Source organism: Stenella coeruleoalba, assembly GCF_951394435.1.
Source record: "Stenella coeruleoalba genome assembly, chromosome: 15".
Taxonomy (NCBI): Eukaryota; Metazoa; Chordata; class Mammalia; order Artiodactyla; family Delphinidae; genus Stenella; species Stenella coeruleoalba.
In genome coordinates this window covers 49,986,497-50,044,801 of record NC_137161.1, presented here as the reverse complement: position 1 = coordinate 50,044,801, position 58,305 = coordinate 49,986,497, and the positions used below count along the sequence as shown (strand labels likewise).

Genomic DNA, 58,305 nt, shown 5'->3' with positions numbered 1-58,305 from the left:
AGCCCTGCCACCCCTTTCCAAGGCCCAGGGTGCCCCCGACATAGAGAACCCACAAAGCGGGGGCGCTGCTTGCCTCAGATCTTGCTCCAGTTAGGAGCTTCCTCCGGGAGGCCACCATCTGCCCATCCTCGGGGGGAGCAGCCTGACGCCGGGAGGGGGGCTGGGGCTGGGACTGTGCCATGACCCTCTCCTTCTCCCTCCCCCAGGCTGCATCCTGCTGTGACTCGGTCTCTACTGAGTGACCCTGGGATCCGCCAGGGCAACAGCAGCCTCTTCCAGCCACAGAATAGCTGCAAGGGCTCGCTCAGGATGGGGAACCCCGGGGCCCTCAGCACCCACCTTGCCCGATGGACCCTGGCCCTCCCTACTCTTTGTCCCAACGTTCCGGGAGCCCATCTGCAGGGACCTTTGTCTCCAGCCCTCAGCACCCCAGGCTCTTTCTCCTGCCACCACCCCCTGCAGTGACTGATCCCCCTCCATCTGGCTGGGCAGGGTCCTGGTGGTAAGATCCATCAAGGACCATCTGCACAGAGGCGGATCCTGAGAGAGCAGAGCCCTGGGGCCTGAGTTTGGTTGGGGTCTGTGAGGGCACAGGGCCAAGAAGGAGGGCAGGAGGGGTCTGGAGAGGGCCAGGTGCCCCTCCCCCTGCCCTGTGGTCACCCTCAAAGGCCTGCCAGCAGCGGGAGCATCAGCGTGCTCGCCTGGTCACTCCAAGGCCCTCACGTTCTCCCACCAAACTGTGCAGCCATGGCTGTCAGTGGGCGCGTTCCGATCCAGATGAGAGGATGCTGCAGGAGACGCAGCCAGTGTGGAGGGGGGGCAGGGGGTAGATTTAGAGCCTAGGCCTGGGATCCTGGTGTGGCAGGAGCTTGCCTTCAAGACTAGACAGGGGGGACTTCCCTGGTGGTGCAATGGTTAAGAATCTGCCTGCCAATGCAGGGGACACAGGTTCGAGCCCTGGTCCGGGAAGATCCCACATGCCGCAGAACAACTAAGCCCGTGTGCCACAACTACTGAGCCTGCGCTCTAGAGGCTGCGAGCCACAACTACTGAGCCCATGTGCCACAACTACTGAAACCCACACACCTAGAGCCCGTGCTCCGCAACAAGAGAAGCCACTGCAATGAGAAGCTTGCACACTGCAATGAAGAGTAGCCCCCGCTCGTCGCAACTAGAGAAAGCCCACACGCAGCAATGAAGACCCAACACAGCCAACAATAAATAAACTTATTAAAAAAAAAAGACTAGATGGGGGTTGAGCACGCAGAGAATGAATTCATGTGCTGGCTTCTGCCTGGGGACCTCAGACACTCAAAAGAGCATCACTCTCACCATTAAAAGAAAACAAAAAGTCAGATAAACTGCAAGCTCACAGCTTTTCTTGAAGTCTCAGGAACTGGGGCTGCAGGGCAAACAACCAACCTGAAATCCAAGGCAAGAGAGAGACAGCACGGGGCTCGCTCTCTGGGAAGTGACAAAGAAGAACCCACGAGCCCAAGAGCTGGCTCTTTGAAAAGAAGCAAAGTGGATTAAACGTCATCCAGACTATACTAGAAAAACAGAGAGAAGACACAAACCCCAACGCCCGGAAGGAAAGAGGGGCGTCATTGCAGACCTGCGACATGTCCAACCGATAATGAACATTGTCAATAATCCGTACCCAGAAATTTGAATTGAACTAAGTCATTGAGAGATACAAACTACCACAAAAACACTTAAGAAGAAATAGATACACTGAGTAGTCCTATGTCTATTTTTAAAATTGAATTTCTAGCCCCCCCCTCCCAACTGCCCAAACAAAACTTCAAACCCAGGTGGTTTCACTGGTAAATCTACCAAACATTTAAGGCAGAAATAACATCAAACCTACATGATTTATTCCAGAAAATAGAAGAGGAAGAAACGCTTCCCAAATGATTTGATAAGGTCAGGACTACTCTGTCTACCAAAATTAGACAAAGACGTTATAGAAAGGAAACTACAGACCAATATCCCTTATCAACATAGATACAAGAATTAAACAAAATATTAGCAAATTGAATGCAGAGAAATACAAGGGAGATAATACATCATGACCAAGAGGAGTTTTGATAAGAAAACCAAACAGAGACATTATAAGAAAAGAAAACCACAGACCAGCATCTGTCCTATAAAGAGACACCAAAATACTTAATACAATTTTAGCAAATTGAGTTCTTAAGAATATAAAAAGAATGACAGATCATGGCCAAGTACAATTCATTGCAGGAATATAAGGTTAGTTTAACATGTGAAAATCAATCAAGGTAACTCACCATATTAACAAACTAAAACAGCAAAAGTATTATCGCTTCCTTAGATGCAGAGAAAGAATTTTACAAAATTCAACACCCATTTGTGGCGAACAGAAATTCTCAGCAAACTAATCTCAACAGTGCGCTCTAGTTAAAATGCGCGGAACTGGAGAAAGCCTGAAATAGACGTACACAAGGCCAGGTGATTTGTGAGAAAGATGACAAGGTAATTCAGTGGGTAAAAGGATGGTTTTTTTCAAAAATGTGTTAAAACAGCTAGACACCTTGATGGGAAAATCAGAGCCTGGGTCTGACCTAATATCATACACAACTCAGAGACTCAGAGATGTCCACAGCCAGACAGAGCATTGCTCACACCCCAGACAAACTGCAAATCAACACACTTTCTTGATCCCATTAGAGACCCGAGGTTACAGGGCAAACAGCTGACACAAAATCTGGAGGGGGCAGGGCTGAGCACTTGGTCACCTGGGACGGATTCTGCTATAGCCAGGGACAGGCGGGCCCCAGAGCCAGGTTGGTGTCCTGGGTGGGGACAGGGCAAGGCTCCCTTAGGGCACAGGAGGAGCCACTTGGGTGGCGGTGTCGGGGGAAGCAGGGGCCCAGGATGCCGTAGGGTGAGGAGGTGGGCTGGAGGCCCTGGGTGACGAGCAGGCCCAGGGGAGAGTAAGGAAGTGGGGTCGATGGATGGACAGGGACAGTGGTGCTGGGTCTGGTGGGGAGTGTCCAGCGAAGGCTGGCACTGGCCTCTCCTGTCATCTCCCCTTTACTTCCCTCTGCCTGTCCCTCTGCTGATGGCACTCAGATCCCCAGATAATAAGTTTCCACTGATGGCAGAGTTAACTGCTCAGATAACACCCAGAGATGGACGTTATTTGACCTCACTGAGGAATCGGTTCTGCCATCGCAGGGTGGGGGGCAGGGATGTGTGGCAGGGCCCCTTCCTGGCCAGAGGGACTCAGGCACTGAGTCTGAGTCATCCACTTCCTCCCTCTGGATTGGATGACCAGCATCCCTCCCCTGACCCTGTCCTGCTCTGTGAGGATAAGAGGCAGGGAGAGAGGGCTGGGCAAAAGCAGCTGGGCCCACCGAGGTGAGAACCCCCAGCGGGACCCCAACATCTGGGTGTCACTGTGGAGCAGGGTGGCCGAGCCTCAGATCCGGAGCACTGAGGCCCCAGACCCCCTGGCCTGGACAGAGCCCCTGATCACCAGGGGCCCCGACTCCACCTCCACCCCACACCCTGCACCCCATACCCTGCAGACCCCACAGCCTGCAGACCCCGCACCCCACACACACCCCACCCCACAGAACCCAAACCCCACAGACCCCCAGCCAAGCTCCAGCTGCCCCTCCGCGCTCCTTCCAGATGCTCCATCTGCTGGTGCTGGCGCTGACCCTCCTGGTGAGCCTGGTCCATGCGGCCGCTGGTGAGTCCTGACCCTGGGCCCGTTCTGTCTCTGTCCCCTCACCCCACCCCCCACAAGCCCAGGGATGGGTGGGTGGGTTCAGAGAAGCCCAGGGTGGTGCTGGCACAGGGAAGGGCTGAGCCCGATGGCTGGGTCGTGTCGTGTCCTGAAGGCACTTCCTGCCCCAGCCCCAGACCAGGCCCTGCAGCGAGCAGGCATCGTAGGGGGACGGGAGGCCCCTGGGAGCAAGTGGCCCTGGCAGGTGAGCCTGAGATTCAGCACCCAGTACTGGAAACACTTCTGCGGGGGCTCCCTGATCCACCCCTGGTGGGTGCTGACCGCGGCCCACTGCGTCGGACCGTGAGTCTCCACAGGGCCGGGCGGGTAGGGGTGGGCCTGGGGCTCTACTCACGCTCCTGGGTGTCCCGGAGGTGGCTCAGCCCCTGAGTAGGTGGCCCTCTCTCTCCCCAGGCGAGTCCAAGACCCCACAGTCCTCAGGGTGCAGCTGCGGGAGCAGCACCTCTATTACCAGGACGAGCTGTTGCCCATCAGAAGGGTCATCCCCCACCCCAACTACTACATAGCTGAGAACGGGGCGGACATCGCCCTGCTGGAGCTTGGGGACCCCGTGAACATCTCCAGCCACGTCCATCCGGTCACCCTGCCCCCTGCCTCCGAGACCTTTCGCCCGGGGACTCAGTGCTGGGTGACAGGCTGGGGCAACTTGCACAGGGGACGTGAGTGTCAGGGACCGCTGGAGGGGGACTTGGGCACATCGCGGCTCCACCACCTGGGGTTTCCTCTGGGGAACAGGGTCCCAACCGGCCGGCTCAGGGCAGTGATCCCACACTCTCCTGATGCAGCATCCTTCCTCTCCTCTCACCCCCAGAACCCCTGCCACCGCCATTTCCCCTGAAGCAGGTGAAGGTCCCCGTCGTGGAAAACAGCATCTGTGACATGAAATACCACACTGGCCTGTACACAGGGAACAACATCCCGATCGTCCGGGACGACATGCTCTGTGCCGGGAATAGCAAGAGGGACTCCTGCCAGGTGGGTCTCGCGTCCCCCTGCAGCCCCCAGCCGCCCAGGCCTCACAGCCACCGCTGACCCCTCCCCTCCCCAGGGCGACTCCGGAGGGCCCCTGGTCTGCAAGGTGAATGGCACCTGGCTGCAGGCGGGTGTGGTCAGCTGGGACGACGGCTGTGCTCAGCCCAACCGGCCAGGCATCTACACCCGCATCACGCACTACTTGGACTGGATCCACCAGTACGTCCCCGAGGAGCCCTGAGCCCGGTCCCCAGGGTTGCCACCTGGATCAGCGGAGAAGCCAGTCCCCTCCTGTCCCCACACCGCTGCTTCCTGCTGAGGCGGCATCCTTCCCCACCTTCCCTGGCCCCCTGCCCTGAGCACCCCCTGTTGACGCCCCTGCCCCGAGCCCAGGGAGCGGGCAGTGGGCACTAACGCTCATTAAAGATCATGAAAAGCAGATGTGGTCGTCGCTGTGTTTCTGGCTGTGGGTGTCGCTGAGGGAGAGGGAAGGGTCCAGGGCCCAGCCAGGTGCAGCCACCCTCTCTGTGGGTCCCCGGTCCCTGAGCAAATGCCTTGCTGTGGGGATGGCCCTCACCCTGCCCCTTGTGCCCGGGGCTGACTTCTCTGCACACTGGCTTGTGTCTCTTTTTGGTGAGTGGCATCGTGGTTTCGGGACAGATAAAGAAACACGGGCCATTTAGATGATTCTCAGGGCACCAGGTACCCAGCAATGGGGTCAAGGGCCGGAGCATCACCACCCTCAGCCAGGTCCCTCCATTTTGCTTTTGCAGCCTGTCCCCTCCCCCAGCGCCACCCTACCCATCCCAAGACCAACAACCAGGACTACCCAGCCCAGGGGATGGCCCCCGGGGAGGGCTGGCAGGCAATCCCTGGCATGCGAGGCTGAGGATGGGGACTCCCCGACTCCCTCTGCCTCCAGGATGACCTGGAGGGCCTCTAGTTGGCCAGGGGCCAGGTCTTGACTGCAGGCGGTGTGGTGAACTGGATAGGGGCTGTGCTCCGCATCCTTGTTTCTACACAGAAACTAGTCAACTGTCCCATCCTCCTGCCCTCTAACCCTTGACCTATGACCCCTCTCCAGCAGGGAGATTGCAGGCCAGAGGCTGGGCCTGGGGGAAGAACCACTGCCGCAGCCCTGGGTCCGGCCCAGGTCAGCATATTCTCCCTGTGGGAACTGAGGCCAAGGTCACATGCAGGAGAGTCTGCAGACCCCATCACTCCAGGTCCAGCTGTGCCCCGCCCCGAAGCCCACACCAGGGCCGCCCACTCTGGGAAGCCCTGCAGTTCCAGGAGCCTCCACCAGAGGGAGCCCTGGCACCTCCTGTGAGGGGCTGGGCAGGTGGGGAGTGGGGGAGGGGCTGGGCAGGTGGGGAGTGGGGGAGGGGCTGGGTGCAGCCCTGGGCCCTATGCTGGGGACTCACTGCCCACCCGTGTCAGAGCAAATAGGCCCCGGCCTCAGCCAGGTAGAGCCCTGGATGGCACCTCCCACCACCTAGCCCAGCCCAGAGGCAGCTGAAGAGCGTCAGGGGCCTGCCGTCCCAGTGTCGCTGGGCTCCTGCTTTGCTGCATGGAGAGAAGGGCTTGGACCCTAACCTGAAGCCAGCTCTGCGTTGGGTACAGCCCCCCATCGTGTTCACAGCCACGGTCTGTGAACTTGTGGAGGATCACAAGTTCTATCCTGACCCAGCCCCCTTCTGTACCTGCTCTCACGGGGAAGGGGTGACTGGGGGTCTGTGCACTAGGGCTGCGGCCGAGAAGCCAGCAAGGCGTGGGGCGGGTCTAGGGTCAGAGCCTTCAGGTAGGGAGACAGCAGAGAGGGGGGTGGCCCCTGCAACCCCAGGTGACTGCCCAGCTGGGAAGCGCTCCCACGGGGGCCTGCCCCCTGCTCCCACAGCACCCATTCCTGCTGGAAGCCCTGGCAGAAACTTGTTCCTAATTGGATCAGTCCTTGTTTCTCCAGTGTGTGAATGATATCACATGGTTCTGGCTGCCAAGATGAGCTCTACTTTTCCAGGGAAGGAGGGCTTTCTATCTGCGATCTGCCCAAGTGGCGGGGGGGGGGGGGGAGCCTGCAGGAGGGCTTTGTGGAGCCCCGTGCCGCTGCTGGTGGTGGAGGCATCACCCAGGTTGGCCCTCACCAAGGCCATGGGCTTGCCACCTACCCACGTGAGGGACCGATTCTGACAGTGGAAATCCAACGCATTTCTTAAATAAGTTAATATTTATTCCACTCTGCTTTGCCCCCCTCCCCTCCCCTTGGCTTGAGAAGCCGAGTTTTCTGCATCGGATTATTGCAAATGTTTAACCTGAATTTATAACAGAAACAAAATGAAACAAGGGGGCATCAGCTGAAACTCTCGGCCCAAGCCCCACGGGCAGTGAGGGTCTTATTGCATGGTCCCCACTCCCTGGTGACCAGCTGTTTCCCAGAGACCGGAGTCAAGAGCATTCTCCGGAATCCTGAGGGGGACAGAACGGTGGGCAGTGGGTATTGGAGGGGGGATGAGACAGCAATGAGCAGTGGAGACAAATGGATGAGAACTCAAACTGTGAGCAACGTGAAGCGTGACCACGGTGGCCTTGGGGATGAAGCTGGAGGGCATAAATGGCCCTAAGCATGTATAAAAATAAGCGGATGTGAGAATGGGGCTCTGCTAGGTGGCCTCTGCCTTTCTACTTTTGGTGTTCTCTGGTCCTTGTCCCTTGGACATAGCTCTCGTTATGGGACTGCTGATCAGGCTACTGGCACGGCCTGGGACCATGGCAGCAGACTCGGAAATCCCCAACTTTAACTGAGGCTTCGGGCTGTGGGCTCCCCCTGCTCCACTTCGCCCACAATTGCATCTGCCTCCTTCTCCCTGTTATGACATCCTTCCGGCACCTTTGCCTTCAGTGGGGCCGGACCCAGGGTCCACGTGTAACCCTGCCTGGGCCACCACCCTGCTGGGTGCACCCCAACCCCAGTGCCAAAGCCTGTGGGCACTGCACCCCGAGCTACACGGGCTTGTCCACACTGTCACCCAGGACTGGGGTGGACCCCTTCTTCAGTGGGCTCTCAGGGACTGTGAGGTGCAGCCCCCACCCTTCCTCTGGGGGGTCTCCCGAGGCCACTGGAGGCTCCGTCTGCTGGGGTTCGGGAGGTGCCGTGATGCCTGAGGAGGAAGGTCTGGGTTCTGGGGCGACACCATGGCCACCATCCAAGAACAGGTCCCCCCTGGGGCCCCCCACATCCAGCGGCTCAAAGGCAAAGTTCGGGATGGTCAGGTGCTCCGTGCGGCAGGGGACCTGGACCCGCCGTTCCCCCTTGGCGGCAGTGTCCAACCCTGCACTGTCTGTGGGCTCCAGGGGGTCCCTGTGGGGCACAGCCTCGCAGGATGGGGTTCTCCGCCGCAGGGTGGTGCTACCGCCCTCCGCTGCAGGGGCCCGGGCCGCACCCTCGTCCTCCACGGGGGGCTCTATGGAGATGCAGGGGGGGCTCATCTTCTTCTTCCTGCGTGCCCCCAGGGCCAGCTCGGCCTCCAGGGCCCGGGTCTTCACCTCCCCGGCCTCTGGGCAGCTGTCCCCACAGCCCTGCTCCACGGAGGGCCGCCTCTGCTCGTCCGCCCAGCCTGGCTGGTCCAGGAAGCCCTGGGCATTGACACTGTAGAGCCTGTGCAGGTCTGGCTCACCGCCCACCACCCCACAGGCAGCAGGTGAGGCCGAGGGGCTGTGGGCAGAGCTGGTGATGTGGCTGACCTCCTCGTCAGCCGGGTCTGGGGCCTCAGCCTCCTCTGCGCCCAGGACCGGTGGCCGGCTGGAGATGTAGTTCTGTCCAAAAGTGTGCTTGCGGATGCGGATGCTGGTGGGCCGCGGGGAACAGGGTGGGGATCGCAAGGAGGGCCCCAGGGGCGCCTGCCTCACTGGGGTCTTCCCACCAGGCTCTCCCCAGCCCGGGCTGCTGTCCCTGGGACCATCGACCTGCCCTTCTAGGGACTCTGTGCAGACTACCTCCTGCAAAGACATGGAGTCATATGAGACCAGCCAGAGCCCAGGCAACAGGGACCCCACCCCCCACCACAGGCCAGGAAGACCTCGTGACCCCCAAGGCTATGGGCCAGGGTGAGATGGGGCTGCGAGACACTGGTGTGGAAGCACTGTCCCCCAACCCTAGTGTAGGGGCCCCCACCAACGCTGGCCATGCTGGGGAGGGGCCGTGATGAGCAGAGGGCTGGAGCCCAAGCTTCCATGGGCAGAATCTGCCATGGGCCTCTGGAGACCCGATGGGGCACAGAGCCAGGCTGCAACCACTGCCTGCCTGGCACCACCAGCTCAGCTTGACACCTCAAGGAGGGAGGAAGGGAGAGGGGCCGAAGTCTCAGGTGAGAGTGGTCTGTGGGTACATCCAGGCCCACAGGAAAGGTTGCTGGGGGGGCCTGAGGGAGGGCGAGGCTGCCGCCTGAGGGGACACGGGTCCCCATGGCCAGGTGGCATCATCACAGGCTCCAGGGACACAGCGCCTACTTCCCCAATGTCCCTGTCACTCATCCTTCAAAAGGGGAGGGAACCCCCACGGAGCCCCCAGGCCTCAGCTGCGGACCGGAAGTCTCCTCCTACCTGTGTGCAGAGCAGCCAGCTGAGACTAGGGGAGCGGGCTGCACCCAGAGGGGTCAGGGCACGGAGGGTGTCGCCGCCCCTGGCCGGGGAGGACATAGCCGACGGGACCTGGAGGGATGGGCAGGACTCCACAGGCGGCAAGTGGGCGGTGACTGGGCCTGGGGCAAGAAGGTGCCTGAAATGTGCATTCGCCGCTGGCCCCACCCCTGCCCCTGCCGGCCCTGGCCGGCCCCGCCCGCCCAGGTCCTGGCTGTCTCCACATGGGGCTGTACCCGAGGTGCCCGAGGCGCCCGCGTAGGTCTCCATCTCCACCTCCTGCAGCGGGTGGGGATGAGCGGCCGCAGCGGGTGCCACGGGCCGGAACATGTAGCTGTCGTTTGGCAGTGAGAGCATCCTGGACACAGACACCTTGCGCACGACCAGCAGGTTGCGGGCGTCCGGCGAGGCACCTGGGCTCGGCAGGGCCGTGGGCCTGGGGCGGGCAGAGGGCCCCTGCGCCATCTCCAGCTCGACCTCCGCGTCCAGCTCGGCATCCTCGCGGGCCTCCTTGTTGCTCTCCTCCAGGTGCTTCATGAGCACGGCCACCACCACGTTGACCAGCACGAACTGGGCCACCAGCACGAAGGTGACGAAGTAGATGGGCGAGATGGCCGGCAGGTAGCTGAGGCAGTGCCTGTCCTCACGGGCACACTCCCGCAGCGTGTCCTGCGGGTGGAGGGCGGCGGGCAGGCTCCCACCTCCGTCTGCGGGGCCTCTCGTGGACTCCCACCGCCCCGCCCACCGCGTGGGCCGGTACCTTCATGATCCCGTTCCAGTTGTCCCCCGTGGACACGCGGAACAGTGTGAGGAAAGCCATGCCAAAGTTGGAGAAGGTGGCGTGTCTACTCAGGCCCTCGCAGGGGTTGTCCTCACTGCACTCTGCCGGGAGGGACCTGGTCAGCCCGCCTGTCGGGGCCAGTCCGCACACAGGCCCTGCCCTCCCACAGGGAGAAAGGCACGCTCCTCTGGGATGCAGGGTGGTGGCACAGCTCAGGGGCCCTGGCAGGTGGATGCCTTCAGCACAGGCCCAGCTCTGCATCAGCATGCCCCCCTTCTATTCTGAGGAGTAACAGGGCTGCCCTGGGCATGAGGCGGCCCAGATCCAGGTTGTGGGGCACTAGCTGCTGGGTCTGAGGAGCCCCTCTGGGCAGACCCTTGAACCCACTGAGCCTTCATTGACACCCAAAAGGAAGGGTGCTCCCACAGGGTCTGGGCTGCCACGAAAGGTCCCCACGGACCCCTGCCCGGACTAGCCAGAGCCTCACGCCTGGGGGTCTGAGGAAATCCTTGGTGACAATTAAGGACTTGCTGCAGCATGTCCCCTGGGGACCAGGTGGAGTTCAGGTCACACCTGCGTGTGGGCACGTGCACTCACACTCATGTGCAGCTCTGTCCTCCTGGCCTGGGTATGAACACATGTGCGTGTCTGTGTGCACGTCATGCGTCTGTCACAGCACTTTCGCATGTGCCAAGTCACCTCACAGTGAAGGGCTGACAGGAGCAGGGGCCAGGGCCTCAGCTTGGCCAGCACCCGGAGCCATCCGCGGGCTGTGTGCTCACGCGTGATGCTGCGCCTTCTGGGACCCCGTGTCTGGAGTGTGGGCCACGGCGCGGCTGCACTCACCGAGCCTCCCAAACAGCTCCACTCCCAGGGCAGCATAGATAAAAAACAGGAGCATGAAAAGCAGGCCGAGGTTCCCTACCTACATAGGAGAGAAGCAGAATGAGGTCAGTGGGGCCTCAGTCTCACCCCACCCCCCTTTACCCAAGACCCGCCCAGCAGGGCATCAAGTTCCTGGGGACTGCCTTGAGCCCTGTTCTTAATCCATCCCTCTTGGCCTCGGAGCTCCTGTGGCCCCCAGGGCTCCCTGTCCTGCCTGGTGCCCAAGGCCCCTCTGCTGGCCTCTGCCCCTGCTCGGCTCCTCATGCCCACCCGGCACCCAGGGTGCTGCCTCCAGCTCCTCTGCTCCCCAGAACCTGGGAGGCCTCCCGAGGGCTCTGGTGGACTCTGCGCAGGGCCTGCCTCCAGCCTCAGGGTCCCCACCTCAAGGTGAAGGCTGAAGCTCTGCAGACAGTGAGGTCTGGTCTGACCCCTGCCCGAGGCTCTGCTGTGAACTTGCCGCCCACCCTCCCAGCGTCTGCTCACGCTCACTCTGGGCTATGGGGTGGGGGGGCGGCGCAGGGGCACCCTCACACGCCTCCTCACCCTGATGTGGCTGCTCCCCCTCTTCTCCAGCACCTGCTCCGGCCCCCAGAGGCATGGCACTGGGGCGTGGCCAGACCCGGGTTTCCCATCCTCCACCCCCACCCCTTCCCGTCACTCCCACAGACACTGGGCAGGCTGCAAGGAGAGCTGAGTATAACTCAGGTCTGAGGAATGCTGCTAAGGGGACCAGTGGGGGCCGGCTGAAGGTGGAGGGCGTGGAGGGCTGGGGGGTTAGTGGGCAGCTGGGGAGGCAGCTGGGTGGATAGAAACATGCTGGGCTGGTGGACAGACAGCTGGCCAGGAGGGCTGGATGCTGGACAGCTGGACACCTGGTAGATGGGTGGACAGACAGCTGTGTGAATGGATAGACAGACATGTGGGTGGCTGGGTAGCTGGAAGGCTAGTTGAGAGGGCTAGATCCACAGCCAGATGGACATGTGGACGGATGGCTGGTCAGGTGGACTGGCAGAGGGACTGAGTACTGCACAGATGGGGAAATAAGACTTTCAGCTCAAGAGACCACAAAGGATCAGTGTGGTGGCTGTTGGGCACAGGACGTGAGGTCGCAGGGCCTGAACTGGCTCCAGAGGAGAGAGGCCTGTGGCCAACACCTGAGCCCTGGGTGTGGTCCTCCAAACTCGACAAGCACACCTTTGCCACAGGCTCTGCCCTCTGCCCAAATCCCACTGCGTCCAGAATTGCACTGGGGGATATGGGCACTGGGCATTGGTCTTCCCCAGAGAGACTAGACTGCGGCCCGGAAGGCAGGCAGCACGCCCCTCTCACAGCACAGCCCAGCAGCTCAGTTACTCCCTGCACCCGGCAGGGAGCGGGGTTGGTAACTGCAGTTGCCACGAGACGGGGCGACCAGGTGAACGAGTGCTGATTGACAGTGAGTGAGGCCCTCCCTGCAGCCTGTCCTCTTGGGGGTGTCTGTGATGCCCACCCTAGGAGCAGGGAAGCCAGACCCAGGCCCAGCCCCCGAGCTGCCGACCTACCTGGGGCAGCGCCTGAACCACTGTGTCCAGCAGGGCCCGCATACCCGTGGCCATCTTGAGCAGCTTCAGCACTAGGGCCGGGAGCCGAGCATTAGCGGGGAGGGGGTGGGGCCGGCCAGACCCGGACCACCCGTCCCCCCACTTCCCGTCACCAGCATGACGCACTAGTGCGGGTTGAGGAACGACACGGGGTAGGTGGACCCCTGAGCCCTGTCTACCGGCCCTCCTGACAGCCCGGAGACCCTGGCGGGACGGGCGGGCGGCCTACCGCGGGCGATGCGCAGCACGCGCATGATGCGGATGATGGTGGGGTTGATGGGCAGCGCCGCGTTCATCTCTATCTCCTCCAGTGTGATGCCCATGATGGACAGCAGGACGATGGCCAGGTCCAGCTGGTTCCACCTGGGCCGGGCGGGCAGGCATGATTCAGTGCTGGCCACTGCCTCTTCCCCAGCACCCCTAGCCCTTCAGAGCACCAGGAGTCCCCTCCCTGTCCCCTGGAAATGTCCTGGTGTCACCACAGGGCATCTTGCACCTCTACTCAGCACCGTCACCTGGGCAGGCCTCAGGCCACGGCTCTTTCCTGCCCCTGCTCCACACACCTGTCCTTGAAAAACCTCCGGAACCCAAACGCCACCAGCTTCAGCAGGGCCTCAAAGACGAAGACGATGGTGAACACATAATTGCAGTACTTGAGGGCCTCGTCCAGAGACTGGGGATGGAGTGTCAGGCTCCTGAGTGTCAGGCTCCCTGCCCGGCTGCCCCTTCCCACCCATCCTCCTGCCCCCTTGCAGCACTGGACGCCCCCCCGCCCCCGCCGCCCCCGCACCTGTGCCCTGTCCACCCTGCTCCATCTCTCTCCTCTGCTGACCTGGGCACCTCCTCAGATACGGGACAGGTCTCAGCTATTACTGGATGCAGGTCTGTGCTGGGCTGGGGAGGGCCGCCTGGATTTACGCTCGCGGCATTCTGGGGACAACTCTCAGGTGGGGGAACCTGCCCCTCGGAGCCCAGACTTCTGGCCTTGCCTGGACCAGAGCCACCCACAGCCCAGGGCAGGGGCCAGCCCTCCGGATGGGCTCAGCTTCAGCCAAAGAGTCAGAGGCTCTCTGCTGTTCTAGGAGGAGGGGGCGTCCCCGTCTTTAATGAAATGGTGGCGATGCGATCAGAGGACATCTCCCCCTCTCAGTCTGGCCTTTCCTGGACTGTGAAATCCACAGTCTGGGAAGCTGCCGGACTCGGGGACACTCCCTTAGCCAGCATTTTGGATGGGACTTCTCATGGGGTTGGGGAGGCCCTTGGGGCAGATGTGCCCTGGGAGTTTCCACTGGTTTTAAAGGAAGGAGGACCCTTTGTTCCAGCCACACATCCATGTACCCCATAAACCCCGGTGAGGGCTCAGGCACTGCTGCAGACCTGGGGCCCCCAGTTCTTAGTGTGGCACCACCTCACTGAGCAATGGACCCCACCCGCGGCCCTCCCCGCTGCAGGCCTAGAGGCAGGGTGGGTGGGGTATCCAGGCAGCGAACCCCACCTTGGGCTGGTTATAGTGCTCCATGGACATGGTGATGACGTTGACGCCGATGATGAAGGTGATGAAGAGGTCCAGATAGTGGCTGGTGCACAGAGAGTGGATGGAGCGACGCGTGGGTGAGTAGTCCGCATAGTAGGGCCGGCGCTGGGCCTCTGTGGGAAGAGGGCCATGGTGAGGGGGTGGGTGGGGTGGGGTGGGAGGGCTGCCTCCCAGGGGCTGGAGGGTAGAGGTGCTGGGGGAGGGCCCAGGCTCAGACGTGGGCCTCAGGGGCAGGTCACCCACTGACCTACTCCACCAAGAGGGCCCCAGCCCCAGGGCAGACCCCAGGAGTGGGCCTGGAAGCTGAGACCCCACCTGCGTCCTGCCGTGGGGCCCTGCCCAAACCCCGCCCTGCCGGGAGCTCCCAAGCCAGGGCCTGTGTGATCTACTCTCCTGAGCTGGCATCAGGGTTCAGAGACACCTCAGTGATGAAGGGTGGGCAGATGGGAGCTTTCTTGGGGGGCAGGGCAGAGTGGCTACCACACCCCCATCTTCCAGGCTGGGCATGTGCTGCCTCCTGGCCCCCAGGCCCAGAGTCCCTCCACTCCCTGTACTCCAGGAGGCCAGTGGGCAACTGCCTGCTGTCTGGAGTCTGCCCACTCTCTGGTACATCTGAGGTTGATGGCCATGACCTGGGTGGCGGGGGGAGGTTGTGCATCTCCCAGCAGGTCTGTCTGCACTAAATGCTCCATCTGCTCTAACTCTTTAGGGCAGATCAGTGCCCACTGAGCTCCCACTGGGTGAGCGCATAGCTGCCACCACTGCATAGGGGACCCACCTCGGCCACAGAAGCCCGTGGGCAGGGACCAGGTAGAGCGGGGGCCGACGGGAACTGACCCCTCCCTGGGGCCCGCATGCTCCTTGGTCTGGCATGCGGTCACTAGAAAGCTTGGCTCAGCTCTTGCAGCCAAAGGGGCCAGTGACCAGTTGGGCCAGGCCAGCACTGAGGACATGGAGTAGCCACCGGCCGGCAGGCTTCCCAGAGTGCAGCAGAGAAGCAGTCAGGCATGCAGGCCGGGCGGAGGAACACACACGAGCTTGAAGGCAGCAGCATGGACACCAGGCAGGCGAGCCAGCAACCCTTCCTCCCACTGGCGCCCGGCGCCCACCCCAGCCGTCCCGTGCCCACCCTGCGGTGGACCCCAGTGGGCTTGGCACCCGCCTGCGATGTCCACCCTTCCCTGTGGCAGTGGCAGAGGGATGGAGGTCAGGCCAGTCCGCAGCCCTGTGCAGTGGCCTGCAGAAGTGGGGGTTAAGGCATGCAGGGCGGGGGCAGGTACCTGGGTTGGGGAAAGTGCCTGGAAAGACAAGGAGATGGTCTGAGCTGGCCGCGGTGGGCAGGGCTAGGAGACTCCATGGGGTGGGCGGGCAGCTCAGCAGCCTCTCCTGGAAGAGGCCCTCTTTGCTCCCCAGCTGGGTGGGGTTTTCTAAGACCCTCTCTCTGTCTTGGATGGCTCTGCTTGCTCCCCCCACCGTGGCGTGAAAACTCATGGGGTGAACCTGCCCTTGCGGTGGTGGGGGGTGGGAACTGGGGCCTCATCCATCCCCTGTACCTCCTGGGAAGGGACCCCACCTCCTGCTGCAGCCATCCTTCTCTGAGGGCAAGAAGGGCAAGCGTGTAGAGTCACTCGGTGAGGCCGGAGTTGCGGGTGGGGCAAGGGGACCGGGGCCAGGTAGGGGGCTCTGGGGCCAGGCTGCTGAGCTGCTGCCTGCACAGCCCTGCGCCGAGCACAAGGGAGACCCGGGCTTAGGCCAGCAGCAGCCGGGTCTCAGAGCCACCCCTTGGCTGGTCCCCCGGTCCCCAGCCACCCTCCCACAGGCAAAAGGGGGGCCTCAGGCAGGTGGAAAAGGCTGGGGTGACGCGCAGGTACCGACCCGCCACCGCCACCGGGAGCGCCTTACTCCTGCGTTTCCTCTCCAGGCGCCGCTGCCGCTTCTCTTCCCGCCGCCGCGCCTCCTCGGCCTCCTGGTGCTGCCGGCACTTGTGGAAGTTCTCCACCACGACGCCCACGAACATGTTGAGCACAAAGAAGCTGACGATGAGCAGGAAGGAGATGAAGTAGAGCAGCATCCAGGGGTTGTGGTTGGGCACCGGCTGCGGCACAGGAGTGGCACGTGGGTGCCTGCCCACAAGGGCGCCCCTCCCGGGCATGGCCTCTGCCTGCAGGGTAGCTCTGACCCCCGACGTGGAACTCTCCAGAAGTTCTCAGAGGCCAAATGCGGCCTCTCGGGGGACATTCCCTGAGATGACCAAAGGACACGGGAAGAAAGGTCTGCTTGAAGGAGCAGGGCTGCCCACCGCCCACTGCACCTGCTGGTCTATGCCCACGGCGTCCAGCCCGTCGTACATGATGTTCACCCATCCGTCCTTGGATGAGAGCACGAACAGGGACATCAGCGCCTGCGAGGCCAGAGCAAGGTGGTTACTTCTGGACGTGGCCTCCTGCTGGGGAGACGCCCCAAAGGACCACACCCCCTACCACAGCCCCACGCACAGCAGACCCACCCACGACTCGCAGACCTGCCATGCCGCTCCCACCTTACAGATAAGGACGAGGTTAGGTGAGGTCACCCCCGCCAGGCTTGCCCCCCATCCCGACCACCACCCCACCCCCCAGCCCTGCCCACCTGGCCCAGGTTGTCGAAGTTGTACTTGCGTCGCACCCAGCGGTAGTGCGCAGCCCAGCACTCGGCTTTAGTGGAGATGTTCCTGGTGTCAGCGCCCTCGCAGTAGTAAAACTTCCCCTTGAAGAGCTGACCAGGGCGGGGTAGTCACCCAGAGGGCCAGGCCTTGCACCCCCACGCTCCAGACCCACCCCCACAGGGCCTCCCAGAGCAGCCGGACAGAGAGCAACGTCTCTCTCGCTGCCTGCCTGGGCCTTGGCCCTCCCGGGGCTGCTATGCTGCTGCTGACCACAGACCACCGTCCCACAGACAAGCAGAGCCACGCACCTGCACCCCTAGGATGCCGAAGATGATGAAGAAGGCACAGCAGATGAGGACAATGTTTCCGATGGGCCTGAGTGACGATATCAGAGTCTCCACCACCAGTTTGAGGCCTGGGGCACGGCTGATAACCCTGCACGAGGAGCAGAAGAAATGTGCTGTTGAGCCCACCCAAGGGAGCTGCCACCAGACAGAAAGCCCTGCGCTGCAAAGACCCCACCCCCTGCTGGCCCCAGGCCCTTTCCCTCCCCAGCTCTGCCCCACCCTCTGGCTCCGCCCCACCCTCTGGCCCCACCCCAACCAGCCACAGCCCCGCCCATTCATACCCTTACCTTCCCCAAACTCCACCCCATCCTTCCCCAGCCCTGCTCCGATCCCCGATTCAGGCCCTGCCCCACCGCCCAGTCTACCGCAGGGGCCGCAGTGTCCGCAGCAGGCGCAGCACACGCAGGATGCCCAGGATCTTGGCACCACCGGCCGACGCCATGGCCACGATGATGTCAACCAGGGACACCAGGACCAGCAGCCCATCCAGTATGTTCCAGCTGCTCTGCAGGTAGGCATGCTCACCAGAGACCAGGCCCAGGGCCACCACCTAGTGGGTGCAGAGGAGGGGCTGGTGGACATACGTGCTGCACACGGGGCCAGGGTGGGGCCACTGGGCAGGGCTGTGAGGCCGGATGGACAGATGCCTGGGCTCCCCTGGACACCCTGTACCTTCACCATCATCTCGGCCACGAAGATCGCCGTGAAGATGTAGTTGGAGATGCTGAGGAAGACGCGCTCCTGCAGAGGACAGGATGATGGAAGGGGCCAGCCGCAACGGCGGGACCCCACCCCTCCCAGGCAAGGAGGGAGCCTCACGGTGCTGCCGGGGTCAATGTCGGGCCTCTCCAGGGCGATCGTGATGCAGTTGAGGAAGATGAAGACCAGGACGACGTGATCAAACATCTTGTGAGCAATGATCTTCTGGCAGGAGATGCGGAGCCTGGGGGCCGGGGGTGGGGGTTCAGGGACAGCCCTGGCCAAGCCCTTGCTTCCCGTCCCCAAGGTCCCAGGGGAGGAGCACAGCGCTCACCACGTGGTAGGGACGCAGGGGCCCAGAGGGAGGGGTCAGCTTTCCCAGGTTTCTCCCAGGTGTGCCCCATACCTGTTCTGTGGGGAGAAGAGGTACAGGGCCCAGGGCTCGCGGCTCCGACAGCACTCGGGCTTGTAGGGCTCCAGCACTTTCTGCAGCCGGGAGCAGCAGCTCTGGGGAGGGGGGGGGGTCCTCAGGGCCCCTCCCAGCCTGGGCAGCCCCCAGCCTCTCCTGCCTTCAGGCTCAGCCCTGTCCACCCACCCGGGCACTGGGTGAGGGACCTACGCTGGGAGTCCAGGGGGGTGCCGGTAAGTGGCCATCCTCAGATCCCTGCCCAGGTGGGCCTCCCAGCAAAACTGTCCAGGGCAGCAGAAGTGCCTAGCTGAGAAGGTGGTTCTGCTCTCTTCCCCTCTCCTCCCATGGGGCTCTCCTTGGCTGACCGACTCCAGCTCAGAGCAAGCCCTCAGCTGGAGGTGGGGCTGACCCTGGGGCGAATCCCACTCCAGAGCTCCCTGCGGATCAGCTGAGGCCACACCAGTCGGATCAGCTCCTGCCCAGCTTGTCCTGCTTCCCTCCCCCGTCCCAAGGGCCTCCCACGAACGCTGCTCCCGAGTCCCCACCTGGGAAACCAGCCCACGACAGGGGGAGGCGAGGGGCTGACGTGAGGCCCACCCCCACTCACATCCTCCACATCATCGTCAAACTCGGCCGTGTCCTCCTTGTGGCTGTCGATGCGCAGGAATAACTCGCTGGGCAGGGCCAGCCCGTTGCAGTCGTGGAGCTTGGTGGGCAGCAGGGCAGCCGGCCGCAGGGGCCGCAGGTCAAGCGTGCTGCGGTGGTCCAGGGACTCGGTGCGCCGCAGCAGTGTGGCACGTGTGTCTGGCGAGGCTCCCACACCAGGCCTGCTGTCCTCGGCCTCCTCGTCTGTGCTGCCGCTGCCCTTGCCCTCGCCGGACAGCAGCGACTCACGCTCCCCGCACTGGCTCCTGCGCTTGAGGCTAGGTGCGCGGCCCAGGCTGTTCCAGCTGGAGCGCCGGCTGCTCCAGGCGCTGTTGGGGCCCCAGTGGGTGCAGGGCGAGCTGCGGAGGCTGGACTGCGGGGAGGGGGCAGGAGTGAGCAGGTCGGACGCCCCCCCCCAAGTTACCCCCAAACATCCTGGCCTCAGGGGCACCTGGCACAGGGACCTTTCGCATCCAATGGCATCACCATTGACACCCATGGGTGACATCTGTACATGGATCATCTCCTTTAACGAGCAGACAGCCCTGCTAAGGAGAGACACTAGCGGCACTGAACCTTCAGTGGGGCACCTGTGGCACACAGTGGGTCAACAGCTAGCTGGAGAGACGGCCAGCAAGCGTCAAGAGCACTGAGTGGGCCTCCCGGGCCTGCTCGAGGACCAGAGGGTGGGCGAAGGTTATCAGCGGGCCTGGGACCAGCCACGGACCAGGCATCCTCAGATGCCACCGAGCAGCTGAACTGGATCTCTGGGGCGGGGCCCCACATCAGTTTCTAGTTGGCAGACTCTGGACTCACAAAGAGAAGCCGGGTGCTGCTTATCCAGGAGATAAACTGGACTGTGGTCCGGGGACTTCACCTTTGCTGCACCTACCCTCTTTGCCCTTCATCGTTTTCACCTCAGGGGTCCAGCAGGAGCTGAGCTGGAATCCTGGCTCAACAGCCCTTGTCCTCCTCCCAGAGCGTCCTAGCAGCTTGGCTGTGATGCATCTTGTTGCTAGATCACTCGGCCCACCCAAGGCTCAGCCCTGCACCTTTTCTGTTACCAACACACGATCGTCCTGCCTTGATGGTTTGCCTGGACTTTCCTTCAGGTTCATATCCCTGCGCTTTCTCTCCACGGTTAGCTTGTCCTGCTCTGCCCACCCCTCCCGGGCCCTTCTGAGAAGCCCAGAAGCCGGCTCTGGCTGTGTCTGCTGGGGGTGGTGTTTTCTGGGTTTGTCTGGAAACACCCTGTGGGCTCCAGCTCCACAGGGTGCTGTTGGTCGTGATGCACGGAACTCTCCACCCGGCTTCTGTCACCTGCTTCACATCCTTAGTTTTTTTTTGTATTTTTATTTTTGGTTGGGTTGGGTCTTCACTGCTGCACGCAGTCTTTCTCTAGTTGCGGCGAGCGGGGACTACTCTTCCTTGCGGTGCGCGGGCTTCGCATTGCGGTGGTTTCTCTTGTTGCAGAGTACAGGCTCAGTAGTTGTGGCTCGCAGGCTCTAGAGCGCAGGCTCAGTAGTTGGGGCACACGGGCTTAGTTGCTCCGCGGCACGTGGGATCTTCCTGGACCAAGGCTTCAACCTGTGTCCCCTACATCGGCAGGAGGACTCTTAACCACTGCGCCACCAGGGAAGTCCCACATACTCAGTTTTTTACACCTTTTTGCCATCCTTCTCTGTTTTCCCCATCTTGTATGCTGTGCGCTTTGCCAGCTTTTATCTATGATTGCAAATTGGAAGATAAACTTCCGGCCTGACAGTCTACTCGTCTGTTCATACTCCTCCCATAAAAACGGCAGTTTCTGGCTCCATTTATAGAAAACAAAGCACTCAGGGCCAAGGGATTCCTGGGGTATGACTGGGGGTGTGTGTGCGGGACCCTCACTCATCTCTGGGGAAGGCCTAAGGAACTGGGTGGGTGGAGCCTGAAGGTGCCCTGAGGCCAGGGCGGGGGACCATCCCTACCAGAGACTTCTGGTCCCCCAGCTGGGGGTCCACGGAGCTGCTGCTGCCACGTCGTGAGTCCAGGAGGCCAGGGGCCGCATCCAGGTGTGGGGAGCTCTTGGGGGTGGGCATGGGTGTGGCTGCCGTGCGCATGATGAGGGGAGGGGGTAGGCTGGCCTGGCCCTCCAAGTGCCCGTTGGGGGTCACCGCCAGCGAGTACATCTTCATCTCTGGGTGGGGGGAGGAGGCCGCTTGAGCCTGCAGGGCTCCCAGGAAGGATAATCTGCCCGCCCAGGACCCGCCCACAGGAGTCCCAGCTGTGCCCAGACAGGCAGGCAGCTCCCTCTCCATCCTGTCCCCGCCCCGCCCCCTCACCCGCATGCGCACCTGTGGCCCTGAGGTCTCTGAACTTGTCCAAGTCCTCCTCCAAGTGGGTGGAGGTCTTGTCTTCATCTGTGTCGGACCTGGTGGCATCACCCTGTGCCCGAGGAGCACACAGTACACGTGAGGCTCCCCTCAGGTGGAACCCCCCTACAGGAAGGCCAGGCCAGCACGGGGGCAGGTGTGGACGGAAGGGCCCAGCGGGTGGAGGACGGAATTCTCTCCATGTTGGTCTGCCCAATATGCCTGGCTCCCACTGCCTCCCCTGGAAGCCCCCCTCACCTCCGCCTGGAAGCCCTCCACAAGGATGGCCACCAGCAGGTTGAAGAGCACGTAGTTGCCAAAGGTCATGAGGGCCACGAAGTAGAGGGCAGCCCAGGAGGAGGTGGAGGCCATGCCGTTGTAGAGGACAACGTTCCAGTCCTCCTGGGTGAGGATCTGGGGGAAAGGGGGGGCGGGGCAGAGTGGGCCCAACATGGGGCCGAGGGGGTGCCAGGACGGTGGGTCTGGCTGTAGAAATGCTGACAGGCCCTTAGGACCAGAAGGAGCTCTGGACAAGTGAGACCAGGTCCACCACCCCAGGGGCCAGAATCAATGTCCCTGCTGCTGTTCACAGCTCGTCACTCACTGTGGCCTTGGACAGGCCTCGGCCCGCCCTGGGGCTGTTCTGAGCAGGGCTGTGGCTCTCCAAGGACTACCATGTACATGAGGGGACGGCCCCACCTGGCTTTACCTGGAACACTGTGACGATGGCCCACAGCAGGGAGTCAAAGTTCTTCCTGTCAGGGACCGTGTCTCCAGTGTCTGTTTTCAGGCTGAATTTGCAGCCAAACAGGTGCATTCCGAGGATGCTAAGGGCGGCAGACAGGGATGCGGTGAGTGCGGGGGAGGAGGCACAAGTGGAGGGATATGGGGGGTGCTGCCTGGTCACCTCCACACCCAGCAGCTGTTCCTCTACACCTCCCCCCGGACCCCCAGCTTTCTGATTTGCAGGGGCCTCCCAAGTGCCCACAGCCGAGCTGTTTCCATTGTATAGGTGGGAAGACCAAGGCCAGCAGTAGGAGGGACAACCAGAGGCCACTCTGGCTTCATGCAGCAGCCAGGACCTGAGGTGCCTGTCTCACCCAGCCTACCTGGGGCTGCCCTCTGCCCTAGCCCCCTCCCCAAGGCCTGAGGCCCCGGGCCAAGCTGGCCCACGGCAAGGGCTCAGCAAACAGCAGCTGAAGCAAGAAACTCCAGCCTGGCTGCCCCGCCCCTTCTCTGCCTCCCTCATTCTTGGCTTTTGGGGAGGGCACGATCCCCAATCCATCCATCTGGGGGCCGGTCCCATCACCCCACTCAGCTATGAGCCGTGGGAGCAGAGCCCAGTACGCCGGTGCCTGGCACAGAAGGTGCCCAGTCAGTCCTGTCAAAAGGAACCAGTGACTGAGTTTCTGCTGCCACTTTGAAGCTCCTGGCACCCCGGGCCCCAAAGCCACAGCACGGGGCCAGCACGGTGGGAGGGGCCTCCCCTCGGGGGCAGGCATGTGCTCAGTGCCCCAGACCTTGCCCACCGGGCGCGCCCACCTGAAGATGAAGATGAACAGCATGAGCAGCATGCAGAAAGTGGCCACGTTATCCATGGTCTTCATGAGCACCACCAGCTGGCGCCGCAGCGCGGGCATGAAGCGCACCAGCTTGAGCACCCGCAGCAGCCGGAAGGTCCGCAGCACCGACAGCCCGCCGTCTGCCTGCCCGATGATCTCCCACACGCTGTGGGCAGGCCGAGGCTCAGGGGGGCCTTCTCTGGCCGCGCATCCCTGTGCCCACCCTGACCTTGGGATACCCGCTTCCCAGAAGCAGGAACACCAGCCTGGGAGCCACTGTGGCCTCCACTCAACCCCACTCTGGGAGCAGGTTCAGCTGCATCAAGGCATCGACAGGGCTGAGGGATGGCGGTGACATCTCTGAAGCCTCCTAATCAGCTGCTGTCCTGCTGGCTGCCCGACCCCTAGAAGCTGCCCGGTCAGAAGCTTCTCAAGTGAGGGCCTTTCCTGCTCCTCCGCCTTTCAAGCTGTGCCTGGCTTGTCTATTCTTGTTAGAGTGGGGGATCCCTTGACTCCTGAGGGCCCTGCTTCCTCCTGGGGAAGGGAATTCCCCCAGATTCTCCAATTCATTTCTGTGTTGATTTTGCTGCAGCAGACACCCCTCAGGCAAGCTGGCCTTCCTCAAAGGTTCTGAGCCCTGAGTGGAGTCCGGCTGTGAGGCCGAAGGGCCACTGAGTGCCCACTCTGTTCCTGCAGGGAACAGCTCCACTAGGTTCTACAAACTTCCACCTGAGATGCAGCTGACATACCTGTGTGTACCCGACAGTGCTTGTGGGGAGGGGTGGGGATCCTGCCCCAAGACATCCCATCCCATGAAATGCTGCTGGCAGGGCCTCTCCTGCTGGCTAGGACTCTGCTATGTGTGTGGGGCTGTCTCCTGACACTGGCGAGCCAGAGCCTCCCCGGCCCCTGTGGGCTCCCAGGCGGTGGGGACCCACCTGATGACCACGATGATGCCATCAAAGATGTTGTAGGGATTCCGGATGTAGCCCAGCGGACCAAAGGCCAGCAGCTTCAGCAGCATCTCCAGGGCAAACATACTCGTGAACACGATGTTGCTGATCTCCAGGGCGTTGGTCAGCTCGTCAGGCTGCGGGCAGCAGAGACGTCATCAGGGCCCACCCACGGCTCCCAGTGCCCCTCAGCAGGGGTGGGGGACTGCTCCACTGAACTAGGAGCAGGTAAGTCTGCATCAAGGGGCCAAGGAGCTGTGGCAGCATCTCAGAAGGAGCCCAACTGGCTGCTGTCTGGAGGAGAAAACAAGGACCCCAGCGATGTCCCCTCCAGCTGGACCCCAACCTGCCTGGCCCTCCCTGTCTGGCCCTGACTGTCCCTGGTCCTCCCCAGGCCCTGCCTGACCTTCCCACCAGCATGTCTGAGAAACAGTCCACAGACTTCCCCAGACCCCACAAGCACAGGCCATGGGAAAAGGGGCTGGAGCATCTGCCTCAGGGTTCCAGGGTGGGCATGTGGGTGCACGGGGTGCAGGGCACACAGTTGGTGCCTCCCAAGAGCTGCCCTGATCCCTGGTGGCCTTGCACACCCTTCCCTGTCAGCAGAAGGCCCCAGAGGTCCCTCTCTTACTGGGGATGTGCTGGCCCGCCTGTGTGCGTGCACACCTGCACCAGTGTAAATGCTGGTATGTGTGTGTGCCAGTGTGTGGCCTGTTTGTGCGCACATGTGAGTTTGCATGTACCTGCATGTGCCGTGCATGTGCACAGGGCCTCCCACGTGTACACATCTGTACACACGTCCACATCTGCACAGGTAAACCTTGCGTATGTGCCTGTGTGCACGTGCGTGTGTGTATACACGTGTGTGTGCAGAGGCTCTTCCTTGCCGGGGATTCCCTCCAGCCTGCTGCTGTCCCTGCCTAGGTCTCACCCTCACAAAGAGAACCTCCCTGCCGGGGCTGCTGGAGGCTAACACTGCTGGCATTTTCCCTGAATTGCTCCAGGATGAAAGAACATAGCTTAAATGACTTGAAAAGCCCAGAGGGTGGAAAACGAGGAAGGCAACCTGGTCATTAAAAAGTGAACTGGCCGCGGGGCTTCCCTCGTGGTGCAGTGGTTAAGAATCCGCCTGCCAATGCAGGGGACATGGGTTCAAGCCCTGGTCCGGGAAGATCCCACATGCCATGGAGCAACTATGCCTGTGTGCCACAATTACTGAGCCTGCGCTCTAGAGCCCACGAGCCACAACTACTGGAGCCCGTGTCCCTAGAGCCCGTGCTCCACAACAAGAGAAGCCACAGAAATGAGAAGACCGTGCACCACAACGAAGAGTAGCCCCTGATCGCTGCAACCAGAGAAAAAAGCCCGCATGCAGCAATGAAGACCCAATGCAGCCAAAACAGAAAAAAAAAAAAAAAAAAAGTGAACTGGCCTCGGTCCCCAGAGTGGACGCCCTCTCCCTGCCGGACCCAGCCGCTGCTCCTCCCTGGCGAGGCCCCAGTCCCGGGCAGGGGCTACTGGGGGGCCAGGCACCACACATACAATTCCTCCTCTGGGGGCCATTCCATACCACTGGCCTCTCCGGGCCGCCCAGGGGCATTCCAGTGGGCACATTCTGGCTCATGTAAGGGGGGGCCACTCTCTGTGAGAGCTGGGCTGTGGGAGTCCCATCCTGAGAAGAGCACTGGGTGGCCTGGTGAGCGCCCTCAGCCCCCTGCTGCCTCTGGGATTGTGATTTCAAACCCCCACCCCAGACAGGAGGACCTCCAGGCGGGAGCCACGGTTTCTCCATTCACCCCTCAGCAGAGGCCCAGCCAAGGAGAAGCATGAGCGTTTGCTGAGTGGCTGATAAAAACTGCCACAACAGCTGACATTCAGCTCTAACGCCATCCCTGTTCCCCATCCCCCAGAAACCCCTCTGTGGGGCCCTGTAAGAGACTGAAGTCTCAAGGAGACACGAGGAACGTGCTCCCCGGGGGTCGCTCCAAGGGCTGTCCATTCAGGCCCACTTCACCTCTGGAGGGTGCACCGGGCCGCCTACCTGCTCATGGTACTCGATGCCCATGCTCAGCGTGTTGGTGAGGATGGCTACCATGATGCCGCGGTTGAAGTACTTGCTGTCCACGATGCGGCACAGCTTGCCGCTAAAGGAGGCCCAGACACGGCCCAGCCCTCCCTGCTCGCCTGCCACCGCCCGACGCTGTGCCCTCCGCCGCGTTCCTCCTGAGTCTGGCGTGTCCGCCGCTGGGGGTGGCTGCATGGGGTCACGGCGGTCTCCATGCCGCACATCCCGTGTGAATTCGTAGACCCCGTTGCTGTCCGAGTCTCCGCTGTCTGAGTCGCTGAACTCCAGCTCGGGGTCCTCCAGGGCGCTGGTGCAGTACGGGCAGCTACTCAGCTCACAGGTCAGCGTGCCCGCCTGGGGGCTGGGCAGGGGGCAGGGCACGCTCAGGCCTGACAGACGGCTGGGGGCCTGGCCCAGTCCTGCAGGGAGAAGGATGTGGGCAGCCTCAGGCCGCTCAGCTGCAACACCAGGTGCCTGGGACCCACATGCACAAGCAGGCTGCCATGGGGTGAACGGTGTCTGTGTAGACATGCACATCGTACACATGCACACGCCTGGGCACTCACACCTGGGTATATGTACACATGTGGGAACATTCATACCCACCTCGGCACACGCCTGAGCACATGCACAGACACACATGCCCACGCCTGGGCACTCACACCTGAGCACATGCACGCCCTGCACAGGTACTCTCTGTTCACTCAAGGCTAAAAAGAGGCAGAGGGGCTCATCCACCAGGGGGCCACGCGGTCCACAGAAATGTGACGTGAGCCACTTTCCAGCAGTCACGTTAAACGGATGACGTGACTGGGAACATTCCAGGTCACGACGCGCAGGAGCCATCGTCGCTCGGTGCTGCCTGCCCGGCTGAGTCTCTGGGGCCCAGGTGACTGCACCGGCGGCGGCTTAGACGCCCCACAGCCAGGAGCCCTGCGGGGCCAACCTGCCCCAGTGGGCAGTGCAGGACTATAGGCACGTGCATTTTGACACAGTGCCTCACTGTGTGAGGACACACACACCTCTACCCACTCCAGGCACCCTGAGGGCTACTGCCCGCGCATGCCACCTGGGAGGGCCTCAGTCTGCATGGGACGCCAGTGTCTGGGGTCGCAGTGTCCTGCCCGTCCCAGGTGGGTGAGGCCGGCACCTCAGGTGGGAGGACCGAGTATACTGGGAGGCACCCCGGCCCCTCTCTCCTCGGCCTTTGGGAGCTCTGTGACCTCGGCTTTCCCTTCCCTCTGCCCCAGCCTCAGTCTCCCCACCTAGAAAGGGGGCTGGCCACTCCTCCTGAGAAATGACCAGGCCATGGACAGGTGGTCCCTCTCAGGGCCAGGCGTGGGCAATGGAGCACAGCCCCAGGTTTTTTTTTTCTAGCTTCAGAATTCTTATTTCCACGTGGCAAACGCTCAGGGCTACAGGATGGATGGAGGTGGGGGGGCACCTTCTCCCATCTGAGGTGCCCAGGACCTCCCCCACCTTCTTCCCTTCATCCAGGGCTCCAAGGGAGGAAGGCTGAACTCACGAGGGTTCACACACAGGCGGGGATGTCCCAGGAGCCCATCCCCCACTCCCCACTGCTCCCCACAGGGTGAGGTCCTTACCGTGCTCCCCGACCAGATGCTGGATCTTCTCGCAGGGGTCGGGGCTGCTCAGGCTCAGTGGGCTGTGCCCCCCGGCTCCCAGGGGTCCACCAGGACGCTTCCCCTTGGGCCCGGGGCCACCTTTGCCACTGCCTGCGGCCGAGGGCAGGATGGTGGGGTAGTTCATGGCGCCCAGCCCAGTGGCCAGCTTGAGGCCGGCGGCGGCGGTGGCCACAGCATGTGCCGCCCGGGCCCTCTCCTGTGGCCCCTCCACGTGGCAGTCTGCATGGTACACGCTGTGCACTGACTCAGCGTCAGGGGGCCCATGTCCGGGCGAGGGAGGTGCTCCGGCCCGCACCAGCCTGGTGTCACTGCCGCCTGGCTCGGGGCCTGGCCGGCGTGGGCTGCCATGGCTGAAGTGGTAGTGGTGGTGGTGGTGGTGGTGGTGGTGGTACACAAGATGGTGGATGGAGGTGGCGCGCCCTCCCGCCCGCCGTGGCCGCCGCCCAGCGCCCTGGCCGTGCGGCGCGCCGCTGGGGTCCACCTTCTTGCGCCAGCGGCTCTGCCAGCGGGCATAGAGGCGGAGGCCACGGCGCTTCAGCTTGCGGCACACATGGCCCACGTACCGGAGGAGCTCCTCATAGCAGCTGCCAGGCTCTGAGAAGCTGGCCAGCGTGCTGTCGTTGGACAGGTAGCGGGCCCGCTGCTCCCGCATCAGCTGGCTCTCCCGCTGCTTCGTCTCCGAGAACTGCGTGGCGATCACCACTAGGCACAGGTTGATCATGAAGAAGGAACCCACCTGTGGCGGGCGGGAGGCAGCGAGCTCACCGGACGAGTGCCCCAGGGAGGCAGGGAAGCGGGGACACTGGGACCCACCGCCCTGGGCGTCAGGACTGGGCAGGGCAGGAGACCAGGACAGCAGCTGTGGTTTCTACACAACAATCAAGCCCCTGATGAGAGAAATACTGAGCCCCACTGTGCGCTGCCCGTTCTAGGGGCCCGGGATATGGCCCCAGGGTAGCCGGCGGCGGCAGGGCACCCTGTGATGGGCAGGGTCCTTGCTGATCCGATGTTGAGCCCCAGCATTTGGGATGGGTGGTGCAGGGTAGGTGCTCCTTGCCTGTTTGTGGACAGTTGCAGGACATGTGGGGAGACCCGCCTTCCCGTCATCTGTGTGGTTTGTCCCCTCGTCCTTCAGCTCTGTCCCCAGCCACACCCTCCCGCCCGGGTCAGGTCTTCCTCAGCCCCCACGGCTGCACTGTCCTCTGTGGCAGGGTCACCGGGTGACACTCTGCTGTTTGTGATTATGGTCTGAGATAAGGCAGGACAGGTGCCTGATTTAATTCACTGCTGGTCTTTTCAAACCCCGCCCTAGGCACCAGGGGCCACTGAGAGAACCAAGTGAGGGCCACCCCTGGGGGCCACAATCCCTGTGGAGGGCCGTGCCTGGGGGAAACACCTATACTGTGGAGAACTGTGCTGAGAGCCCATGTACACTGTGGGGGGACTGTGACCCCAACAGGTGATCCTGACTCTCCTGCAGCCTCCTGATAGGACCTGGCCATGGGAGGGCCTGAAGGACTGTCTGAGGTCTCTCTCCCCTCCCCACACACACAGGCTTCTCTGTCCTCCCAACCCTGCCCACCTCCTCCTGGGGCTGGACAGAGTCTCCCCCCAACTCCACCAAGGGCCCCCACCCACCTGCCCTGGACACGACGGCCCTGGGTCTCTGCTGCCCCCGCCCTGCCCTATAGCTCAGTCAAGTGCAGGGACCCAAGAGGGCCAGCAAAGGCCAAGACGGCGCTGCACCAGGGGCACAAGCAGGATCTCGCTGGACCCCGGGGACAGGACGATGCCTGCTAACAGAGGAGGAGCTTGGGATCTGAGATAGGGCTGTCGCAAAGCGGGGGCGCCCCCCCACCCCTCGCCCCGTGCATCCCACTCCGCCCCTGCACTTACAATGATGAGCAGGATGAAGTAGATGAAGTTGTAGAAGGAATGAGCGTCCATGACGTAGTACATGATGTCCACCCAGCCCTCCAGCGTGATCACCTGGTGGGGGGCAGGCGGCTGGACACACGGACGGCCCTGAGAGGGCAGTGGGCCCTCCACGCCTGCCTGGTACCAGCCCCCAGGCCCCGCGTGCTGGGCGCCCAGTGCAGGGGAGACCCAGAGCCCACCTGGAAGATGGCGATCCAGGCATAGCCGATGTTGTCGAAGCTGATGGCCCCGTTGTGTGGGTTGGAGTCGCCTGAGCGGCACACATTGTAGTACTGGTTCCAGTTGATGCAGGTGTGGTGGCCCGTGCCACCTGCGCCCTCGGCCTGTGGCTGCCCATAGGCCTCCCAGCCAAGCGTGCACTCCACGCGCAGCTCGCGGCGGCTGGGGATGTGCGAGCACTTCTGCATGCCGTTGTCCCGGCGAGAGGAGCAGATGAAGGGGTTTTCCTCACCCTCCTCCGGCTGGTAGTATGGCCGCAGGAAGCTGAGGTTGCTGTTCCTGAAGGCACAGAGATGGAGAGACAGAGAGAAACAGACAAACAGACACAGTCAGACAGAGATAGAAACACAAATAAAAACCAAAAGTAACAGAGACAGACCCAGGCCCACCAGTGCTAGTGCTGCTCCAGGAAGGGTGTGTCCCTGGGAACAGGGCCTGGAGGAGGCCTGTTAGGGGATGAGCCTGGAGAAGGAGGAGACTGTTGGTGGAAGAGCCCGTTAGGGGAGGAACCTCTGGGTGGGGAGGGGAGGGGCCTGGAGGGGGAGGAGCCTGCTAGAGGAGGAGCCTCTGGGGGCAGGCCCTGGGAAGAGCAGACTGGGGCATGTCCTGCAGGGTGGGCAGGGCCCCTGCACCTGGCGAAGGTGCTGTCCAGGAAGCAGCGGTTGCGCAGCAGTCCAGCCCAAAGCTGGACACCCACGATGCCGAAGATGAAGAAGACAAAGAAGCAGAGCAGGAGGACGTTCCCGAGCATGGGCAGCGTGTCCAGCAGCAGCGTGACCAGGATCCTCATGCCTGCAGGTGGCAGGGCAGCCGGTCAGTGCAGCAGAGCCCTCCTGGTAATCCCTGAGGCGCCAGGCCCTCCTGGGAGCCCTGAGCCCTCTGCCATTCACAGATGGACACCAGCACCTCTGTGAGGGACATGAGGTGGGCCCCCCCAAGTCCAGCACGCCCCAAAGGACAAACATCTGCGGTAAGACACCACAGAGGGGAGCAAGGCCATGGCCTGGAGGGGCTCAGGGCGGGAGGTCCCTGATCCTTGCGAATGCCGTATGGGAACACACTGCAGCCAGGCAGGCCCCCAGGGTGACCAGACCAGGAGTCCCGCGGCCCCAGGCTCCTGCATGCGAGCAGCAGCCTGGGGGTCTTGCAGCAGATACTGGGTTCAGGAACCAGCGGTTCTTTCCATTCTCTGTGAGAATCACGTTGAGCAGAGCCCTGCACTGGAGGGGAAGCAGGGGCTATGGGCACCCCAGGGCAGGAAGCGGCTTTTGAGAGGCAGTTTTGAAGCTCTTGTTCCTGGGTGCGATGGGCTGCGTGTACACCAATTATTCGAGGGAGTGGGTCAGCCAAGCCCCATGCGCCCCTTGGTCCCGGGCCTGCCCCCGTCCCAGACCTCAGTGAAGATAAGACTTGTTTCTAGAAACAAGCAAGAGCTGACCTAAGGGTGCAGGCAGAGCCCTGGGCCAGGGGGCTGAGCCAGGGGGCCTCGTGGAGAGCACCCTGGAGCTGTTGGATGGCAGAGGTGGGACCCCTGGGGTCACAGCAGGGAATCACAGCTGGGAGAAGCACTTAAGTTTCAGAAATGGCCAGGAGGAAGATTCATCAGGGACAAAGTGAGCACCACCCTGGCCAGACAGCAGCTGGCTCAAAAGGCCACATGTGGTCCAGCGTCAGAGTGGACCCCAGGCAGCCAGAGTGAGACACTGGGGGCTCACTGCGAGGGGCACATGGTCCTGTTTGGGACCAGGGCATGTCCCCAGAGCAAGGCCAAGCTGCTGGCATTTGGTCTGAAAAGTGAAGATCTGTGTTGTGAAAGGGGCTGTATTATCACTTCACACACTGAAAGGGGGTCCAGGTGAGCAGACTGAGTGCCTGATGGTGCTGGGCACAGAGCCAAGAACCACGTGTGACACCTCACCTCAACCCACAGCCATCCTTGAGGAGGACCATATTCAGAGTTGGGTAAACCGAGGCTCAGAGAGGTACAGTACTTGCCCAGGATCACATAGCATCTGAGCCCTGTCTGATCCCTGAGGGTATAGCCAGGTGGCAAGCAGAAGGAAGGCCCAGGGGTCTCACAGCATAAACCTCACCCACCTGCCCTTTGGTGGAGCTGACAGCCCCAGGGGGAGGGAGTGACCCACACTGGGGGTGTATGACTTCTTGGAGGGGCCACAGGACACACCCTGACCACCCAGACTTCAGTGCTGAGGCCACCAGGACCCAGGCCAGGCAGCCAGAAAGGCTGTGCACACCTACACAGCACACACAGACCCACATGCACGTGTGTGTATACTCACTTTACAGTCACACGGGCACCACCCACACACAACCCCAGGAAAATTAACGGCTGAATTCGATCACATCCCTGAAGACTTGGAAGACACAGAAACTCCCAAACAGCCCCATGTGGGCAGATGACCTGGGTCCGGACAGACCACATTCCAAACGAGCAGCCACATGATCCCCTGGAAGCTTCTCCACCCTTCCCTGAGCACCAGACCCTTTGGCAGAACTCAGACCTGAGAACCAGGGTGGGACAGACAAGAGAGCAACCAAGTCCTGCACAGCTCCCGGGCACGACCCCAAATGCTGTGCAGATGAGGAATCTGAGGTTCAGAATGGCCCCTGTCACTCAGCAGCACTGTGGGGAGTCGGGACCCCACACAGTCTGACTGCGCATCACACCCCAACTCGGCCCAGGGTTGCTCTGTCCTCCCCAGAAAAGCAGTGGCAAATCCTCAGGTTCCCATGGCGAGTGGCAGGAGGCCAGCCTCTCCTACCCCGGCACTGGGGTCTGGGCTGGGGCCAGAGCGTCCAGACGCCACACAGGCAGTGTGGCCTACTGGCCTTGTGCCCCAGTGGGTCCTCAAAAGCTCTCATCAGGGCTGGCAGGACACGCCTGTCCCAGGCCCGGGTGTGACAGTCACTTACTGGGCACACGGTTGATGGCACGGAGGGGCCGCAGCACACGCACTGTCCGGATGGCCGAGAGGCTCACGTTGTGTCCATCCAGAGAGTACTCCATCATGCTAGGAGCGGGGCAGAGGGAACGGGCGCTCAGGCGGCCGACAGGTGCTCTGGGGTCAGAGCCAGGCCAGCGGGCACACGGTTCTCTCCAGGGCACCCTGCCAGCTGAGGCCAGGAGGCCCAGGGCAGGTGAGCACATGCCAGAGGCCTGGTCCCCACACCAGGCACCCAGCCTGGCGTGGGCTCCAGCGCAGGGGAAGTATAACCTTAGGTTACCACTGGGGGCTCCTCACCACTCACAGGCCACTCCATCACCCTGTGTCTGTCCTGCTGTCCCTGGTGCTGGCACAGGGAGCCCTGGACAAGTGTCCTGCCCCTGGCACCCCAGACCCAGCTACCCCCCAGACCCAGCACCACCTGAGTACACCTCCCCATCCCTCTTCCTGGGGGACCCAGGGGCTGCCATGGGGTCTGAGGGGGGCAGGGCTCCCAGCCAGGCCTGGCCAGGCGCAGGGGCCGCCCTGGTCTGGTCTGCGGTGGGGCAGGGCCATACCCCGCCATGACGATGAAGAAGTCCAGCCTGTTCCACGTGTCGCCCAGGTAGCACTTCTGCCCGAACAGCCCGAGGGCGATCATCTTGATGACCATCTCCACCGCGAAGAAGGCGAAGATGAAGTCGTCAAACGCCTGCAGGAGAGGGGCCTGAGAGCTGGGCCTGCACCCCTCACACCCAGCCCAGGTCACCTGTGGCCAGTCCCGCCCCGCCTGCCCCGCCCCGCCTGCCCCGCCCACCTCCAGGATGCTGCAGCGCTCCGAGCGGCACTCGACGTCCTCGCAGGGGCGGAACATGCCCAGGGTCACGCAGTTGAGCATGATGACCAGCATGCTGACGTGCTCGAACCATGTGGGGCAGGTGCCGAGTTAAGGGTCCATGTGGCAGGTGGGGGAGCCCCAGAACCCACCCCCAGCACCCCCTACAGCTGCCACAGGGACAGTCCCTCAAAATCCGCGCCCCCGTGCCCAGGCCATCAGCTGGGCAGTGAGGGACAGACCCCCAACACCGGCCTCTGGACACTGCTGCCAACCCCTCATGTACAGCAGGACCCTGGATGGAGGCGGGAGGCCAGCCACTGCCCCTCTGCCAGACTCCCCCAACTGTGATGCCCTAAACTGAGATCAGCCCCTCAAATTAGCAGTCTCACCAGCACTGTCCAGCTGGGACCCCAAGTACCACAGACACCTCATGAGGGCAGCCCTGAAGACCTCTCCCCCTGGCCCTGCATGAAACCCTCCGTGACCCCAGCAGAAGGAGAACGCCCTGACCACAGCGATGGGCGATGAGCAATGTGGACTTGAGCCCAGCTCAGTGCCTGGGCCCGGAGGACCCGCAGCCCTACTGTGTGCCCAGATGAAGGGGGCCGGGACATGGACGAAGGACAGGTGAGTGAGGACACCCTCCGCCCCAAGTTAGTCCTGGGAGTGGAAGCCGCCAGCCCGTGAAGGGTCCTGTCCAGGAGAGTCTTCCCTTTGGCAGGAGGGTATCCAGCCAGGACTTTAGGGCGCCGGGCCAGCAGCCAGGGCTGCATCCCCTTGTGCTGTGTGAACCTGGCCACCCTGTGGGGTCGCTGGCCCTCAGAACGAAAAGTCACCCAGGATCCCAGAATGCTCAGCCATTCTGGGAGTGGCCACCAGGTGGCACCGTGGCGCCACAGAGGCCATGGCATTACTTTGGCTATGACGCCCTCAGTGGCTGTCTCCAGACAGGGGTGCACCCCATGTTCGCTTCCGTTGGCTCATCAGGAGATCGGGGAGCCCTGTGGTGGGCCGGCCGTGTCATGTATGAGGAAGGGACCCACACCCCAGGCAGGTGACCCAGGGGCTGCCCGATGGGGGATAGGCTGCGTGGGGGGGATCCCCAGCTGGGGGACTGGGGCTTCACCCAAACTCCTGGATGCAGGTAAGTGCCCGTCAGATGGGAGGGCCCTGGAGGCATTCCTTGTACCCCACACACCACCCCCATGTCAAGAACCCCCTCCCACCGCGACCCACCCTCACCCTCCAAGGCGGGCTTTCTGTGGGGCTGCCTGCCTGTCCTGCCCTGTGCTGGAGAGAGTGAGGGCGCGAGCAGGAGGCCCCCAGAGGTCTTCTCTGGGCTGGTGCGGGGTGGATGGGGGACTTTCCTTTAAAGAGAGAGAAGTCAGCACTTGGAAAACACCGCGTGTCAGTAGACAGCCTGAGAAACCTGGTGTTGAGACCCTGCACCTACCCACTTGGGGACCACCCCGTCCTGCAGTCCCCACCCTGCCCTGCAGCCCCCAGCCCGCCCGGCGCTGAGGGGCCTGAGGCAGGATGACAGGGACAGCGCATCCACCCTCAGGTTCCTTGGCTGCAGCACATACTGGCTGTGTGACCTGGAGCCTTGGTGCCCCTCCGTTTCCCCTGTGTTCCTCCAGCTGGGTAGGTGGACGCGTATCTCATGGATCAACGAGGTGACCAAAGCAGCAAGGCCCTGCTCCCCAAAATGAAGGTCAGTCCCAGGGCCATGAGTGCCCACTCCATGCTCCACCACATGTGGGCACTGGGCCAGGGGTCCATGCGGCCCCACCTGTGAGGAGCTCTGATGCCAAGGGTACCTCACAAACTGGCAGAGGCTGTGCTGTGACTGGAGTCAGGGAAGGACAAGGCCTGGGGAGGTTCAGGGCCTGCATGCTTATTCAGGTGTACAGGCCCCGGGATCAGGGCAGGAGGAAGGCCAGGCCATGTGTGTCCTTCCTTTGTGGGGCCCGGCAACCTGCCCCGCCCAGACCCCTCTCCCCCTGCCTCCCTGCAAGGGCAGGGCCAACAGTTGCCGCTCTGAAGCCCCTGGCCCTTGGCACACTGCACAGTGTGGCACTGGGCCACCAATGTAATTACCCGTTCCCACTGAGAGCACCATAATTACACTTAATGGGTTCAGCAGTAACAAGTGCCTTTGCTGTGATTCGGCTGCAGAAAAACAGAAATCAGCGTCCTGCTAAGACAGCGCTGAGGGCCCAACCCCACAGGCCTGTGACAGCGCAATGGGAGCTGGCTGAGAAGGGCTGGCAGGGTGGCTCGGCGCACAGTCAGGGCCTGTGGGTGCTGCAAGGTCCCCGTGGGTGGGGTGGGGGGAGGAGAGGGCTGCAGCCGAAAGCTGCTCCAAACACCCATAGTGCACCTACTGTGCGCCAGCCAGTCCAGCCCGCCCTGCACAGACTGGGAGCTCTGGTGACTCGCCCGAGGGCACCGGGCGTGGGTCCCAGGCTGTGTCATGGGATGCTGAGGCCACACACTGAAGCCAGTCCTAGGGCACCACAGCTCTCCCCGTGTCCTGACCCTGCCGGCTGCAGCCCCTGGGAGCTGCGCACGGCTCCTCTGTCCTTCACTGCTGCAAACAGCACCTCTGGAAGAGGGGCTGCAAGGGTGTCATTGTCTGTCTCCCAGGAGTGGGGTGGGTTCTCAACACTAAAGCTGTGGATGACATGCCTGAAGGACAAGCACCCCCAGTCCCAGCAGCGAGGACACTGCCACACAGCAGGGAGCAGGCAGCTCTGGGTCTGGGCGCACGAGGCTCAGATGCTCCCCAGGCCTGGCTGGACCCTTGGTCTTGCAGGCACGTGGCCCCCCCCAACCCCTGCAGGGAGACAGCACAGAGCAGCCTGGGCCCTCAGTTTGCCCATACAGGCAGTGGGGGTGTGGGGACTGTCTGCTCCTGGGTCCTGGGACCCTCCTTCCTTGCCCCACTTCTTCGAGCTCTCCCCTGACCCCGAGTGCTTCCGCCGGGCCAGCTCCCACCTCCCACATGGCGAACATCCTGCTCCATCCAGGAGCATCAGGGTTTCCAGCCCAGCCCAGCCCAGCCCAGCCTGCCTCTGAGCCCTCAGCTCTTCCCTTCTTCCACCAGCTTCATGCCCCTCATCTCAGACTGATGTCGCGAGCCTGCTGCCCGATTTCTCCCAGGCCCATGCCCATGTTCACTCTGGGATCACCATAGACCCCGGAGCTGGCGTTGAGCAGAGCTAAGAACCTTGGTCCTCAACGGTGCAGTGCATGTCTGGAGCCCTGGGCTGGGCTGGCCAGGACCCATGAGACGTTACTTGATCAGGGGCTAGGGGGGCCCAGTCTCCAGCAAGAGCCACAAACTAGGCTCCCAGCAACTTGCAAAGTTAGCCCAGCTTGAGGTCCTGGGCCGGGGTCCTACCTCGATACCTTCCCAAAGCACTAACAAGCAAAAACCACCCACCAACCTCGGCTTTCTCCTGACCCCACTGGCCCCATGGCCCCACCTGCCACCCCTGCCCTGGAGGCAAGCCCTAGGGGCTCAGGACAACCTCCACGGCCACAGTGACCCCATGCAGCAGGATGAGCACAGGTTTGTGTGTGAGGTGGGGACACTGTCCATGTGGCTGGGGTGACCAACCTGGTCAGCACGGCCCAGAAATTTCCCTATCCATCCTCATGAGCATGCCCCCTTTGGGGTTACTATTCTATGATACACCCCAGCCCCCCTCCCCCACCACCCCAAACACCCTGGGAGGGACGAGCTCCTGGGGTCCTGCTCATCTTTCTGTGCAAAGTGCACACAGGAGAAGCACTTAGAGCCACCCTGCCCAGGGAGGAGCTCCCCACGCACAGGGTCCCACTGGCCCTGCCCAGAGAGGTGATCCGCCAGCGGTGGGGGGAGGGCTCCATCAGCCCCACACGTCACAGCCGTTTCCTGGTCACGCCTTTGTGGGCAGCTGAGGACAGGCGGTGCCAACCGGACTCTCATCACAAGGCCACTGACTTCCAGAGGCTTAATTACACAGATGGATTTTCTGAGTTTTAATTCAAAATCCTTTAGGTTTTGAACCAAATTCTACAAATTAGAGGCAATTTCCACTGCGGGTCCAGAGAAGCCAGGCTGATGTGTGGCTGGGAAGAGGCGGCTGTGCCAGCACGGCAGGGGGGCTGTGGTGCTGCCTGAGGCCTGGCCACACACAGAGGGGCTGGGGGCATGGGTCTCTCCATGGGACCCCATAGCCAGGAAGGCTCTGCCCAGGTCCAGAGGTTGAAAGAAGGGCAGAGAGCCCCCTGACCCATGTTCCTAGACCACCCTAGGCCTTGACCCATTAGGACCCAGGGATGTCCCCTGGCCTAACAGGCCCCTGGTGTCCAGCCTGGGCAGGGTGGGGCATGGAGTGACTCTCCCTGGGGCAGCCTGTCCCCAGGCTGGGGACTTGCGAGAAACTGGTCCCCAGAGAGGTGTGGAAATGAGCCCAGAGCCAGGGCTAGAGCACGGATCAGCAGTGGGAGCAGAGCACTGGTCCGTCCAGGGACCCCTCAAATGCTGTACCCCCCCGTGGGTCCCACACTCCACCCACAAAGCCCTCCCAGCATTTGGCCGACCTGTCCCAGCATCAGCCTCCTTCCGGTCTCCTCCCTCCTCCCTCCCTTCTCATTTCTGCAGCCTCGGTGGGGCTCAGCAAGGACTGACCCACCTTCCCACCCCAGCAGCCATGCCCGTGGGCCAGCCTCCCCCAGTCAGTGCAGAGCAGGTGCTGGCTCCATGGTCTCCCAGACCATGACAGCAATGCACCCCAAACAAATCCGATGCCTGGCCCCCGAGGGCCAGGAGGCCAAGAGGGATGGTGGCCGCTGTCCGTGGTGCTGAAGTGGCCATGTCCCGGCAAGCTCAGGGCTGGGGAGAGGCACTCGCCCAGCAGCCAGAGGGCCTGCTCACCCAGGGCCTAGGTTTTGCGGCACACCACTCCAGAGTTTCTAGTTCCACGTTCTTTCTTATTCCTGGACTTCCAGATGGTTAAAAGCACACCAAGGGCTGCTTGGAACATGGCACTGGCCCGCCTGGAAGCCAGCTCGGAAGTGGGGCCACCCCAGAGGGCAGCAGGGCAGACATGGTCATCTCTGCACTATGATGCCGCGAGGTGGGGAGCTGGCGTGCGGGGAGTGTGTGTGGAGGCCAGAAGGGGCTCGAGGCCAATCAGCACACGTCACGGGCTGCCAGCACCCCACTGGCAGCCATGCCACTGTCTCTCACCAATGATGGTGGCCTCCAGGGTCCTGGAACAGGGTGGGGGTCCCCGAGGCCTGTGTGGTTTAAGGTGGTGTGACCCAAAGGGTGGTCCTGGACCCCCCAAACCAAATTCTCATTATTACGCAGCTGCCCACAGCCCACCCAGACCTGCTGGCTCAGGGTCTCTGGGGCCCACAGATGGGCCATCTCTCACTCCATGAGTCCGGGGATGAGAACCCGACCCCCAATTCTACCACCAGCCACCCCTCACCCTTTCTTAGCCTGTTTCCCTACCTGTAAAACAGGGGTGACAACAGTTACTTTTCAGATGCTGAGATTCTCCCAGACCCCCTTCTATAAAGTATCCCCCATCCCGTCCCTCATCCTGATGAAGGCCACCTCGGCCCCTCCCCCTGCTGGCCCCAGACACACGGAGGGAGGGGACGTTATGTCTTCCCCATGCTGTGGATGCTGAGGACGCAAGCAGGATCTGCGGGACAAAGGGCTGGATGCTGTCACCAGGAGACAGACAGCGGAGCTGGGCGTCCCTCATCAGGAGACACCGCTCCAGGACCCAGAGCCACAAACCAACGGGGAATACGATGGCTCGAGGGCCGCAGGGAGGGGTCTCCAGAAGTGGCTGAAGTCAGGCCCCTCCAGTCACAGTGGCCCCCACACAGGGCTGTGTAGGAACGAGGCCTTGACCCCACAGGCCATGCTCCCCCCATGGCCATCGTGAGATAACACAGAGGCAAAGCTCTCAGGAGGATGAGAAGGCCTGAGCTGGCTGCTCCCCATAGCAAGCTGCTGGGCCAGCTCAGCTCCCTTAGGCCCAACCCTCGACAGTCCACGTGAGCGTCCACGTGCCCAGGCCAGTGATGCAGCAGAGGGATCCCGGCAGCAGGAAAATGGGAGCCCAGGGTAGGGTGGCCCAGAGCCCCCGACTCAGGACGCCTGGGTCAGCACCTGTGCCCTCCTCACCATGGCCATGGCCACCACCCAGGCAGGCCACAGTGGCTTGAGCTGGAACCACCGTGGCAACCCCCTCTCTCCCCCTGTTGTCTGCCCTATTCCCACAGCAGCCGTCCAAGCCCCGTCCTCCCCGCACTGCCAGGGCCCAGGACACACATACGAAAGAGGTGGCTCTAGGTGATTTCGACCCCTAGCAGACAGGCAGGACCAAGCTGGACACACCATATGGGAGGCCCTCGGGGCTGCTGTGCATGGGTGGGGAGCCGGAGATGGCTGGGCTTCCAAACCCACCCCAACACCCAGCGCCGTGACCTCCTGTGTGGTATGGATGAGCTGCCCCAACGGACAGGGAGATGTGAGGACCAGCTTGAAGCGTGGACACCGGGCTGGTCCTGGGGCTCCCGACCGGACCTACACCAGACCTGCCTGTAGACACACAGCCCGGGGAGGCGGGCCCTGGTGGGTAAAACCTTCCCTGCCCTGGGGGAGGGGGCCCTGCGGCCGCCCCTTCCCTGCTGCTCTGCGCCCGGGCACCTTCAGCCGGCATGCCCACGTGGCCCCAGGTTTCATCTCTGGAAGCACTCAACCTTGCGCTTCCAATCTGCTGGAGGAAGAAAGCACATGTTTATTTATGGGGGAGGAAGCACTGTCTTCCTGCGTCTTGCGGAAGAACCAGCTGGACCACTGAGGAGGGGGCGTGAGTGCACCCCATGCCCTAAGGCCTTGGCTGAGGCAGAATGACAGCCCCGGGGCCCCGATACCCCACGGGGCCCAAGCCAGCCGCGACAGAGGATCAGTGGGAGGCATGGGAGACCCCAGGACCGGCCCCCTCCTGGCACAGCACGGCCCCCAGAACTGAGCCCTCTGTCCACACGTTCACCAAGAACCGGACAATTCCCGGACCCACCGAGGCTGTGGGCCCAGATACCCTGAGGTCCACAGCCCAGGTGCAGGGGGCCCACCACACACCAGGCAGCAGCATCTGCGATCCCAAGACCAACACATCGAATGTCTCAATGTGAGGGAGGCGGCAGTGCTGTCCTATCGGCACAAACACGTCCTGCGATGGAGCAGGAAAAGCCCACGGTGGGGAACAGGGGACCCATTATGGAGAATGCGCAACACAGGAGGCCGCTTTGCAACGTGCACGCCAAGCTCTGCAAAGGTCCAGAAGCCTCACTCCAGGGAGAACGTGGCCCGCTGCGGGTGAGGTAAGATGGGGCCAGGACAGGGGAGAGGAAGGGGGACACTGTAGTCGTGCATTGTTGGTGCAATGACAAAGGTGAGGTGTCAGGAAGTCCAGGCGCTGTGGCCCGTGTGGGCTGTTGACAGACCAGTTTCCTGGCTTTGGGGCTACCCACCCACCCAAAGCAGACACACTTAGCCCCATGCTCACCAGGGCAGCGGGAGACCACGGGCCTCCTGCTCTGCCCCTCAGGCGGTGACCCACATCTCCCAACGTTGCCACGGAAGGAGACTCACAACAGCCTCCCCTTGCCAGTATCTGAACAGAGAGCTGCATTTTTTTTTTTTTTAATCCGATACACACACCACTAACAAGAGAGGATGCCCTAATCAGCCTCACACTGGCAGGAACCCCACTGAAGGACCGGTGGCACACACCCCGGACCCACGACCGTGGCCCTGTGATGGCCTCCACCCAGGCTGTTCTGAGCACCCCCCAGAGGAGCAGGCAGGATGGTGATGGCTGAGCTGGCCAGCAGGGCCCTCTGTGGACCACCAGCTCACATAGACCTCAGAAGGCTCCTGGCAGGACCTATGGCCACCGTCCAAGTGCAGCTCCCACTCTGGACACCCGGGAGGCTGGGAGATGAGGAGTAAACCACCTGGAAGTTCCTCAGACGGCTAAACCCTAAGTCCCCACACAGTCCAAGTTCACACCCAAAAGACCTGAAAACCAGTGATTAACACACATACACACGCATTCACAGCAGCCAAAAGGTGGGGACAACCCCAAGGTCCAAGAGGCAAATGGACAGAGTGTGGTCCATCTGTGCACTGGAGCGTTACTCAGCCATGAAGAGGAGTGAAGTACCGACACCTGTGACAACACAGATGCGCCTTAAAAATGTGGTGAGCGAGAGACCAGACACAAAGGCCATGTTTTGTATGGTTCCATTTGTATGAAACACCCAGAACTGGCAAATCCTGAGGCAGTGAATCAGTGGGTGCCAGGGGCTGGCAGAAGGTGGGCGGGGGTCCCTTTGAGATGAGAAAATATTCCAGAATTAGGGAGACGTAGTGATCGGCCACATTGTTAATGTACTAAATGTCCCTGAACCGTTCACTTTATAATGGCTAATTTTATGATATGTGAACTTCATCTTGGGTGATGCTGTTTGAAACGTGCCTCCCATGGGCAGGCCCAAGGGCAGTGCAGCCTGTGGGAATGGGAGGGGTGGGGCAGGGTGGGGCATCCAGAGCTCAGGGTTGCCCAGGGTCAGCAGCTCACGGGTGTGGATGAGACGGGGCTGGGGCTGCAGCTGATGCCCAACAGGCAGGGGCTGAGCCTGACCAAGCGAGAGCAGGGCTCCTTGGACATGGGGACCCTCCGCCGCCTTCAAAGGCAGGGCAGCAGCTGCACACGTGGTGCTGAGGCCATGCCGTTTGGCATCCACCCTGGCTGTCAGCATGGGTATCCCCAGGGCTGGGCCTGGCCCTTCATGTACCCCCCAGGTCCCAGCAGGGCCCAGGGCTCCAGGCCTGCACTCCAGGGCCTCAGCAGATCCCCACCTCTGGGGGTCTCCACCCCTTCCTCTGCAAGTGATGCCCAAACCTCCAGGGACTCAGGCTGGACCCTCAGGCAGGGATCTGCTCCCTGGTCTCAGGGCCCTGGCAGGTATCCTGCCCGTGTGGCAGCCTGGGCGCTTCCTGGGAGCCTGGGACTGAACCCCCTCAGCACTAAGAGGGCAGAGGGTGTGCATGGAGGCCTGTGTATGCCTGCCTTCCCCCACCCCAGGGTGGGCTTTGGCCCATTTCCCCGCTGCCAGCCTCCACATGCAGCCAGAGGGTCTAGGCAGAGACAGACCCCTGAAACCTGAACGTTTCTGCCCTGGCCTGGGGGTCTGGTCTCACTTGTAGCACCAGTGCAGCACCCCAGGGCACACGCACCTTCCCCAGAGGCTGGAGACAGTTCTTCCACAAGCACTCTTGGCTAATTAGTTAGCGAAGTAATTCATTAATTAAGGTTCCTACTACAGTGATGGGGCCCTGCCAGGGGCAGGATGTTCTCCTGCAGATTTGGGGGTCTCCAGACAGTGGGACAGAACAGGCATCTGGGTCACCTGGCACATGTGTGTACACACATGCACATGTTCACGCACGCTGGACTGCAGACAGGGGAGATAGGCCAGCATGGCCAAGACCGGCAGGTTGAAACAAGGGAATCTGGGTGGCAAAGGGGCCCCAACACAGCTGTGCTGCGTCCACCAGGAGCCCCCCAAGTGGACACAGACACCTCTGCAGCTACACCCCTCAGCTGCAGCTTGGCGGGTGAGCCAGGCCAGCTGCCTTCATTCCCTGGGGGGTGCCCAGGCCACTACCTGCAGGGACATAGAAGCAGGGCCCCTGCCCCTGAGGGTGTGCTGATCCTCCTAACGTGGAGGGGTCCTGACTCCAGGGCCTGGTGGGGAGCAGGTGTCTGCCCCCAAGGGCTCAGAACAAAGCCAGCTGCCAGGGACTCAAGCCCACTGTGCCATCTAGGACCTGTCTCAAGAGTCAGGTGACAAACCCAACAGGGTGTGGGAGCCACTGGTGCCCGAGGGACTTCCAGAGCAGGGCCTGAGCACGGCCATCCCAAGGCCAGGAAAGAGCAAGGTGGGTCTCCCAAGGGGCCTCTGAGGGGGAGAGGGAGGGGGCAGCTCAGGACATGATAGAAGGAAGTTTCCCTTTCCCCTGACGCCGTTGCCATGACGACAAGCTGCTAACAGGTGAGGGGGACCTGGGTCAGCTTAGGGCTGGCGGGGGCTCCCGCAGCCCAGGGACCCCCTCAGTTCAGCTCCCAGTCTCCACCACCTGCCCACAGGAAGCCACCACAGGGTTTTAATTTGGGGAGGGGGTGGGGTCCACAGGGATCCTGTTAGTGTCTGAGAAGTGGGGAGGGCAGGAGGGGGACCCAAGGGACCAGTGAGGAGCAGGGTGTGTGGCCTCATGGCAGTTGAAGGCAGAGTAATTTGAAGTTAGAAATAAAAGGGGCCCGTCGGCCCCCTCCCTGCCCACAGCAGCTCTGCACATGGAAGGGCCCCAGTCTTCCATGGGCAGCTCCAAGTTGCCCCCTCATCCACATCTGTGGGGACAGACGACTGCCAGTCCCCAGAGGCCACTCGTGCCCCTCGGAAGCACAGGTCTGCCTGCCTATCCTAGAACTCCCTGGACGCAGCTCACCCAGCATCGCAGCAACAGGATCCATCCAGGCCACTGTGGGGCACAGTACCCTACTCTCCTCCTGCTCCGTCCCGGGGGGCCAGGGGCCTGCCGTGGTCACGCGGGGCAGGGGTCTGGGTCAGGAGCAGACCATGAGGACCAAGGCGGGCGAGGGTCCCACCTGCGGGCTCTCCTGGCCCCTGTGCCCAGGTGGCATCCGTTGGCCTCCCCTGACTGTCCCTCTGCTCTGACCCCTGCTGCAGGGATCTGGCCTCCCCCCACCCTGGTCCCCCCACCACAGTCTGGGCCCGTGTGACTCACTAGTTCTACTCAGCCGGGTGGGGAGCGAGGAGAGTCAGCCAAACATGGAGCTGTTTGTTCTCAGCTGAAGATCGAGGTCACGCGGGGGGGACTCGGGGCTGAGCTGTCCCTGGGAGGGCAACCTCCTTGGGAAGCTGGGGGGCTGCAAGCCCACTCCCCACGGGAGCCCGCCGCCCCCCCCCCCCCCCCCCCCCCCAGTGATGGGAGCTCACCGCCCCACAAGTGGCTGGCCAAGGCTGCTGGAACGTTCTTTCTCCTCCTGGACCCAAGTGTGTTCCTGAGAGCTTCTCCCTGGGCCAGCGGCCCTAAGAGGCTTCCGGAGCTGTGCCCAGAGGCTCCTCTGGAAGCCAGCTCTGACCCAGGTCTGCACGGAACCCCTCCCCCAGTCCCCTGGGCACTCGGGCCTGCAGGACGTGACCCAGGTCTCCAGCACCAGGACACTGGGTCTGAATTGCCACGTCATCCTGAGCAGCTTGGGCACAGAGCCCCCACCACCTGTGAGATTTCTGAGCTAATCCGGGCAAAGCACTGTTCTCACCCTGGTGGTCCGCACCCATGTGCCACGGGAAGGGCAAGCAGGGCAACGGGACAGTGGGCAGCCCCTCGACTCCAGTCAGGTAGGGCCAGGGGGCGGGTGCAGCCCACAAAAGCCAGGCCCCAGCAAGAGTGAGCCTCTGCCCCTGTGTGTGCTGGGTGTGTGCATGTCTGTACTCTGCCTGTTCCTGCGAGCCATACACGGTCCAGGCGTGCATCCGAGCAGGACTGCATGTACACGCTCACACATCTGTACACCAAACACATTATCACGCACACACACCATCACACACATATACACATGCTCTTGCGCGCGCGCGCACGCGCGCACACACACACACACACACACACACACACACACACACACGTGCGCATCTTCCAGGTGGTGGCCCCGAAGGCCTAGCGGTCATATTTCTCAGGGAGGAAGATCCCCACCCCCAGGACTACAGGACACCTAGGAGCAGAGCACATGCCCACAGCTCCCTAATTGCACGGGATTCTAAGGACCATGCTAATTAGGAAGAGTGCTAACGTCTCTATTCAGCTCTTAATAAAGAGCTGGATTCGGGAGTTTTTCAAGGCATAATTAAGTGGAAAAGTGCCCTGTCTCCACCTCCAATCACCATGCCGGCAAGAAGCCCCTGTGTAGGCCATGGAACCTTGTGAAGACCCCGTCAGCCACTTGGTGGCAGCATGCACAAGTGCCCTGGGGGCCCAGAGCCGCCGCCCCCCCCACCCCACCGTCAAGGAAGGTTGCTGCCTGAAAGTGAAGCCAACCCCCAGCCCCTATTCTCTCCCTCATTTCCAGCTTTCTTGACGGAGCTCCAGGTCATGGCTCTGGCGTGGCTCCTGCTGGGAGCAGCTGAAGGCTCAGGAACTGTCCCCCCAGGCTGCCTCTGTCCTGGGATCGAACGCTGGTGAGGCCTCCTTCCAGCCACACCTCCGCCCATCTTGGTCTCTCTGTGGGGGGCTCTGCACAGCCCATGGACCTTGGAAGGGAAAGGCGTGGGCAGGGGGCACAGAGCCAGGAGGGGCCAGGAGGGGCCCCTCGGGAAGATGACCGCCCCGCTGAAGGGACAGGCTTGTGGGGCCTGCTCTGGGCAGGAATTCTCCAGGCCAGAAATAACTGCCTCAGCGCCACTGCACAGCTGCCCGCGGCCGGAATTAGCGACCCCGGGGGACTGCTCACTCCTTCCATGGGAACGTGGTCTGGAGTGCCCTGCCCCCCCCAGCCAGCAGGCCATCCCCAGAGAGGGGGCCCAGGGTCTGCAGAAGGCTGGCTACAGGAGGCTCCTTCCCACGGGGGAACTGGGGTGAGCGCACCTGGGGCCCCCCTGCTGGGCCCCCACAGCCCGCCTCATCCTGGCCTCCCCCTGCTCTGCCCGCCAAGCGCGGGACCCCCGGCAGCTGAGTCCCTCATGCTTCTGCACACTTGGACAGTAACGCCACAGTCTGACCCTCTGTGTTAAGACTCAGCTCACACCCGGGAAGCCTGGTGACCGTGGTGGGAACACACTCAAGTGTGGACATATATCTCTGCACACGCAGTACCTGGTCACCCCAACAGCAGGCACCCGGGCAGCTCCGCAGCAGGCGCCAACCCTGTGCCCACACCCCACGCTGGCGGCTCTCTGCAAACCCAGCTTCCCCATGAGTGTTGCCCAGCAACCGGGCACTTATTAAGGAGGAGGAAGGCCAGCCCTGGCCTGCCAGGGGCCTGCCTGCTCTCCCACAGCACCTGGTACATGCCGGGTTCACCCAGGCTCCCTGCGCTGAGGGCTGGGTCAGCCAGGGCCTGTTCTGGGGTGGGGGTGGGGTGTGGAACAGGAGAACGGCCCCTCAAGGCTGAGGTCAGGTACCCTGGAGCCCCCCCCACCCCACCACAGATGGGACCAGACACCTTCACCACCAGCCCCCGGGCACCTTTCCAAACTTTCTGGTGGTCAAGATTCCCCCAGGATCTTGGGTAAAAATGGATAGAGCTGGGATGCCAGGTGTCCAGCCTCAGCCCTGCCTCTGTTATTAACAGCAGTGACATTTTAAAAAGAAGACCCAAACCCTCAGAAAGTCAATTTCAAAATGAAAGTAACTGGACCTGGGCTCAGTGTCCCAGTACTGCTGTCTCCCCGCACCTCCCAAGGCCGCTGCCCCTCCAGGGCCACCGGGTGCCCCGCTGCTCCCCCTCCGCCCAGCACCTGACCATGACATTTACACACTACCGCCACCACTGGCATCCTTGGAGATCCTGCCCAAAGTTCAGGGCCGGTGGTCCCCTGCTGTGCGGGGCTGTGGGGTGGGGGTTGGACAGAACAGAGCACAGTCCTGACCATGGGTCAGAGTCACGTTTACCTCAAGTGTGAGGGTCACGTTCTGGCCCAGGTCGCGGTCACCTTCCCCGCCTGGATACCCCCATGGGCTGTTCCCTCTCACTCGAGACCCCTCTTGGCCCCGGCCCCCAGCCCTCCCTGGTGTGAGCTGAATTGTGGCCCCTCCTACTTCATACACTACCCCCAGGACCTCAGAATGTGATTGTTATTTGTAGATGAATCTGTAAAGAAGTGATGAAGGGAAAATGAGATCATTACGGTGGATTCTAATGCCATCTGACTGTACCTTATAAAAAGAGGAGATTGGGACACAGATACCTACTGAAGGAAGGCCACGTGAGGACAGAGGAGACGGCCCTTTACTAGCCTAGAGAGAGGCGCCTCGGGAGAAAGCAGCCCTGATCTTGGACGTCCAGCCTCCAGGACTGGGAGGAAATAAACATCTGTTGTTTGAGCTGCCCTGTCTGTGGTGCTTTGTCACAGTCACCCTGTGCAGACAAATACAGCAAGTGCCACCACATACTTGGGAGACCCTTCCTGTCCCCTGGCTGGGAGCTCCTGGGTGGGGGGGGGCGGCATGGCCGTGATGCCCTGTCCCATAAGCTCCATTAGCTGGGTGAAGAGACTTGGCCTAGTGGCTTGGTGGGGGAGGCGGTTTCTGGTCGCCCAGACAGACAGCTGGACCTTGGGGACTCCCCTGTTGCAGGGGGCCCTCCCAACACTGAAGTTTTCCCAGTGGATAAACCAAGGCTCAGGGCACGTCACCTACCAGGTCACAGAGAACCCAGGCCTGGCCCAGCCCCAGACCCGGCCCAGCCCCAGGCCCCAGTGGACACTCAACCCTGTGTCCCTCGTCCCAAGCTCTTGTGTCTGGAATCATTCCCAGACACACAGACTTGGTCCCTGCTTCCTGCTGCCTATGACTGGGGGCCACCTGCCCCACTGAAGACCCCACCCTTGGCCTCCCGGAGCAGCTGGGCCAGCAGTCTCTGGTGGGGCCCCACCCCACCCTCAGTGCCAAAGCTGCCTTCCCCTCATCCCACAGGAAGTCCCAGCACCTTGGGTCACACACACAGACAGGGCTCCCTGTGCTGCCAGAGGCAGAGGTGGCCGACCGCCGCCTCTACGGGTACAGGCCCCCAGACCCAGCAGAGACCCAACCCAGGCAGGCCACGCGCAGCTGGGCCCTCAGAGCTTCCAGAAGAGCCACGAGCACAGGCAGGTGGGGTCTGGGGCTGTGGCGTTTCCAAAACATCAGCACGTGCTCAGCCCGGGACCCCCAGGACCCCCACACGCCGAGACAAGGGTGGGAGACATTCGGATGGGGGGCGGGATGGCACTGCAAGCTCCATCAGATGCTAATTAGAGCTGTGTGTGTGTGGGGGGGGGGCCCGCGCTCAATACCATCAGAGGGGCGGGCCCCAGCACAAACATTTCAAATGGCACAGTATTTGCGTTTAATGGGCTGAAATTCTTTAAGCTGACAACCCAACTGAGCCATTATGTTGGCCAATTTGCAGGGAAGTGGAAAGCACCAAATGGGAGCCCACGAATGGGGCATGCCACTTGACCAGAGGGGCAGCGGCCCAGCCACAGGGACACCATCCCCTGGACAGCCAACAGGATGTCCCTGAAGCATGGTAGCCCCAGGCCAGGTGTAGACAGAGGACCCAGGGGCACAGCCCAGGCTGTGGGGGGCGGGGATGATGGGGCAATGGGGAGGACCCAGACCCTTTGTGACGCAGGCAGTGGGACACACCTGCCTGATGTGACCTCCTGGGTCCAGTCCCAGTAAGTCTGTTGCCTGCAATACCCATCTACCTTCCTGCCTTGGGAAGACTCCTATCCATCCCTCAAAACCCATGCCGAGGGCTCTTCCTCCAGGAAGTTTCCTGAACTAGCCCAAGAGCTCCTCTGCCTCACTCAATCTTCTACTGAGCAACTACTGTGTGTAGGGACTACTCCAGGGCCTTGGACCAAGTGAACAGACAGGGGCAGCCTGCCTGGAGGCAGGCAGAGGACAGTGAACAGGTGATGCATCGAGCAGCTACATGTGCCAGCAAGGCGATCCATCTGGGGGCACTCCAGCCCCAGCCCAGGCCTGGAGTGGGAGTGGGTGGGGGATGACAGAGCAGCAGGGACAGGAGGGCCCGGACAGGCAGAACGGGGGCCAATGACACCAAGTCACTGAGGCAACCCCTCCTGACCACATTCCTTACCCGCCCCCCACAGCATCGGATAATGAAGAGCAAGGGTCCTGTGGGACACCCCCTCCCCACCCCACAACTGGGGCTTCATGGGGTGCGCACACACCTGCTGGGGGATGAGGGGCCCTCCTGAGAGCACACCCTGCTCACCCCCCCAGTTAAGGGCAGCCCCTCGGGAGACCCCTGCACACAGCAGACTTCAAGTGGTAGGTACACCTATGCACACAGCAGGGGTAGGGCCTTACTCCCAATGGGATCACACACTCAGCAGGACCTCAAATTATAATATGCGGGGCTTGGATTTAGGCCTGTGCGCACAGTAGGAATTCACCCTCAATTGATTATGCACACAGTAGGGCCTCACATCAGGTGGGGCTGTGGACAGAAGCTATGCAGACAGTAGGACCCTTGTCCTCTGAGTCACGAACAAAGGGGAGCCTCATCAGGACATGCATGTGTGCAGACATACACGCATGGACCACACGCACAGGAGGCCCTGGTCCCGTGGCCCCACCTTCCACCACAAGCTGGAGGCCGGGCTGGTGGTGGTGACCACCTTCCACCAGCTGCCACCTGCCCAGCAGCCCCCTGAGCACAGACCTGGGCCTGGGGAGCTCACAGCCGTGCAGCGTGCTGATTCGCCCATCCTGGCTCCCCTCCAGCCGCCCGCATCTGCATCGATCCCTTAATGACTCGATCCATTATGTTGGAGTAGAATTCTTGGAAACTGGCAGGAAAAGGAAACCAACAATGGGGTGCCTCTCCCCTCCCCCGCACAGCAGGGCTGTCCACTCTCACTGCTGCCACACATCCAGGAAGGGGCTGGTGCCCCTGCTGGGGGAGGGGGCCACAGGTGTGGGTGGGGAGGGGCCGTGGGTGCAGTGGGGGAGGGGCCTGACGTCTCATCTGCAACGCGGGGACCCCAATGGCATCCCCACCAAGAAGAGGAACTTCAGAAGGAGCCTGGAGAATCCTCCCTCAGGTGAGCACTGCTGCCCCAGGCTGGCTGTCCCTGGTGGGGCAGGGGCCCACCCCTCCATTGCCGGCGCCCCCGGGCACACAGAGCAGAAGATCGGCTGTCCCTGGTTCTTCCATCAGGCCAGGCGGTCAAGAGACCTGCAAAACCCTAAATACGGCCCTTTTCCGGATAAATTTTTACATTTCAGAAAATACAGACATTTTTCATAAAAGGAAATGCTATGTTAATAACTAATGAGTTCATTATTGTTTTAAATGAATGACTAAACAGCAATTTCTAAATCTCTTCAACTCTAAATTCCAAGAAGATAAACAGCAGGACAGAGCCCCAATGCAGAGACTCCCTGGGGGCTTCAATTAATCACAAGGCCCTGGAGTTCGGGAACCTCTGTTTCAGGGGCTGAAGAACAGGGCAGCCGGCAACCCCAGGGTCTGGGTGCCCCACCATGCCAGTGGCTCCCACTCTCTGAAGGATGTCCCCTCCCCACCCCTGCCACCTGCAAGGCCCCCCCAGCCCCCCCCAACAGGGGGCTTCCTTCTGGGCCCACTGGGCCTGCCACCCCCAGGTCCTGGACCCACTGCCTCTCATGAATTCCCTATGGCGCGCTGCCCCTCCACAGGTCACCCCTGGGTTCCGACCCGCCCCAGGAACAAACACGCCCCAACACCCACAGGGGACAGAAGCATTTCCGGCCACACAAAGGCCCATTCCCACACCCAGTGTGGGTCAGTGGCCCTACCCCGTGCACCCCGAGGTCCCCCCTTCCTGCATCTGCCCAAGGCCTGAGCAGATCACCACAGGGCTGGCTGGGGCCCAGAGTATCCCAGATGTACCCCCGCCCGGCCACCCAGGGCTCAGCAGGCCTCTCTGCGGGGAACAAACCCCACCCTTCCCACAGGTGGACCCTCCCGGGGCAGGGACCCCCATAGCCCGCCCTGCCCCCACAAGGCTACATCTGTCTCCGTGGCTACAGGAAGCCCCAGCGGAGGACGCCGGGCGCTTTCATAATAAATCCTTTAATTAGGAAATCCCCAAGCTCCCAGCACGCAGGTCACCTGCTGCTCCCATGTCTCGGGTTCCTGCCATGAGCCGGCGCCACGTGCTGCCTGGGGGAGGTGGACCAGGCCCCACTGCAGGGACGGGGGCTTGGAGGGTGGCCTGGGGGCCTGGCAGAGCCTGGGGTGGCAGAAGAAGCCCCGGGGGGTGTCCTTCGCACTCCGACACTGAAGGTACGTTTCGGAGCCCCTCCCGCATTTCTGGAAGCTTCCATGAGGCCAAGGATCAGGGGTGTGAGGGTTTGGAATTTGGCAGCTGGCTCTGGATGGGGTGGACCTGGGGGCTGCGGCCAGCAGGTGGGCCGAGGGGAGGCTCGCTGCCTGGAGGGGCAGCTGTGGGGTCTGCAAAGCCTCCAGCAGGCCTGGACTGGCTCCCCCAGCCCAGATGGCCTTTCCAAGAAAAGCTGTCACCAGCCCCCCAGTTTGGACCTCACCCTCATACCCCTCTATGACCTCGTGGACACCTGATGCCCCACACTGGCCCACGCAGCCCCTCAGGCCCCCAGACCCCAGGGTGACCACATGCTGCCTTCTGCAGCATGAGGGGTACACCCGGCCCAGCGCCCTCCCAGCCGTAAGTTCCCACGAGTAGTAAGCATTTCACAGGCACCCCAAGGCAAGGGGACACCACGGCGACAAAGACGAAATACAGAGGTTCACACAGGAGACAAGAGCAGGTGCTTACTGGGGTCCCCCGCCAGCAGAGGGGTCCCGGCCCGGGGCCTGCCAACCCCCTGCCCAGCCCCCTTCACAGAGGATGTGCGGGAGGGACGTCAGAAGGGGTCCAAACCCAGTCAGCATGGCAACCAGGAAGCCAGCCTGGCCTTAACCAGATTGTTAAGGCTAGTGAAAGAAATGTATTTTCTAATTAAGTGGGAGAGACGACACTGATCCTGGGGCAGTCATTAACAAGGTGGGGGGACCTGGGTGGGGGGTGATGCAGGCTTGCTTTCCCCAATCAGGTTTCCTCCTGTGCCTCCCCCCATTTCTCCAGTCCCTCTTTTACTCTTTCACAGTAAAACTCAGACGAGGCCACAGCTGAGTCTGCCTGGCCTCAGATTCCTCACAACTCCTAGAGAAAGGCCCAGAAGGCGTGGGGAGGGGGCCGTCCCTCGTGGAGGGCGGGTGGTGCCCAGCTGACGGTGCAGAGACGGCCGTCTAGGAAGCCACCAGGAGACTGGCAGGGGGGGTGGGTCCAGAAGCCAGACCCCCACCCGTGCCCACCAGGCAGCTAGAGCACTTTGGAGGTGGGAGGCGCCTGGGAGGGGTGAGGCGGGGCACTGTCTCTTCGGCCCCGCCTCCAGAGCTCTGCAGATAAACAGTCTAAATTAGGAATTAAAACACTGCTTGCTCCCACCAGCCCGCAGACCGGCCGTATTTCAAACGTGCAGGAAACACCCCGGCCTCCTCCTGGAGCCCCGAACTTCCCAAAGTGGTTCTGCAGGATTGGGCCACGCAGAGGGGAGCAGATCAAACACCGCACAACCCGCTCACCCCAGGCCAGGGCCAGGTTGAACTGGCAGGCACAGAGTGGGGGCTGGGACCCCAGCCCCCAGCAGAGTCATGCCACCCTGTCCGGGCCTCCTGCGAGCCCCTGAGAAGGAAGCTCGGCACACGGCAGGCATGGGGACCCCTGCAGCTGTCGATGGGGGGGGGGGGAGAGAGAGAGAGAGAGAGAGAGAGAGAGAGAGAGAGAGAGAGAGAGAGAGAGAGAGAGAGAGAGAGAGAGTGTGTGTGTGTGTGTGTGTGTGTGTGTGTGTGTCTCTCTCTCTCTCTCTCTCTCTCTCTCTCTCTCTCTCTCTCTCTCTCTCTCTCTCTCTCTCTCTCTCTCTCTCTCTCTCTCTCTCGGAACGTTGAACACCCTCCCTACTGCCCCGACCCTGGCCCCGGGAGAGGCCTTGGCGTGTGCTGGGCATAGAGGTCCACCCTCAAGCACTGCCTGGGGCCCCGTGGAGGGCAGGGCTGCACCCCCTGCCCCAAGCTCCAGGGCTCACCTCCCCCAGCTTCCTGCCCACCCGCTCCCAGGGGGACTGTGGGGGGTGGGCCTGCCTGGAACTGGGTGCAGCCCTGGGACAGAGTGCACTCCGCGGTGGAATTCCAGGCATCAGACATTCAACAGAACTTAGGGGCTAATTCCTGAATTCCAGCCGCCAGGCGTGGGGCCAGAGGCTGCCCGCTCCACTGTGGGTCAGCCTGTGGGCCAAGCGGCTGGTCCAGAGGATGCCACCTTCCTGCAGGGGTCCAGAGAGATGACGTAGGACCAAGGCCCAGGTGGGAGGAGGTGGCATGTCGGGAGCTGGGAGGGCCAAATAGCAATGAAGGGGCGGGGGGCTCCCGAGAGCCCCTCCCCCTGCACAGTGCCCCCTGCACAGCCACCATCTGGGTCTGCCCCAGGCCGGGAAGGAGATGCTTCCCTGGGGTGTCCGCTGCCACGGGGGCTACTCCAATCCCTGAACTGACACCCCCACCCAGGCCACGTGTCTGGGGAACAGTGGCCGAGAGATCTGCCTACTCTAGCAGCACGCAGAGGAAGTCACTGGCCAGTCATGGGGGCACCTCGGGCCCGTGGCCCCCCCCTCCACCCAGCCACAAAGGGCCAGCAGACATGAGCTCGGCCACACCTCAGGGCATAGCTACTGTGAGAGTGACAGACGGCCTGGGGGGCTGACCCGCAGAACCCAGATGGCCAGAGTGGACACTGGGCATCTGACCCCAAACACTATCCAGCCTGCCTCTGCCCTGTCCCGCCTTGGGCTGGGAGGGCCTGCAGAGCCCCCTGGAGACATCCCTCCACAGGCTGTTCACCCAATGTCTCTGCTTGGACGCCCCGGCCATGAGGGAGGCACGGCCGCCCAGCCCTCTTGCCTCTGGTCAGCACCTCCACCAACAGGTGAGATGCATTCCTTCCAGAAGGAAACCTGACATTGCCGGAGCAGTTGGACTAAGACCTCGGCGGCCACACAGAGGAATGGGGGCCCCGCACACCCTGGGCACTGCTGGGTAACGAATGAGGTGTGGATGGCTCCGTGCGGGGCTGCGGTCACTCCAGGCATTAACCTGTCTGGCTCGGGGACTCTGGAGAGCAGAGCAGGAGCACGTGGTCAGGAGGGGGCTGCTGTGTGACAAGCCCAGGGTGGCTACAAACTCCAGGGGACAACCCTCCAATCCAACAGCTGACCCTCGGCCTGTGGTGTCAGCCCAGGGAGGGGACACCCTGTGTGTGAGATGGCCTGGCAGTGAGCACAAGACACCACTCAAGCTTCGGGGTCTCACCCTCCGCCTGTCCATCCGTCCACCTGCCGCCGCTCACCGGAGGAACTGGAACAATTTCCAGACCCCACCCCACCACCCAGGACCCCATGAGGCTGTAGCCCTGTTCTCAGGGAGGGACCCCAGCCTCCTCTCCTCTCAGAACAAATGTCCCGTGGCCCCTGCCTCCCCTCCACCAGGGCCCCATGGGGCTGTGGCACAGGACAAGCACAGCTCCGTGGGCCTTGTTTCAGGTCTGTGGTTCAGACCCTCACTGGCCAGGTGCTTCAGAGTGGGGTGCTGCCAGGGGCCCCAAGGCTAGCAGCAGAGGGCTAACCAAGGGGTTGTGGCTGGAGGCACCCACGAGGGTTGGGAACCACTTGTCGGCAGGGTGTGGGGGAAGCTCCCCTCTGAAAGAGCTCTGCCTCGTGCCCCAGGGGGGCTGCCTGGGTCTCAGAAAGACCAGAGAACCCTAGAGATGAAGGGAGGGCCCAGCCAGTGCCTGGGGGCCTCTGCGGAGGTGCTATGGGCAGAGTGGCCTCCCCTGGAAATTCCTATGTTGAAGCCTAGCCCGCAGGACCTCAGAATGTGGCTGTATTTGGAGCAGGGGTCTTTAGAGAGATAAAGTAAAACAAGGTCAATGGGGACTTTTCTGGTGACGCAGTGGTTAAGAATCCGCCTGCCAATGCAGGTGACACAGGTTCGAGCCCTGGTCCAGGAAGATCCCACATGCCGCGGAGCAACTAAGCCTGTGCACCACAACTACTGAGCCTGCACTCTAGAGCCTGCGAGCCACAGCTACTAAGCCTGCGTGCCACAGCTACTGAAGCCCGTGTGCTTAGAGCCCATGCTCCACAACGAGAGAAACCACTGCAGTTAGAAGCCCGCTTGCCGCAACTAGAGAAAGCCCGTGCGCAGCAACAAAGGCCCAACGCAGCCAAAAATAAAATAAATTTCTTAAAAAAAAGAAAAAAAAAAAAAGAGGTCACTGGGTTGGACCCTAATCCAGACCATGTCCTTGTAAGAAAAGATCAGGACCGACACGCACACAAGGTCACCATGTGAGGATACAGGGAGAAGACAGCTACAGGCCAAGGAGACAGGCCTCAGGAGGAACCAGCCCTGCCCACGCCCTGCTCTCAACGTCCAGAAACATGTTTGTGTGGTTTAAGCCGCATGGCCACCTGAGCAGGCTAATTCAGAAGGCACGGCTCAGGGTGTCCCAAACGCCCTGGAACAAGGCAGCTCCAGACTAAGGGTGTGAGGGAGGGTGTGCTCAGCAGTTCACGGGCTTTGGTGCCCCCAGCAGACCCCTGAGCTGGCGTCGGAGGGGCTCTCAGGGTAATCGGGGTCCACAGACATGCTGGGCATCACCCTGACTGGGACCCTGTTCTTACCCCACTGCTATCAGGGCTCTGTGGAGACCACCTCCTCCGGGAAGCCCTCCCCACCTGCAGCTATAGGGGGTGACCAGGGAAAGGGCCACCTGCCTCCTAGCCAGCACTCACTTGGGCAGTTGCAAGGTGCCCAACAGCCACGGGAGAGAGACCCCAAACCCCAAGTCCAATAGCCTCCCCACCCAGGTCGGTGGGGGGGTCCACAGTACATCCCAGCATGGCTGACCCTGTCCTAGATCCGGGCCCCCAGGGAGACAGAAGGACCACTGAGAGTGGGATCCATGCACTTCCCATCCCCGCGCCAGCACCTGCCACACAGTAGTGCCTCAAATACTCGAGCAGGAGAAACAAAACAGGAAGGTCTTTGATGCCCACTGCAGACACCCACTGCGTACAGTCCTGGGCATCAGGCTGGCATCCGAGCAGATCAGACCATGTGGACTGAGTGGGCTGAGGGTGTGGACGGTCACCGAGGGATCCTTCCCATCACATGACAGGGTGGACTCCACCTTCACCTCCCACCACACACCCCAGGCTTCTGGTCCATCGCTCGGGTACAGGAGCCCATGCTCCTGCTAGAATGTCCTCCCTTCACCAGGCCTGGGGCAGACAGAGGCATGGGTACTGGCCCTGGGGCCCCAGGCTGCCTGGGAATGACGCAGCTCCCAGCCATGAGCACTCCACCCGCTGGTCTCCCTGGCATTCAATGAGCACCTACTGGTGCCAGCCCCCGGGCACCGCACACATGCTGGACCAAGCAAAGATCCGACCCTCCATGGCTTCTAACAAAACGCCAAACACCACGGGCTCTGGCGCCTCCATTAGAATTCTGAGTCTGGGGAACCCTAGGGATGGCCCTTGTTAGGAGGTAGGACGGTGGGCAGCAGGGACACCCTGCAGACTGGTGTCCAAGGCGCTGGGTGGGTGGGCCAAGGGGTCTCTAATCCTGGAGCAGCCCTCAATGTGCTAAATCGCTTTATGTAACTCAGGCCAAGCCAGTAAACCAGGAGCCCAGCTGGGGATTAGTGACAGGCGTTGCCACGGCAACCTGATTAGTCGGAAACATGTCGTCTTTGGGAGCGCGGCTTGGGCCTCGAGCTGCTCTGCAGAGGTAAAAGGAAACCCCAGAGATTCATTAGCAACAGGTTCCCATGGCAACCGCGCCAAGCTCATTAATAATTTTTTTTTATTCCTGGTGTGGGTGTTGAAATTCTCCAGAGGGCTGTTGGAGGGACGGATGCCGGGCAAACACACACCAGCTACTCCCACCCACAGCCTGGCACCACCCGGCCCAGGGCTTGGCGCCACCCCACCCGTGTGCCCGCCTGTGCGCCAGGATGTGCAGTGACTGGCAGGCCACGTGGTTCCGATGGCCCTGCCTGGAAGGTCCATCGAAGGGAGATCCAGATCAGAAAGGCTGCTTAACCCAGGAGGCCACCAAGACCCCTCTTCTGCCCGCCTCCCAGGGGGACACCCCAGGAGCATCTTCAGGAGGTCAGGCGGGGGAGTCCTGCTCACTTGTGGGCTCAGACACGGGCTGGGTGTGGTGTCCGGTGCCCAAAGGCTGCCTTCTTGGGGACTACCGCGAAGGTTGCTGCAGACCCACTGGCTCAGAGACCCAAGTCCAGGGCGCAAAGGGGTAGGAAGTAGGCAATGTTTCAGAAAATGCTTTGGCATCTCAAGCAATCTGATGCGGTTCTGCATAACCGGGCAATTCCGCTCCTGGGTACATGCCCAACAGAACTTGGACACGACTGCTCACAGCAGCCCCACTCACAGCAGCTGAAAGGTGCAAAGAGCCACATCCACCGACGGGTGAATAGGAACACAACGTCCCACCGCATCAGCCCTAAAAGAAGTGACGCATCATCGCACTACAGCCTGGATGAGTCCTGAGGACACACACTCAGTGAAGGACGCCAGACACACAAGGTCACTTATATGAGATTCCATTTCTGTGAAACATCTAGAGCAGGCACATCCAGAGACAGAATGCAGGCCAGTGGGTGCCAGGGGCTGAGGGAGGGGGTTGACTGCTGATGGGGACGGGGTCTCCTTTTGGGGTGATGAAAAAGTTCCCAAATTGACTGTAGTGATAGTTGCACAACTCTGACTATAACAAAGACCACTGAACGAAACACTTTATGTGTGTACATCTCAACAAAACTAAAAGAAAGCAGGCGCCTGCGTCAGCCTGCCTTGAGCTCCGAATCCTGGGGGCCATGCAGGGATCC

The 58,305-nt window shown here is 61.9% G+C and overlaps 2 protein-coding genes across 9 annotated transcripts; one reads left to right on the top strand and one right to left on the bottom strand.

Annotated features, from left to right (window-relative positions):
• The first annotated feature begins 3,488 nt into the window (after window positions 1-3,488).
• On the top strand, window positions 3,489-5,208 carry LOC307198601 (tryptase-2-like). Its single transcript, XM_079945600.1, has 5 exons — window positions 3,489-3,724; window positions 3,892-4,063; window positions 4,175-4,440; window positions 4,593-4,756; window positions 4,830-5,208. The coding sequence occupies exons 1-5, from the start codon at window positions 3,664-3,666 to the stop codon at window positions 4,992-4,994; spliced, it is 828 nt and encodes a 275-aa protein (XP_079801726.1). The 5' UTR covers window positions 3,489-3,663; the 3' UTR covers window positions 4,995-5,208.
• A 1,660-nt stretch (window positions 5,209-6,868) lies between these two features.
• On the bottom strand, window positions 6,869-34,679 carry CACNA1H (calcium voltage-gated channel subunit alpha1 H). Of its 8 annotated transcripts, XM_079943820.1 has the most exons (33): window positions 33,409-34,679; window positions 33,170-33,303; window positions 32,581-32,678; window positions 30,279-30,438; window positions 29,607-29,925; window positions 29,386-29,478; window positions 27,448-28,225; window positions 25,820-26,262; window positions 23,764-23,915; window positions 22,806-22,991; window positions 21,973-22,090; window positions 21,522-21,677; window positions 21,246-21,336; window positions 20,880-21,088; window positions 18,872-19,282; window positions 18,262-18,362; window positions 17,976-18,099; window positions 17,829-17,897; window positions 17,522-17,706; window positions 17,118-17,244; window positions 16,794-16,919; window positions 16,477-16,566; window positions 16,068-16,260; window positions 15,446-15,463; window positions 14,127-14,278; window positions 13,195-13,304; window positions 12,861-12,994; window positions 12,593-12,663; window positions 11,013-11,091; window positions 10,146-10,267; window positions 9,622-10,054; window positions 9,350-9,507; window positions 6,869-8,746 (listed from the first exon to the last, which is right to left on the bottom strand). In XM_079943820.1, exons 1-33 carry the CDS (start codon window positions 33,499-33,501, stop codon window positions 7,751-7,753), a joined length of 6,729 nt encoding a protein of 2,242 aa, XP_079799946.1. In that variant the 5' UTR covers window positions 33,502-34,679; the 3' UTR covers window positions 6,869-7,750. The 8 variants fall into 8 exon arrangements, with proteins under 8 accessions (XP_079799946.1, XP_079799945.1, XP_079799943.1 ...); XM_079943819.1 differs by lacking the exon at window positions 15,446-15,463 and having other exon boundaries at window positions 16,041-16,260; XM_079943817.1 differs by having other exon boundaries at window positions 9,350-10,054.
• Between the last annotated feature and the right edge of the window lie 23,626 nt (window positions 34,680-58,305).

What these genes read in the sequence shown, in the direction of transcription:
- LOC307198601 (XM_079945600.1), top strand. Translation starts at nt 3,664, where the DNA reads ATGCTCCATCTGCTGGTGCTGGCGCTGACCCTCCTGGTGAGCCTGGTC. An exon ending in GCGGCCCACTGCGTCGGACC is followed by an intron (nt 4,064 to 4,174) that starts GTGAGTCTCCAC and finishes CTCTCTCCCCAG; the next exon opens with GCGAGTCCAAGACCCCACAG. An exon ending in GGGCAACTTGCACAGGGGAC is followed by an intron (nt 4,441 to 4,592) that starts GTGAGTGTCAGG and finishes TCTCACCCCCAG; the next exon opens with AACCCCTGCCACCGCCATTT.
- CACNA1H (XM_079943816.1), bottom strand. Translation starts at nt 33,501, where the DNA reads ATGCTGGTCATCATGCTCAACTGCGTGACCCTGGGCATGTTCCGCCCC. An exon ending in ACTTCATCCTGCTCATCATT is followed by an intron (nt 28,226 to 29,385) that starts GTAAGTGCAGGG and finishes CGCCCGCCACAG; the next exon opens with GTGGGTTCCTTCTTCATGAT. An exon ending in TGGCCGAGATGATGGTGAAG is followed by an intron (nt 17,707 to 17,828) that starts GTACAGGGTGTC and finishes TGCACCCACTAG; the next exon opens with GTGGTGGCCCTGGGCCTGGT.